This window comes from Neltuma alba, unplaced genomic scaffold (assembly GCF_004799145.2).
Source record: "Neltuma alba isolate B1F8T4 unplaced genomic scaffold, ASM479914v2 tig00011218_pilon, whole genome shotgun sequence".
NCBI lineage: Eukaryota > Viridiplantae > Streptophyta > Magnoliopsida > Fabales > Fabaceae > Neltuma > Neltuma alba.
Genome location: NW_021635941.1, coordinates 367569 through 437344, shown reverse-complemented (window position 1 = coordinate 437344; position 69776 = coordinate 367569). Strand labels below are relative to the sequence as shown.

General features: G+C 35.8%; 10 protein-coding genes and 2 pseudogenes across 14 annotated transcripts in view; 6 read left to right on the top strand and 6 right to left on the bottom strand.

Moving 5' to 3' along the window:
* Nucleotides 1-3164, top strand: part of LOC114762501 (uncharacterized) — a 13689-nt gene extending 10525 nt beyond the window's left edge. For 2 of the 3 annotated variants that reach the window (XM_028951996.1, XM_028951993.1), the window contains 6 exons: nucleotides 108-200; nucleotides 288-414; nucleotides 694-803; nucleotides 1464-1544; nucleotides 2514-2596; nucleotides 2736-3164. In XM_028951996.1, the coding sequence (XP_028807829.1) occupies nucleotides 108-200; nucleotides 288-414; nucleotides 694-803; nucleotides 1464-1544; nucleotides 2514-2596; nucleotides 2736-2955 (714 nt within the window). In that variant the 3' untranslated portion in view covers nucleotides 2956-3164. The remainder of the gene's footprint in view (nucleotides 1-107; nucleotides 201-287; nucleotides 415-693; nucleotides 804-1463; nucleotides 1545-2513; nucleotides 2597-2735) is intronic. The other variant, XM_028951994.1, reaches the window with a different exon arrangement.
* Nucleotides 3165-4655: 1491 nt separating this feature from the next.
* Nucleotides 4656-6028, top strand: LOC114762523 (GPI-anchored protein LLG1-like). Its single transcript, XM_028952014.1, has 3 exons — nucleotides 4656-4737; nucleotides 4829-4885; nucleotides 5612-6028. The coding sequence occupies exons 1-3, from the start codon at nucleotides 4656-4658 to the stop codon at nucleotides 5983-5985; spliced, it is 513 nt and encodes a 170-aa protein (XP_028807847.1). The 3' UTR covers nucleotides 5986-6028.
* Nucleotides 6029-8684: 2656 nt separating this feature from the next.
* On the bottom strand, nucleotides 8685-9458 carry LOC114762539 (uncharacterized). Its single transcript, XM_028952031.1, has 2 exons — nucleotides 9232-9458; nucleotides 8685-9075 (listed from the first exon to the last, which is right to left on the bottom strand). The coding sequence occupies exons 1-2, from the start codon at nucleotides 9334-9336 to the stop codon at nucleotides 8953-8955; spliced, it is 228 nt and encodes a 75-aa protein (XP_028807864.1). The 5' UTR covers nucleotides 9337-9458; the 3' UTR covers nucleotides 8685-8952.
* Nucleotides 9459-18497: 9039 nt separating this feature from the next.
* Nucleotides 18498-19399, bottom strand: LOC114762522 (riboflavin synthase-like; annotated as a pseudogene).
* Nucleotides 19400-20872: 1473 nt separating this feature from the next.
* On the top strand, nucleotides 20873-22167 carry LOC114762557 (CASP-like protein 1C2). The gene is made up of 3 exons (XM_028952058.1): nucleotides 20873-21060; nucleotides 21149-21251; nucleotides 21858-22167. Exons 1-3 carry the CDS (start codon nucleotides 20900-20902, stop codon nucleotides 22107-22109), a joined length of 516 nt encoding a protein of 171 aa, XP_028807891.1. The 5' UTR covers nucleotides 20873-20899; the 3' UTR covers nucleotides 22110-22167.
* A 7506-nt stretch (nucleotides 22168-29673) lies between these two features.
* LOC114762541 (transcriptional regulator DEF1-like) lies at nucleotides 29674-34117 on the top strand. The gene is given in 4 exon segments (XM_028952035.1): nucleotides 29674-29983; nucleotides 32085-32375; nucleotides 32580-32889; nucleotides 32892-34117. Coding segments are annotated over 4 exon segments (1614 nt in total). The 5' UTR covers nucleotides 29674-29830; the 3' UTR covers nucleotides 33752-34117.
* A 2624-nt stretch (nucleotides 34118-36741) lies between these two features.
* Nucleotides 36742-37661, top strand: LOC114762548 (uncharacterized). Its single transcript, XM_028952040.1, has one exon. It carries the CDS (start codon nucleotides 36851-36853, stop codon nucleotides 37436-37438), a length of 588 nt encoding a protein of 195 aa, XP_028807873.1. The 5' UTR covers nucleotides 36742-36850; the 3' UTR covers nucleotides 37439-37661.
* A 361-nt stretch (nucleotides 37662-38022) lies between these two features.
* Nucleotides 38023-42692, bottom strand: LOC114762495 (mannan endo-1,4-beta-mannosidase 2). Its single transcript, XM_028951988.1, has 6 exons — nucleotides 42610-42692; nucleotides 42064-42495; nucleotides 41092-41289; nucleotides 40180-40302; nucleotides 39405-39616; nucleotides 38023-38779 (listed from the first exon to the last, which is right to left on the bottom strand). Exons 1-6 carry the CDS (start codon nucleotides 42643-42645, stop codon nucleotides 38374-38376), a joined length of 1407 nt encoding a protein of 468 aa, XP_028807821.1. The 5' UTR covers nucleotides 42646-42692; the 3' UTR covers nucleotides 38023-38373.
* Nucleotides 42693-47086: 4394 nt separating this feature from the next.
* Nucleotides 47087-48956, bottom strand: LOC114762544 (uncharacterized). The gene has a single exon (XM_028952036.1). It carries the CDS (start codon nucleotides 48432-48434, stop codon nucleotides 47922-47924), a length of 513 nt encoding a protein of 170 aa, XP_028807869.1. The 5' UTR covers nucleotides 48435-48956; the 3' UTR covers nucleotides 47087-47921.
* A 4405-nt stretch (nucleotides 48957-53361) lies between these two features.
* LOC114762526 (probable serine/threonine-protein kinase At1g54610) lies at nucleotides 53362-59305 on the top strand. Of its 3 annotated transcripts, none has more exons than XM_028952016.1 (9): nucleotides 53364-53583; nucleotides 53663-54410; nucleotides 54975-55259; nucleotides 55342-55659; nucleotides 56644-56871; nucleotides 57349-57449; nucleotides 57645-57759; nucleotides 58261-58725; nucleotides 58880-59305. In XM_028952016.1, exons 2-9 carry the CDS (start codon nucleotides 53997-53999, stop codon nucleotides 59048-59050), a joined length of 2097 nt encoding a protein of 698 aa, XP_028807849.1. In that variant the 5' UTR covers nucleotides 53364-53583; nucleotides 53663-53996; the 3' UTR covers nucleotides 59051-59305. The 3 variants fall into 3 exon arrangements, with proteins under 3 accessions (XP_028807851.1, XP_028807849.1, XP_028807850.1); XM_028952017.1 differs by having other exon boundaries at nucleotides 53364-53820; nucleotides 53904-54410; XM_028952018.1 differs by having other exon boundaries at nucleotides 53362-54410; nucleotides 58264-58725.
* Nucleotides 59306-60754: 1449 nt separating this feature from the next.
* On the bottom strand, nucleotides 60755-63100 carry LOC114762546 (probable L-type lectin-domain containing receptor kinase VII.2). The gene has a single exon (XM_028952038.1). The coding sequence runs from the start codon at nucleotides 63032-63034 to the stop codon at nucleotides 60938-60940; it is 2097 nt and encodes a 698-aa protein (XP_028807871.1). The 5' UTR covers nucleotides 63035-63100; the 3' UTR covers nucleotides 60755-60937.
* Nucleotides 63101-66235: 3135 nt separating this feature from the next.
* On the bottom strand, nucleotides 66236-68740 carry LOC114762502 (probable L-type lectin-domain containing receptor kinase VII.2; annotated as a pseudogene).
* Between the last annotated feature and the right edge of the window lie 1036 nt (nucleotides 68741-69776).

Genomic DNA, 69776 nt, shown 5'->3' with positions numbered 1-69776 from the left:
AAATGTAGCGGTGGTTAGAACATGATATTGATGAGTGATGATGCATCAAGCGTCATCCTTCTCTTCTTTAAAATTTCACTTACTGGATATTTTATTAATTGACACAGTGCTGGCTTCCTATGGAGGATTGTATGTGTTCTAAAGTCACATCTCGTTCTCTGGGGCCTGGAGTAAGATTTTGGTTGTATATGCATCCAAAGGTTTAGCTATACCTGGTCATTTTCTTACAGTTCTCTTTTTATGTTTTGTCATTTTACTTATATTTACGTTTTTGTTGTCATTTGCAGGATTTCCTACGACAAAACAACACTGGAAAGATATTGTGGCAAGTCTTTGGTGTTGAAGCAGCAACTTTATGCCTTTTTGGTATCCCTGAACATGAAGAAATCATGTGGGACTCATTTAAATTGGCAGGTCTCTCAATTTAAAGTAATCAACATTGCTTATGGTAGCTGTTTTATGATATAGTCAAATGATACGTTGAACTAATATTTTACTCGTACACAATTTCGTGTCTAATATCTCTTGTGGTAGTCTTTCCAAAGTTGGTTATTATATTCATTTGGATACAAGTAGGCGATTATTTTGTTGTTCTGCCTTGTCATGTTGGGTCAACATGTTCTGTGTTTTATAGCATCCAAATCTGGTGATTTATGTTAAATTGCTTTGGCGCTAACTTTGTTATAAATTCAGGAAAAGGCAATGTTTGGTGCCTCTATCCCAACAAGAGTGCAGTAGTAAAATCAGTTCAGGGTGCATTTGGTCAGGAACTAATTGGAAATTATGGAATCACACTAGCAAAGGTTATATTTTTTTTTTGCCCTAATATTATGCTCCTTACTGTACCTTCTTCTGTTAACCTGCAAGCTAGAGCGTTGATTATCTCTGACGTTGAGGGGTGTGTTGGAATGCAGCATGAAGCAGTTTAATCTATTTCAACCTGGTCAAATTCATTTTTGTATTTGATATATTGAATGTCAAGTCGTCAACCCACCTTTTGTAATTCCGTTTAGCCTACCAGGTTGAATATCATTTTAGTATCACGTTCTTGCAAATGAGAAAATATAAATTTTGATCTCTCTCATTGCTTGAAACTCCTCCTAGCATCCTAGCTGCACCCTCCTTATCAGATTTTATGCTAAAATATAAAAATTACCTTTGGATTGTACTTGGATCTACCACTAGAAGATTTTCTAGAAAGACGTGAAGAATTTAAAGAATATTCATAATTTAAGAATAGCGTTACACTGCCTGAAGGCCTGAAAAAACTAAAAGTCCAAATAAGGTGGATGACTGGCATTACAGTGACAACTGAGTTGGATGGTTATTTGAAGGGAATACATTACAGTTGCATAGGATTGTAAGAATTCAAAATCGATTTCTAGTTAATGGGAACGACAATTCTTCTTGTTGCTGATAATATAGTGCATGTACCTAATGAATTTATTTTTGCGTTAAAACAGACAAAAGAAGATAAGACTCTGAATTTTATTTTAATTGATGGCACATGGAGCAATTCAGCAGCAATGTTCAGGCGTCTTCAGGTAAATTTTGCAATAATTTTGTTTTGTTTACAAGGTTTTCATGATTGAATCCTCGTTGAATAGGATCATTATCTTTCTCCTCTTTGTTAGGTGCTAAGATATCATAAAATCCCATTCTACTGCAGGTTCTAATATTTTTAAATGACTAGTGAAACAGAATAACCATGTCTTTTATGCTATCCATGCACAACAATATCCTATGGGAAGGAACATTTCAAACATGTATTGAATCCAAGATTATTCTTACAGACTGCATTCTAGACCATGCCTGTTAAAATCTGGCTTGGATTGTACATTTTGCTTATCACATGTTACTTTTGTTTTGTTCAAGTTGATCTTGGCAAAATTCGCTCAGGAAGCTTTCTTACTTTCCTGACTGTTGTCTTCGTGGGCTCATTTAAAGTTCATATATGAGTTGTCGATTGTTAAGAAAGCGAAAGAAAATTTAACAAGAGTTCAACTATTGGTTATGGAGTTGAATAGAGAAGCTACCTTAGACCTCTAGTTATAATCTGTTAATTATGCTTTTGAGGAGAAAAGTGAGCATTTATGCCTGACAATTTTTTAAAGCCAGTACATTAAAAATATCACCTTATAGATGATTCTGTGTAATACTTGATCTTATTTGGGTCATGCATCTTTAGGATGAGAGTGCCCATGTGTTATGTGACATTTAAAACATAACCCTAAATTTCTCTGAAGTTTTGAGTTTCTTCGATTTCAATGAAACTGATGCCGCCTGCTGAGAAATCTCTCTGGGATGTAGACACGTTGGGGAGTGTAATATTCTTTAGGAACTGTGGAAAGGATGGAGTGTAGTATTCACACTCTGTTGATGACACCTCCATGGGAGCTGGCCGTGTAATAGATGTGCTATTTGAATGAATTTGTTCAAGTTGGAACACTTTTTACCAAATAGAGCTCTTTTGATGCTGAAACTTAAGTGTTGTGAAATTTTATTCTCATCAGGACCAAGCAAACTCTATATGGGGAGATGAAGACCTTCCTTGTATATCATTGACTCCGGGTGCTTCTGCCATGCATAAACTTAGGTGAGAAAGTGAAAATACTTGTACCCTTGCTGTGTGAACTCTTGGCATCTTCTTCTTCCCTGTGTTGCTCTCCTATCGTGGTTATAATCTCTTTACTTTGTGATCCATGACCATTTACGGTATTGCTACTCAATTTCAGGCCCCAACCATCCTGGGACCGTACCTGCACAGCAGCGGCCGCTGCTGGCCTTCTCTCTGAGCTTCAACTTCTTCCACAGTTTAGCTCTATTGGATTGGATAAGCAAGCTGAAGCAGTGGAAGATACTTTAACAGTCCTATTAGAAGCCCTCACAACACGACGCCTTCGCATGGGCAGGTCCATAACCCGGAAAGTAAGACATACCAGCAACATTAGATAAAAGATCTAACCAAGTTTCCTCTACCAACTTGGGCAGCATGCCCTCTTGCAATTTTGGATATGAGTAAATTGTTAACCATGTACATGTAGATGTAGGAACAAGTGAGGGACATGTTGGAAGTGGTGGCTAATGTTATGTATGACAGGAACCTTAAAAAGTTTTCCATATCTAAATCTGATGTTGGTTTTAAAGCCTTCGATTTCAGTTCACAGAACCTCCTCCTAAATCTTCCTTACTTTTGCCATTTCCGTATAGAACTATATTACGGGGATGTGATATTAATCGTGACCTGCAAAAATCACTTTCAGCGTGGATCCGCTTCAATTTTTGCAGCGTTCTGCCTCATCTGCTTCGGTTGCATGGGAAATACAAGTTTAATAAAGCTTTTCAGGATCCGGATGCTTTGGATTACAAGTGAAGCTTCAATCGTAGCTTTTTACGAGATACTGAATGATGGGATTGTGTGCGTGTACCGAATACCCAAGAGTTCATAATGCGGGTTACTATAATTAGCTACTCATAAAAGAAAACTAAAATTGATCCCCAGTTATCTTTTCTAAATTTTCATGTCGATAATTTTTGAGAAACTTGAATATATACTTTTAGTGATATAAATTGTAACAATTATAAATTGTGCAATTCGTATGTTGATATATTAATGAGGTACAAAGTGTGCGGATGACTAATAATAAGTATTTATAATCTTCTGGTAAAAAAGGTATTTTATAATCTTAATATAATCTAAAGCTAAGATGCGCCCAGCACCCTGAACTATTTACCCAGGTGCATTCAGTGGCCTAAAGTAATTTTAGGTGCATCTAATGTCCTAAACTAATTAAAATAGTGCGTCCATATCCCAAGCTAACAGAAATGTTATGTTTAACTGTTACTTTCCTAACTCAGCTTAAAGTTGACCCCAAATATTCTAAATGGTAGACATATGGACATTTGATATTATTATTCTTACTCAAAATTGAATTTATTTCCTTCCTCTTCTTCTAAATAAATTGTCTTTTGAGTAAGAATAATACACATCGGGTGCCCATGTGTCTATCATGTAGAATATCTGGGGTCAACTTTAAATTGAGTCAGGAAAGTAACAGTTAAACATAACATTTCTGTTAGCCTGGGATATGGACGCACCATTTTAATTAGTTTAGGACACTGGATGCATCCAAAATTACTTTAGGCCACTGGACACACCTGGGTAAATAGTTCGGGGTGTTGGGCGCACCTTAACCCTATAATCTATTCTGGAGCCATTGAAAGATGATCGATTAGAATCAATTAAGCGGGATAATTCCATGAAAACGTAAAATTTGACTGACCTAACGTACGAACCATATTTTGTTTGAAGAGAACTGTATATAAAAGAAGTCGTTTGATTTGAAAAAAAAAAAAACTAAAATTTGACTAATAACCACCAAATGCCAATATTAAGAGTCGAGGAGAGCCATTCAAGTTTTTGGCAAAAATGCTCTCTCTTTGATTCTTACCATCGCAATTCCTCCATCGTCTCCCTCTTCGTCTTCCTCCAAATCCACACAAAAGCCATTTTCTGATTCCATTGAACCTTAAACCAAAGCGGAGGGGAGAGTGACCCGACTATCCCATTGTGGATTTCGGCCCCACCCACCTCCATTTCACTCTCCTCTTTAACCCTTATCGACCATATTTGCAGCTAACGAACCAAACAGAAAATGGGTTCCAATGCCGGATTCTCTGTCATTCTCTTTTCCTTTCTTTTCATGACCTTAGCTTCTGCTGCTCCATTTATTTCGGGTAACTCCATTTTCTATTGCTTTTCTTGAAGCTGCCACCTTTTTCAGTTATGGATCGATCATTTTTGTTTTGGCAATGTTTATGTTTACAGAGAATATATTTGAGCCCAGGGCATCTACAGCTCGTTCCCTTCTTCAGGCTACGAAAGGTAATTCCTTTTCATTTATGTTTTTAGGGGTTCTGTTTCCCTTTACATGTAGACAATCAAATTTAGTAACGTATCTTGAACGTTCACATTTTTTAATGTATCTTGTTCTTGCCGAAAGGAAATCAATTTGAGCATTTTAGTTCTTTGTGAAGGAATAATAAAAGAATACGTAATCGAAGAGTTTTTAACGTGATTTCTTGCAGGAAGCAGCATACTGTGATGCCAATTTTGCACGAAAAACATTCCCCTCTTTTTCTCTTTAGTCAAGCTCGTGTTGGTTGATTTCTGCTTGAACAGTTTCTGCATAATATGAAGCATAGAGGTTGAAATCCATTGTTTAAAGAAAGAACTAGGACAATCTGAATAACAGAACATTTGCGACAAAAATAACATGCAATGTGTGGTTTTACGCATTGTTACATGTTCAAATCTATCATATCAATCAATCTATCATATCAATTTTAAGACAAGATTAGAAATATTTTTTCAAACCCTATCAGTCCAAACGGGTATATTAGTTTAGGTGTGCCCAGTCCACAAAGAATCTTTCCTCCTGAATTTGTAAAAGTCAGCGTAATCTCTTCTGGAGACTACTGCAATACCAAGCACAAAAGGACAATACATAGTTTCAAGTTTACTTGCAAGTCAAGCAATCAAATTGGACGACCTCTGGCACTTCTTTTGCAGCACTTTCCGACTAATGAGCTATCTCCCATGGTTTTGCAGCTTGTAGCGTGGACTTCGAGAACCAGAACTACACAATCCTTACAAGTCAATGCAAGGGGCCTATGTATCCATCCACTGTTTGCTGCAGGGCTTTCAAGCAATTTGCATGCCCTTTCGCAGATCAGATAGTCGACATGACGACTGATTGTGCTACAGTGATGTTCAGTTACATAAACGTCTATGGAAAATACCCTCCTGGCCTCTTTTCTAACGAGTGCAAAGAAGGAAATCACGGTCTTGATTGTGATTCAGTTGATGCAGCCAGTCCTGCACCTTCTAGCGATGGCGGTAACTTAGTTGGTCCTAAGCACTCTCTGCTGCTTATGGTTGCTTCTTGTTTCATTGCCTTGTTCTCCCTCTTCCATTTGGTCTGAATATGAGTGTCTAAAATGCGAAAAATGGACCCCGGACTAATACTAATTGGTGTCATTTTTTCTTATGGAAGTCTCATTGCAAAAGCATGTTTGTTTGTTGCTGGAATTGCTTTTCTAATCAAGATTGCATGAAAAAGTATATTAATATAGCTTATAATTTGTTGGATTGATTCTTGGAGAAATGTTAAGGTTAATAGATATCTAAATTTACTAGACATATTACTTAGTAAATTTGATGTACTTGAGATGTTCATCTAGAGGAAAGATAGTTGTGTATAGAGAATTAAACCACAAAGTTGACTGGGTCGTCATCATATTCTAAGATTCTCACTTCAAAAATTTACGTTACAGAAGGGCTTAGAAACGTATATTTGAAGCTCTATGCTAATCACAATCTCTGGTTTCGGGTTTGTCAATGGCTGATCTTGCATATACGACTCAAAGAAAGCAAATTGAATGACATTTTGGTGAATTTTTCTCGTTACCGTCATGTTTATCTACTACTCGTTTGACCCAAACACCCTAAATTTTTCGCCCAAAAGATAAGTATGGAATCACCGACTTGTTCAGCAAAATAGATATATTAATAACTCAAAATGCATTCATTGTTAATTATAAACTGTTAATAAGTTGAAGCATTCAAATTTAAAAATTTGAGGCAAAATCGTTGATCCTTATCACTCGTCAACTAGAAAATGAACTTGTGAAATATTATTGAAACCTGCACTGTACTGTTATTTCATTTTAAAAAAATTGGCTAATGGAGGAAAAGTACTAGACCACCTACGCCGTGATCATGTTGCCTACAAGTTCTGTTTTGTCCCAAAAAAATAAAACCAAAATTTGGTTATATAAAAAGAAGCTTCACATGGCTTTGTCCAAAAACTTGGAACAACTTGTATGCTGCATGCTAAAAGGAAGATTCACGTGCCGTGACATAGACAAAACAACCCCATCTAAGAAATAGGAGACGACAATGCTGCCTATGTTCATGTCAAGACTCAAACTTTAGAGTCTATGAATAGTGGGGTTGCAAGAAAGTTCACACATTTGATTGATTAAAATGGCAAAAAACAAGCTTGTGTGGAAGAAAAGGAACAGAAAATAGAAAGGGAATAGAGGTGAATATGGGAAAGACAGAGTAAAAGTTGAAGAAAGCGTGGAAAACTCGGAAAGATGCATCAACAGGCGTGATGGATGGATAGGGGTGTGGAACATGCTGCCATTTCTGTTTATTGTCATTCCCAATTCAATCCAATCAAAGACGATGCAAGTGGACAATTCGCACTTTGAAAGGTGCATAAATGAGAAACTATCTAAACCACACAAAGAGACAGAGGGAAAGTGAAGTTGGACCCCCCCCCCCCCAACAAAATCAACGGCCGAAAGCTCTAAACATTATTCAGTCTTACTCGGGGATTCATTGGAATGGCTTCACCCGATTTTAGAAAATGTCTCGCCCCCCCCCCCTTCATAGGACATTATATAAAACATGATTCAATAAAATATAGCAGTATGCTATTATTTTTTGCCTATAAGATGTTCGGGGTAATTCTCCAAGTTTTTCTTATTCCTTGTGCAATATTCAAGGTCTTGACCTTGTTCAAAGAGTATCAACTCAGTTTAACTGGTTGTCTCAAAATATATTTTAATAAATCATGCTCCCGCCAATCTTAAATATAAAACATAGTTAAGATAGTAGAAAATTTGTGAGATTGTTTTAAAAATACTCTCATTATTTAATAACTAGAATTTATTGCGTAGACATGAAAGATGTTCTAACCAAAAAGGATATCATCTGAAAAAAATAATTAAGATCAAACCAAAAATTGTTCAGTATATTACTAATTTAATTTCCAATTCCTAGGCGTGACGAAATTGATGACAAAACAACATGTGTTGCACAGAAAAACAGAGAACAATAACCTTAAAGCCCGGGAACTGCTTGGTCATATATGAATCTGGTGTTCAGATTCCTTTCCTGCGTCCTCCTCACGAAAAAGCATTGCATAATCGCCAAGTTTATTCATTTGCAAGTGGCTTCTTCTTTTTTTTGAGCAAAGCAAGTGGCTTCTTCTATAATTGCCTATTCCCCACGCTATCCTCCATTTCCCACTCCCAGTTCTTTTTTTAATTACTAGACTAACGTGGTCCACTTGTATTTCTCCCTACTTCAAAATGACCCACACAAATTTCGTATATATTCTCTCAGAAATCAGAATCAGACGCCCAAGCCCCACCATTAATCTAGAAGAATGCGAGAGGGAGAGGCATCACACCGAATATTCCTTCAACCCCCAACAGAATATACCGTCAGATGAAGACTCCCTCTAATTGACCTGCGACCTTAATATTACCCAAGCAAAACAACAACGTTTCTCCATCATTCGTTTTCCCTGGTCAAAAACAATTAACTGTGAAAACTTATATAAATTACATAATATACGTCAATATTCGTTATTCCATTTGTCAAACAAATCAAGAGCTGCGTGTATTGCAGCCTGCCAGTCGCAATCAACAACTTCTGGTTAAGCGTTGGCTTCCTACCCACACTCATCTAATCTCACCTCTGAATTGGAGTGCAAGGCAAAAGAATCGCTTTCCTCAATAGTTTTTTTTTTTTTTTTGCCCCCCTGAAAGACTGGCTCTTGAAATTTTTTTACCAGATGAAGGCAAAACGGAGAGGAGAAAACCTATGATTTGGAGTAAGTAAAAATTTCATTTCATATCTGAAACAAGGAGTCACAAGTTTGTCAGAAGAGTGCCACACAATAACCCGTCATGATACAAATTCTCTCTTTCACTAGTTCCTAGTAATAATCCCAAGGGAAGAATACAAGTAAAAGGCTGAAATCTTTCCCCAATATAAATTTCCCAGGCGCCCCAAGACCACAGAAGATGAAGTGCGAGGAGGAGGTCGACGAAAAGAAAATCAAGAACAAGCCTTGCCGCGAAACAAAGCTTTATTTATCTGTGGGCAGTGACCAATGTCTCGATGAATCGCAAACCGTCAAATCTCGGCGCAAATTTGTCCGCGGAAGACGAACTGGCCGATGATGAGTTCTCTTGGTTCCTCTGAACCGGCGCATCCTACAACAAGAAAAAAAATCCCGAATCAATCAGAAGATTCTTGACAGATATATCAGATCCCAGTGTTCTAGACCTCAATTTCAACCAAAACAGAGTGAGATTTTAGAAAGAAATTTCAAATTCTCGGTAATGATCTAACCTAGGGTGAATCCATACCTGATGCAGAGTCTTCAGAGACGAGGACGAAGAAGGCGATGAAACAGAGACTGCTGTGGCCGAAGCAGCTGCCATGTAGGCTGCAACGAGTCCGGATTTCTTCATCTTTGGTCTCTGTGAGAGGGATGGAGGGCTGCGATTAAAGCAGTTAGGAGTGAATGCAGCCTTATTTTCTGATTTTCTCCTGCAAGAAACGGGAGAAAGAGAGAGAAAATCTTGGAGAAAGCGCTGGAAAGTTTTCAGGCTCGACGGCATATATATAACGGGAGGGGCCTTCGATTTGTTGCTAAGGTGGTTAACATATTAAATTATCAAATAATTACGCGGCAACTATCCTTCGTTTTCCAACCAAATTACGACTTTGCCCTTCGCGGAATTTTCCCTTTTTTTGAGTTGACAAAACTACCTTTCCAACTTCTCATCCTCGTCCAATTCCTTTGCATTGGACTTTTCCCCCACCCCCCCCCCTCAATTAAGTCACTGGCCAGTAATGGCATGAGATAATGGACGAAATCGGATTCACAGCTTTTTACTCATTAAAAAAATTCACGTCGCCTGCTTCAAAGATTATTTAGCATGAATTTGATTGCAACAATTTAAAGAAATAATTATTATTATGTGACTTTTATTCTCATTAGATTATGGCTAAAATGATTATTTATGATAATGTTCTGTCGGATTTATTTGTTTTTATCAATCAGATATTTTTTTAAAAAAAAAAAAATCAATCCTCTAAATGTTTAAGGGAGAATTATAATAAGGTCACAAGCAAAGAAAGTAATTAAAAAAAAAGTCCTAAAAGTTGTTATTCTCATTATAAAACTTGTTATTATAGACTGTTAAAGTTGTTATTGGAACTTTTTAATAATTATTTTTTTTCTGTAAGATTTTATTGGAATTCCCCTAATTTTTAAACTCATCCGCGTTGATCAGTGAGGTAGAAGCGTTGGAGTGACTTGTGTCAATCCACCGAGGCGCGCTAAAATTGTTAAGTTTGTTAGATTTGTTTGTAGGCAGATCTTGTTAAATTTGCTAATAAGCCAATCCTCAAAATTCTATTCTTTTTACGATAAGTTATTTGTAGGAAGAAGTTTTGGTTTTAAATATAAGTTATTTGTATCTATTTAATATTTGCTTTTCAAGTTTATCTTTATTTAATTCTTATTAAAAAGAGGAAAAAAATAGAAAGATATGAAAATGATTTGCACATAAAGAGAGAACTTTAAAAATAATAAAAATAAAAAAATTTGTCAATTTAATGTATATTTTGATATATGAAAATGCATTACAAGTGATTTACATTAAGGTCAAAGATAATATTAAATTAATTGTTCAAAGTCCTAGGAATTATGAAAAGAAGTTAATCAACTGGCAAAACTGTAATGCCCTTGATGAGAAAGAATAATTATGACTAATTTATCCTTGTAAATATATATAGCCTCATATTCAGTTCACATGATGAGACTGGTGAATTGTATTACGTTCGTTCACCACAACGTTCATGACAATAAGAAAAGGTAGTTAACTAACTAACTAATTAATTAATACCAAAGAGGATAAACAAGAGTAAAATTAGCATGTAAAATAGTTGTGCTTTCCTTTCTGTTTCCTCTCAATCCATTTATTTTAATTGCTGAGGGGTTGTATTTGTATTTGAGAAAGTCCCAACGAATTTGAAATCTCTCGCAATCCTTTCTCCTCCTTTATTTCTTAAAATATCTCTGTCATTTAAAATGTCTCTATCATTATTAGATCATCGACTTTCGTTCTTTGTATTTGCAAAAAATAACAAGGATATTTAAAAAAAAAACATGACGTGTTAAATAAAAATTATCATAACTATTGGGCTTGGGATTCGGATGGGTTGAACTATTTGATTAGAAAATTAGCCAAGATCGCAATCAAATAAAATAATCAAGTAAGATTATGTTTTGATTGACTAAACCAATTAATTAAAATAATCATCCAATTAAATATAATATAAATTAAATGAATAATTTAATTTATACTATCCAAATGATATGTATTAAATGAATAAATATATACATATATGTGTGTGTTTTATAATATCTATGGACTAAATCAAAATTCAATCCAAGATAAATTGACATGATAAAAACTAAATTATAATTTCACCCATTGAGATAAACGATTATTAAGAATATATATGTAAACTGATATTATTTTGTGAATACATTGTCTCTTCAAGGTGTCCTTGCCCAGTATTATAAATGGGGACTTTAATTCATTAGCTCAACTCACCCAGTTATAATCTGCTTTGTCTATCTTTATAGCTTAGGCTCTATTAATCTAGTTCTAGTGTGAGCACCAACATCAAAATCCTGTAGTTGGAGATACCTCTCTCTAATAGATTCAATTTGAGATTTCAACGGTTGCGTTTTCTCTCTCTATTATTTGGTGTTTAAATTTAGACAATATCACAATCCTGTAATTGCATGCTTTTCATAAATCTATTAGTTACTTACTTCTATATTTGATATGAGAGAATCGGAGAGAAAAAGAGGAAAAGAAAAATTTTAATAAACTAAATTTAAAAAATTTAAATAGTGGAGTTGAAAATTTTTAATTAAATTTTCTTACTCTTTTATCTTATATATTCTCTTTATCAAATTTTGTATAATTCTATTTTTCTAATTTTTTTAAATTTAACCCATTAAAATTTGTTCCTCTCATATTCATTGTTCTATTTTTCTCATACCAAATAGACACTTAGAGATATGGACCGGGATTTGGATTGTTGATTGATTATTAGCCATCTGGCCAAGAAAATTAATTATTGGCAATAATTCAAAATTAAGTTTAATTTCTCTGCATCTTCCTCTGGATAAAAAGTGTGTTAGATACCCTGAAAAGTGCTCCTCAAAAAAAAATTTCGCAAATCGAGATAAATTTTTCTATATATTTATCTCGTAGATGTAAAATTACTTTAAAACTATGATTTGGTTTCTATCTAAACACTCCAAAATCTTCCTATCACATTTACTCAGCGTCCTTCGCGACACGTAAAATGATGATCCTGAGAAAAATAAAGGGTATATGTGTAAAACAGGGGGTTTTTTCTAGAACCGTTGGTAGCTTCTAGGAGGGTAATGTGGTAATAGCACTACATTAAGTTTGAGGCCATGCGCCGCTCGTCGGCGTTGATTTTTTCGGAGAATCCCTGGCGCGAAAGGCTCTGTTTTAAGGTCTATCCAATCAGAAGACGACACGTGGGTGGCAGTGAAGAAACCCACGAAGCAACACCTTTTGTCACAAACCAGCATCTCCACGGAAAGCAAGCTCTCGACGATTTCACCATATTACCCTCCGTCAATTTCCCATAATTACCTTCCACGCCCATGGCCAAACCACAAGAAAAAAAGCCAACTAAGTTTTTAGTTAATCATGTGATCATTCTAACCGTCGTCCTATTTTAAATTAATTAAGTGCAAACTAAAAAATTAATTGAAAATGCCATTCAGTCCAGTTGTCGTTTGGGCACTTCGCCCCTTAACTACTTATAATTAACCTATGATTATGGTTCCAATTAATAATGTTTGTCACCAGCTCATACACTTCACACATACTTCTATTTTATGGCAATATTAATTAATTATTATAAACATTATTCCAGTCGGCAAAAAAAATTTATAAACATTATCCAGTTTGTATATTTATTATCATTTCCTGATATATTTTGAAGGAGGGGACCATATAAAATAAAATCTTTGTAGGTTGATATGATAGAGTCATACCTAAATAGATACATATATGCATGTGCATTTTAAGTTTTATTATTTTTTTAAATTAGAGAGTCAGACGCTTAGAGCCTGATATTGGGATTAAGTCCGCGACCTTCTAATCATAGAGAAATTTGCATTTGACTGTTTTACGAGATAATTGAGTAATTTTTGATAAACTTTATACGTACTGTCCATTCCATAATTGATATGCCATTTATTCGCATTTGGCGGCAGGGAAAGGATGCCTCAAAGTTAAAGTCTTTATAACTTTTATAAAAGTGCTACTCCCTCCCATCGGTAATACATATCAGCAGTTAATTTTTTTCCACATACTAATAAATAAAAATTTAGTTATTAAATTTATCATAAAATGATATAGTTTTCATATTTTATCTCTAAAAAATATAAACTTGCATTTAATGTTATGTTTTTATTATCTATTATCTATTTCCTATATTTAATAGATGTGAAAGTGAAAAAAATAATATTAATTATCCTGACAACTTATCACAATTTTTACTATTATTAAGTCAGTTAATTAAAAAAAGTAAATGATATTTAAATGGAAACCAAACTATAATTTTAAAAATAATTTTATAATGTACAAAATAAATATATAAAAAAATTTGTCTTTATTTATGAAAAAATACTTTTTAAAAATATTTTTAAGTATTTCCAAAGACGATTGAGTGCGAGATTTAATAGAATTTGAAATGATTCCCTGTAAATCCGCAGTCTACTATTAATGAGTGCTTTTGAAATGTATGGGAAATGAGTCGGCCATTACCAGACAAACTTTAATTGGTCATCCTAATAGTATTACATACGTGGGGAGGTGAAGTCAGGGACTAGGAGGGAATGAAGAATGGGGTGAGAACAAAGGAATTTGAGAAGGGTAGTTTTGTAAAGCTGGGGCTGTACTGTGCTTGCTCCGTTGCTCGTGTCATGAAGCACAGACCAGCTTTTCCTGCCAAGGCCGTTCCTGTTTCTGACGTACATGCTCTAACTTTCATCTGGATGCTTGCCACGTGTCCTTCCTCACTGCTTTTCTCCACCACAAGTTTTCCGTCCTTTCCCCCGTCAGACTGCCACGCCACATGCTCCTCATTCCTTTTTTTTTTTTTTTGAATTGACATGCTCCTCTGTCCCGACTCGTTAGATTTTTCATAAATACGGTGGCTCTTATCACATATATGTAATTGTTTCAATTGTGTGATTTTATTTAACTTTAAAAAAATTAGAGTGTGAAGCTGCATATTTTTTTTAATATTCTTCTATTTATAAATCAATTTAATATTTTTCACAGAAACAAAAAAATTTTAAATTTTATTAACTCTCATTTAAAATTTAATAATTTTTTAGTTTTATCTCTATTTAATATACATTATACTTCATGTAATCAAAGTCAATATAATAATAAATGAAGGGTACAATTGCACATCCACATAAAAAATTTCTCTTAATACTCTATAAATAGGATTAAAAAATATTTTTTCTTTCACGAGAGCACATGATACGTGTGATTGATAAACTTTCAAATATTGTAACCAATAATTTATTGTTTTACCCAATGAGTGCGCAAGAAATATTGATAAACTATTTTTAAACATATAATTGGATGGGTTACATGTAGAATGCTTAATTTGTGTTCATGAATGCATCTTAATTATATAACTGACCCAGTAACCATGTTTTGGGCAACGTACTTAAGGTATAATGACAAGCAGCTTCTTTTTTTTAATTATCTCCCAGGATTCTGGATCATAAACACTGCCAATTAATTATTGAAACATTAATTTCATATTTAATTCTCACGTGGCCCTTCTGGATTCATAAACCAGCTTCCATTCCCAATAATTGAAAAAGAAGGCATGGTCGATTCCATGCTTGTGCTGGCTTAGCTCTGGAAGTTTTAATTTACAAGTTTTTTCTGGGGAAAAAAGCAATATATACGCACATGAAGAATAAAATAATAAGGTGAAATTAAATTAAACTACCACGAGAACTAAATGTGGGAATATTAGAATTATTCATGATCTCACGTTACGTGCGATTTGTTTAATAAAAAAAATTAAATACCATGTTAGAATTAAAAAGAAAGAAAATATTGTATGTATTTTGAGATGAGATGAATAAATCAAAATATATATAAGAGAAAAGAATAAGGAATCTTAATAAAAAAATAAAAAATATATCACAATAACAAATATGTATAGTCCCCCATCCCTTATTATAAGATCTAATTTTTTAAATATATTAGTCCCTTTTTATAAAATTTTCTTTGAGTTTATCTGAGTATTTAATGCAATATTATCTATTTTATTCCTAATTTAATGTATTTAATACATTCTCTTTTTTCATTTATCTCACTATTACTTTTTCACATCTACCCATTCATATATAAGAGTATATTTGGAAAAAAATTTATATTGGTTACATATTTGTTTTTAACTATTTTTTAAACCCTGCAATCTAATTAAAAAGATCTTATAATAAAGGACGGAATAGTAATAATTTTTTATTCTATTCAACAGATCCGTACAATAATTTGTGCTTGCTGAATACGAAATCTGAGAACCATGTACTACATAATTGCACCTCCACAACAAAATAATATAATAACCAGCCCAAGTTGAAAACGTAAGATGATTGGGAGGCAGATGTTAAAAATTATTCTAAAGCAGTTTATGCATATTTAAATCAATAACTTAACTGGGTAGGTATGATGTCAGAACGCACTTGCAAGGCCACCTTTGGATTGCCCATGCACGAACCTTCTCTCTCATATGTGATCGGACAGATAACAAAATTCTCTCTGCGTTAGTATTATTATCGTTTTGGTTTTGATTCACATGGTTTGGGTTTATGTCTAAAGACTAAAATCAAAACTTATTAAAAATATAGAAATCATTTATGAAACTAAGATGAAAAAATTATGAAATCATAAAAACTAAAACTAACAACTAAAAATTGTAAAGACTAAAATCAAATTTTTGGTCAAAATATAAGAAATAACAATGATATCAATCTTTCTTTCTCACCATTGAAAAATTGTAATCATATGGTGGTGATGATAAGGTTGATTGGCATTTTAATTATATTCTTTGACTGCAGTGATTATTGAATGTTGTCAAGTAGGATCAAATTTTTTAATTACTGAGGGGGTGTTTGGCTCTCCTCCCAAACCATGGTTTGGGTCTCCAAACCATGGTTTGGAAAAAAATTTGCCAAACACCCCTAAAAAAACTGAAACCATGGTTTTGAGGGAAACCATGGTTTTGTCCCTCAAAACCTTGGTTTCGGATAATGAGACGGAGGGCTGCTTCTGCTTGCTTCAAATAATTGATTGTTGGTGGGCCCAGGAATCTGATCGTCAATCAGGGGAGGGGAGTGACCGAGTCTGTGAGGGTGAGGTTAAATAATATATTTTACAAAAAAACATATTTACTTATTTTGTTAATATATATATACGTTTTAATTTTAATTATTTTATTAATATATATATTTATTAATATATATACATATTTAATTATTTTATTAAATCATTTTGCAAAAAAAACATTTTTATTTATTTTATTAATATATATACGTATTAATTTTTGTATTAATATTATTTATTTACTTCAAATAAACATATATTATGAAATATATCTTATATGTAATTATCATTTAAACTTATATCCTTTTTAGTAATTTCCACATATAAAAAAGCACTTCTGACAACAACTATCCAAACACTCTCACTTTATCAGAATCACTTTTTCAGAAAAGCTATTCTTTTAAAATCTATTCTCTCCAGAATCTATTCTCCAGAAGCTATTCTGTAAACCATGGTTTGGCTTCATCCAAACACCCCCTGAGTGTTCATGAAGCCGATTATTCAAAATGGATAGACATCAAGGTTTGTCCTATATTGCCATCCCAAGTTTAATTATCTTTTTTTTTTTTATATAATTTATGATAAGGCACGTTTGAATCAAAAAAATTAAAAAATTAAAGTAAAAAAATTATTTTTTAACATAATTTTTTTTTACATAGGACAATATTAATAAAAGGAAAGATGATATTCTTCCCACCAAATGACCCTGCCCATTTTTCCTTCCCCGAGAGATTGAAATGTGGCCAACGGTTCATCATGCTCTTTCTCTTCTTTTTTTTTTTTTATAGGTATGTTTCTATTAGAAATAATCATATTCAAAATATTATTGGGCACTAAATATGAGCATTTCTCTCAGTAAAAATTTGAATATTGATTCGTCACGGTATAAAGGATTAAACCCTCTTGCTGGCCCCAACCCTATTCGTTCATCATGCTTTTTGTTCGGGAAAAAAAAAGAAGAAGAATTGATCAGCTTCGTAATAACAAGTGAGTAAAAAAGAAGGCTGAGGTCCGAGATATTTATTGGTGTCTGAAAAGTATCACAAGCTATACCAAGATTTTTTTCATAAGCATTAAATATGGACCTTATATATTATACATAATTTTAAAAATAGTCATACATCCTATTCATAGTTAACAAATAGTATGGGCATATCAAAAAAGAACAAATAGTGTTGTTTGTTATGAATTTTGTATTTTATATCGATTGATGTTGAAATTGATAGGAATGGAACCTAAAGTAGACCTCAAATAAGATTTATGTTCGAAATTTGAAGATATGGATCTGGGATCACCGTTTTACATTCACGAAAATATCTTGTCTAGGAAATTGAAAATCTATATGCATCCATGATTCATATGACATAAGTTTAAATTAAACACTAGACCCTGTTGCATTATTCATAATTTCGGGAACTATACAATTTCATATGAATTTATATTACAATACACGTATTAATATCAAGGGAAGAGGTAGTATTCTTCAATTTAACTTGCATGAATTTGTTCAATTCCAAAATTCCAAACAACAAACAATTTCTCATACTAGATATTCTTTTAATAAGTTTTGTTAATCTCAATACTAATTCTTATTTTTTATTTTTAATACTTCATACTAAACAAGAACTAAATGTTTAGTGACCTGCAGATCCACCACTTCAGTGAACGCAGAATTTACTCCTCCTCGGCTCCGTTGGTGGATAAAATTTGGATCACCCATAGATATTTCTGAATAGAAATATAACAAAGTTGATAATATTCTATGGAGCAATAGGAAAAAAAATTCCATCAAGTCCCATCTTATTGGAAATGCCAGCCAAGAAAATCATACCAGAACACGACAGCTCAGGATATAGAAGCCAACCAGAACCCCACGAGTAACTGTCAAATACCTTAGCAATTCAATCCATCGAATCCCAATATAGCGGGCAGAACAGATAACCCAATCAGTCTCATCAAACCCAAAAAAAAATCCTAAGCCACTTCTGGTTTCAATGAAACTTCCACAAGGAACGGAGTCCCATGTAGAATGATTGACCTTCAAGCTGCATCAATCATAAGGATGAAACCAGAAATGACCGCATATATTTACATCAAGTTGCTATTGTCCAGAACCGGGGACATCCAAAGCCGCTTAATCTTCACTCCTAGGAACACACCAGAAGTCCAGGATGACAAAAAAGTTAAAACAAATTACTGCTTCGATTATTTTAGCACACCAGAGGCCATTATAATGAATTCAAACAAAGTTTATTTACCTCACAGATGATCAATAACTTTTAACGGAGTCAACAAAACCACTGCTGCGAAATCTCTCAATATCTACCTCCAAGTTCACCTTCTGCCCAATTTTCCTCAAAGGAATCACCGCCTTTTGCTGGTTGTAAGCCACCAACATGAAATTGAAACGCCCTTCTTCATCAAACACATCCACCACTGTCAAACTAGTCCCATCCACAGCTGTAAAACCTTTGGGCACCACATACTTCAATAACTTCTTCTCTGCTTTCACTTTCACCCACAAGAAATCTTCTTATGGGTCCATGGAAACTCTCCCCCCTGTCCCATCGTCGTGTCCTTGAACAAAATGCCCACCCATTCTGGTCGTGGGTGTGACCGACCTTTCTAGATTCACCAGCGACCCGGCTTCCAGCTCCATCAATGAAGTTTTCCTTAACGTCTCAGGAGGCAATCCAACGGTGAAATCGGAAGCCTTGGGATCGAATTGGGTTACCGTGAGGCAAGTGCCATTGACGGCAATGCTGTCTCCGAGGTTTACGCCGTCGAGAACGGTGTTTGCCCCGATCTTCATGGTGAATCAGTCGTCCTGGGCGATCCCGAGTTGCTTGATTGTGCCCATCTCTTCAACAATTCCGGTGAAGAGGTATCGGACTGTGCGGTGGCGATTGGTTGTGGGTTTGTACGTCGGAAGGATGTTTAATCTAGCATTGGGTTTGGAAGGGATGAACTGAGGATTAAGGGATCTATGACGTGCGAAGCTTCTTACGCATTTAATTGATACGGCTAGAGAAAATGAAACCGCCATTTTCGTTTACCTCATTAGATCTATTCAAGAGAAATTCTGAAAACCCTAAAAAAGAGAGGGGGGGGGGAACAGTGCTGTTTATGTAAACCAATTTGTTTCTCTCTTCATCTGCATCAGAACATACCCACGGATGTAAGTTTCTGCTTCAGCTTCCCTTGCTCTAGATCCTCTTACAATGGCTTAGATGCCAAAATTTAATCACATTCTAAATTTTAGCGGGTATTGAACAATTGATCCCTTTAGTTATAAAAAGTAATTTTGCATATCAATTGTGCAGAACATGTTAATCAAAACAGAGAATGACATATAATTTGACCCAAGTCAAAGGAATTTTAGAGAAGGCCTTGAACTTTTATCTCAGGATATAACGAGCAAAAACAGAGGAATTGGCCAACATATCAACTTCCTTTTGCTGCTGTGTGCTTCCCCATGGCATCAAATCGCTGGGGTCAACAATTACAGATTGTTTCACATTCTCCAAAGTATCAAGTGTCACAACGTAGACTTAAAAGTTCATGCACAATTTATTACTATTTCCGATTCTAATTATAAGACTTTGTTTATAGACTGGAAGTAGTATATTTTTTTCATTAATTGTGCTATAAAAGTTATCAAATGAACAAATTAATCTGACAAAAAGAACGAAAAAAACTGAATGCAAAAGCCAAACCTATTATTATTGATGCAATGTAATAAATAAACAAAATAACAGTAATTTCTTATAAGCAAATTCCAAACATTATGCGCCATCTTTAATGAAGAAAATTTGGTCATCTGTTTATCCATTTTTGTCTTTACCTTGAAAATGAAGCGTGCAATTGTGCAAGGAGCATCAACCTCCACCTACCAACTTACAAGAAATGAACTTTAAATGCTTGATCATACTAGCCACGAAACTAACTTTAGTGATTGGTGCAAGATTAAACCTCCATATACACATACATATCCCCCCATATTTGTGCAACAGAACTCTCACAGAAACCTTTGAAGCAAATAAATTTTAACGTAGAACCAGCCAAGGCTAAGAAAGAAGGCTACAAGAGACGTTAGTGGAACCAAAAGAACATGAAACCTGAAATGCACAGCAGAAGAGAGAAAAATGGAAAACTAAAGCCAACATGGCAGGTATACTGGTTTGAAATATCAGGATGCAATGAAAAGGACATTTAACTGATATAGCTTTTTATGACAAGAGCAGAAGTTCAGATCACCTATACTTTAAGAAGAAATGTTACCAAGAACAAAAGGGAAATGCCCTACAGAAGGTTGACGCAGCAGAAAAAGTGGAAAAAAAAGATTTTCACTAGACGGCGTCATAGTACAGACAGATAAAAACCTCACCTAACAACACAGAAAAGAAATAATAACTTGTGTCAGCGTCCCTTATTTTCCTTCCTAACCCTCCCAGTCAAATACATCTATTATTTAACCTCTCCTTGGAACACCAGGATTTCATAATGCAGCACACCAGCAGAGTTTGTGTGATCAAAATCAAACTCCATGGGTCTGGTTAAGAGAATCTGCCACCTTGTGCTAAGGTTCTTGGCCTTTGGAGCCACCCTTTCATCGGTCATTGTGATGGCTACTACCCACGAGAGACTTGGCTTTAGCTTTTTCCCTTTCTATTATGAAGCCAAGTACACCAACACACCTGCCTTCAGGTAAGTTTTGTTGATTTTTCTGCAGAATTAACGAGTCAGTGTTTCTTTTTTCTTGGGACATGAAGCTGATTATTGAAAATCTTGCCAGGTACTTTGTGATTGCAAACTCTGTAGTGACAGTGTACGGATTCTTCGTCATGTTTCTTCCCCCAAAGAGCTTGCTCTGGCGTTTCGTGGTTGCCTTGGATTTGGTAATTTCTGCTCTAAAACTCACTTCTCCTTTCTCTGCCACTACGGTGGAGCATAATATGCATATTCGGCGAACAGTCTTATTAAGCAGACCCGTACTTGTCCCCTTATTCATCAACAAAACTAATCCTGAAATCAAGATCCATCGTTAATAAGGACTGCCTGAGCCCGGAAGAAACGAAACCTTAGACATATATAGAAAGATTGATTTCATCAATATGTCAACGAGTATGAATCGAAGTCATGGCCTCACATCTGGGCCTGAAAACGTAAAAGCAAGCCCAATCATTAAGCCCATATGAATACATAACGGGCCACAGTTCAACCCCGTCTGTCCAGCCCAATAATGTATGCCTAGGAAAGATCAGGGTAGGATGGTCAGTTTGAATTGATAAGCGAAAGAAGCATAGACAAATAATGCAGAAAAGTGGCTGATGGGCGAATAACCTCATAATCTAGTAACGTGAAAACTCTTTTATAAGTAGGAAGTCATCGTTTCCATCCTCTTGTAATCTCAAACCATGAGTTCATATCCTTTTAATTCAAAAAAGGAAAAACAGAAGAAAAAGAGAAGTAGCTGACGGATTTATTTACTGTGTGGAGAGCAGGTATTCACGATGTTGCTGATATCAAGCGAATCAGCAGCAGTGTCAATAGCGTATGTGGGGAAGAAAGGGAATGTGTATGCAGGTTGGTTACCAATATGTGGTCAAGTCCGAGATTACTGTAATCATGTCACCGGAGCTTTGATTGCCGGTTTAGCGGCGGTCGTAATATACGTGATTCTCCTTCTGTACTCCATTCACACCGTGCTCGATCCTCTCCTTTTGACCAAAACCGGAGGTTGCCCTCATTATTAGGTTTAGTAGATGTTGGATATGTTTTAAGGTTATTTGCTGTGTGCGCCTGTGTCCTCTCCTGGAATCTCATCTCTTCTTTGACTTTCAGCCCTCTTCTTGAGGGCGCCCCCCCCCCACCCCCCCATTCGTGTTTTCCCACCTAGGACGGCCCTCTCGCGAGTAATAGCTAGAACTTAGAATTCAGTTTGGAGGCCATGGTTGTTTTATTGATTAGTGATCATTACTATTAATTGTCTCTAAGAGCAATCAGTCACTTCTCTCAAAATAATATTGACAGCTCCACTTTATTGTTTCGTGTGATGGGAAAGGAATGGGGCTAAAAAGGAATATTTTTTAATTGTTTTTCAAAACACTAAAATTACAAATCGAACCCCAACCCAAAATAAAATATAAACCAAAAATAATTAAAGGTTAAGATATATCCAATAACCCGCGGTATTCTTTTTTTGAATGTATCCACTCACTCAACATTTTAAAATATTTTTTTTAAGTATGCCCAATAGTTTGAATTATTTTTTGGAGTATCCAATACTTTAAGACGTGTCTAAAAATATTTTTTAATGCATTAAATATGAAGGAAAAAAACAATTTAAAGTGTTAGAGGTGACTGAAAAATACTTTACGATTGTTGATGGACTTAACAAATTAACGGCGTTTTGGTAGTGGCCTTGCGGGTCCCTTGAAGATATTATGTGTGGTGGGAAGAGAGCACGCGATGGAACCGCTGGGCTGCTGGCATAAAGTGGAGAAAAAGCATTAAGAAAATTATGAAACTGTTGCGAGAGTCAAATAATAACAACGTACATTGGCTTAAATGATGGGGCAAAAGGTAAATGCAATCAAGTAATGACACGAGACCCCAACGAGTAAAATGTGTTTATGTTTTTGCCCGACCCAAAAAAAAAAAAGCATTTTATTTTTAAGATTAATACTATAAAATTTCACCTCGTTCTTAAAATTTAATATTATTTTGTTTTTGTTTTTGTTTTTGTTTGAGCGGTAAAAAAAAACTGTTTTAAGAACCAGGAATTTTAAAACAAACTAAAATCACTTGTTTCAAATATGGGGAATTAAACTCAAAATAAAATTGTTGGGAAAAAATTAAAATGAAATTAAAATTTCAAATTTTAAGAATAAAATTAAATTTTAGAGACTAAAATTATATTAATCTTTGTTTTCATTACAAGCAATCTGAACGCGCAGACAAAACCATACTGGTACAGATACAAAGTTTAAAGTCGGAATCATTTTCATACGCGGTAGATTGAATTGTCGTTTACATAACTAGCCATTGACCAAAAAATCTTACATAATAACTCTTCGTTTGGTTAATAAAAAGGATAGTAAGAAAATAAAATAAAACAATAATCACTGTTAATCAATTTGGTATGATTGTGAGGATGTTACAAAAATTATATTTTAAATATTTAATTACTAAAATAAAAACAAAAAGATTATAAAATGCTGTTAACCAGATTTTTTTCCCTCACGCCCACCTTGCTTCGCCCTTCTTATTGCGTAAATAAAATTTTCAAAAATCTTGTTAGCCAGAATCTCATCATTACAAGTTTTATTTATTTTTCTTCTCTTTCTCAACATTCAATACTCTATTTCCAACAATTTTATTATTCTATTTTTTTAATTCTTTTATAGCAAAAAAATTGAATTCCATAAAACTTGTTTTAGGATCAGTTTAAGTTTTAATCAGCAAGCAGCATGACAATAATTAGTCTCAACACTATCCACTGATGTAACGCATACCAACTTCCTCATGGTTTATTTCCAGCGAAGCCTCTTGTATATGCTAGAACCATAATATAATAATCCTATTTATCCACCTGCTTTATGTCCCATTCTACATAAATCATTATTACGTATATGAAATATAAAATTTAGATAAAGCTTTGTAGTTTTCTCAAATTTATATATATTTCTTAATTTTTTTACATATTTTATAATTTAAATGTCAAAAAGTACTTTTTTTAAAAATAAAACTATTAAATTATTATTGGTGTGGAGAAAGACCAAAAACAGAAAAATACGTTTACCACATAAATTTGACCAGGAGCCACAAGTTTAACTATTTGTATATCCCCAAGAAAAAACGTGGTCCGCGCATACGTGTGTTGTTCATTTTTTCCCGTTTGTTTCTTTCCCACCCTTTAAAAAAATGGTGGCCGGTGATATATTATGTTCGTGAATTTTAAATTACTAGAATCTTTATAAATAGCTCTGTTTGATGGGATCGGATAAAACCTAATAAAATACTACTTCTGATTCTTAATATAAGAGCTAATTGACTAATTTAAGTAGATTAAAAAATTAGTTAAGTTAGTTATTTATAATAAATATGTGTTATCTTCTTTAACATACATTTGCTAATCATATATATTAACTAGAACTATTATTTGATAGAATATTTAACATGTGCAACTATTATAAGTACTACTTAAAAAAATAGATAAATATAAAATATAAAATAAATTATGGTCTTACATTTAGAACCAAATTAAATATCAAATTAATTTTATATTAAAGGCGGGAGGTAATAAAGGGAAAATTGGGAATAAATACCCCATTAAGAAATTAATTGGCAAATAGGACCTAAAGACTTTGTACGGGTGAACTTCCGTTGTGTGCAAGTGATACTGTTATGAGTCCCACATTGGGGAATCTCACAAGTGTTGTGGGGTTTATAAGTTCAAGGGGCTCTCCCTCCCAATAGGCTAGTCTTTTGGGATTGGGCTCTCCTCTTGGGCTTATGCTCATCACATTGGTGCTTTCGTTGAGAGTTGGCTAACCGGAAAGGGCTACCTGCGGAGGGTTCTGACCGGTAAGAAGGCCGAGTAAAGTGCCGTAGAGTGGAGCCGCCGGGGACGTCGGCTCTTGAGAGGGGTGCTCTGTTATGAGTCCCACATTGGGGAATCTCACAAGTGTTGTGGGGTTTATAAGTTCAAGGGGTTCTCCCTCTTAATAGGCTAGTCTTTTGGGATTGGGCTCTTCTTTTGGGCTTACGCTCATCACATTGGTGCTTTCATTGAGAGTTGGCTAACCGGAAAGGGCTACCTGTGGAGGGTTCTGACCGGTAAGAAGGCCGAGTGAAGTGCCGTAGAGTGGAGCCGCCGGGGACGTCGGCTCTTGAGAGGGGTGCTCTGTTATGAGTCCCACATTGGGGAATCTCACAAGTGTTGTGGGGTTTATAAGTTCAAGGGGTTCTCCCTCCCAATAGGCTAGTCTTTTGGGATGGGTTCTCCTCTTGGGTTTGTACTCATCACATTGGTGCTTTCATTGAGAGTTGGCTAACCGGAAAGGGCTACCTGCGGAGGGTTCTGACCGGTAAGAAGGCCGAGTGAAGTGCCGTAGAGTGGAGCCGCCGGGGACGTCGGCTCTGAGAGGGGTGCTCTGTTATGAGTCCCACATTGGGAAATCTCACAAGTGTTGTGGGGTTATAAGTTCAAGGGGTTCTCCCTCTTAATAGGCTAGTCTTTTGGGATTGGGCTCTCCCTTGGGCTTATGCTCATCACATTGGTGCTTTCATTGAGAGTTGACCAACCGGAAAGGGCTACCTGCGGAGGGTTCTGACCGGTAAGAAGACCGAGTGAAGTGCCGTAGAGTGGAGCTGCCGGAGACGTCGGCTCTCGAGAGGGGTGCTCTGTTATGAGTCCCACATTGGGGAATCTCACAAGTGTTGTGGGGTTTATAAGTTCAAGGGGCTCTCCCTCCCAATAGGCTAGTCTTTTGGGATTGGGCTCTCCTCTTGGGCTTATGCTCATCACATTGGTGCTTTCGTTGAGAGTTGGCTAACCGGAAAGGGCTACCTGCGGAGGGTTCTGACCGGTAAGAAGGCCGAGTGAAGTGCCGTAGAGTGGAGCCGTCGGGGACGTCGGCTCTCGAGAGGGGTGCTCTGTTATGAGTCCCACATTGGGGAATCTCACAAGTGTTGTGGGGTTTATAAGTTCAAGGGGCTCTCCCTCCTAATAGGCTAGTCTTTGGGATTGGGCTCTCCTCTTGGGCTTATGCTCATTGGGAGGGAGAGCCCCTTGAACTTATAAACCCCACAACACTTGTGAGATTCCCCAATGTGGGACTCATAACAGAGCACCCCTCTCGAGAGCCGACGTCTCCGGCAGCTCCACTCTACGGCACTTCACTCGGTCTTCTTACCGGTCAGAACCCTCCGCAGGTAGCCCTTTCCGGTTGGTCAACTCTCAATGAAAGCACTAATGTGATGAGCATAAGCCCAAGAGGAGAGCCCAATCCCAAAAGACTAGTCTATTAGGAGGGAGAGCCCCTTGAACTTATAAACCCCACAACACTTGTGAGATTCCCCAATGTGGGACTCATAACAGAGCACCCCTCTCAAGAGCCGACGTCCCCGGCAGCTCCACTCTACGGCACTTCACTCGGCCTTCTTACCGGTCAGAACCCTCCGCAGGTAGCCCTTTCCAGTTGGTCAACTCTCAATGAAAGCACCAATGTGATGAGCATAAGCCCAAAGGGAGAGCCCAATCCCAAAAGACTAGCCTATTGGGAGGGAGAGCCCCTTGAACTTATAAACCCCACAACACTTGTGAGATTCCCCAATGTGGGACTCATAACAGAACACCCCTCTCGAGAGCCGACGTCCCCGGCGGCTCCACTCTACGGCACTTCACTCGGCCTTCTTACCGGTCAGAACCCTCCGCAGGTAGCCCTTTCCGGTTAGCCAACTCTCAACGAGAGCACCAATGTGATGAGCATAAGCCCAAGAGGAGAGCCCAATCCCAAAAGACTAGCCTATTAGGAGGGAGAGCCCCTTGAACTTATAAACCCCACAACACTTGTGAGATTCCCCAATGTGGGACTCATAACAGAGCACCCCTCTCGAGAGCCGACGTCCCCGACGGCTCCACTCTACGGCACTTCACTCGGTCTTCTTACCGGTCAGAACCCTCCGCAGGTAGCCCTTTCCGGTTGGCCAACTCTCAATGAAAGCACCAATGTGATGAGCGTAAGCCCAAAAGGAGAGCCCAATCCCAAAAGACTAGCCTATTAAGAGGGAGAACCCCTTGAACTTATAAACCCCACAACACTTGTGAGATTCCCCAATGTGGGACTCATAACAGATACAAGTACTACTTAAAAAAAATAGATAAATATAAAATATAAAATAAATTATGGTCTTACATTTAGAACCAAATTAAATGTCAAATTAGTTTTATATTAAAGGTGGGAGGTAATAAAGGGAAAATTGGGGATAAATATCCCATTAAGAAATTAATTGGCAAATAGGACCTAAAGACTTTGTGCAGGTGAACTTCCATTGTGTGCAAGTGATCTTCTTTTTTTTTTTGCAACTGATCTTCTGTGTGCGTGTAACTGACCTTTCTTGTGTGCAACTGATCTTCTTAGGTCCCATTTACTAATTAATTTCTCAATAGGTATTTATCCCCAATTTTCCTGATAATAAATGAGGGCAGAAAAACCAACACCTCATCAATCATCACTCCGGACAAACTATAGTGCATTTGATACTACTTTTTTGGTCCTTAATATAAGACCCATTTAACTAATTTGATTAGATTAAGAAAGTTATGTAAGTTAGTTAATTATAAGAAATGTGACACATTTTTGCTAAAACACCATAATTATCTTTATTAATACTTCCTCTCCTTCTTTTATTTGATTATGGTTAAGGGAATATGTATATGGGTAATTTAGATAAAACCGATAAATATGATAAATAGATCTTATATTTAAGATCAAAATCAACTCAATAATTGAGCTTATATTAAGAATCGGAGAAGTATCAATTAATCACAAAATAAAAAACAAACCAAAGTACAAACAGAGGGGCTTTCTTAATCAACTTCTATCTCCCATATTAAAGAACATGGAATGTGATCAATAATTTTTTTCTAGTCTGTAAACTAATTTGGCCACGTAATCAACCACTGTGTCACTCAACAAAGAAGTAATCTAGTTTTATCAACAAGATCTTTAAAAAGATATGTTGAAGCACATCACCTACGTAACAAGTTAATAGCCTTAATATGATCGGAACAAACAAAAATAGATCTATAATTTCTAGACTAGCATTTGACACTTTTCTTTTTAATTAGTTTCTGGCCCCACTTGTTTGAAAAAAATCGGTAAAAACTGCATGTTTTGAAACCTTATTAGTTAAAGAAAACCTGAACTTTATTAGTATAATTCTTTTTTTGATACGTGTCACATGTATGTAAATATTTTTTGTTTTGAAAATTTTTATGCACGTTTGATTATAGACTGCATCTAGTTGAAAAAAGGCTGCACTAGTTAAAAATGAGTTGCGCCACTTTGTTTTAGCCAGTAAAATTTCTAAATATGTATTTTTGATCAGTTTTTCCTAGTTATTCGTTTTGGTTAATAGTCCCAATAGTTTGATCTAAACAGTTTTGTGAATTATTTTCAATGTTAATAAAACTGAATTGATGATTAAACCGTTTGTTGCATTGTGTTTACAATGTAATGATTAAATCAAGATTTAAAATTTAATCAAACCGATTATAAATAAAATTACATATTTTAAATAATATATGTTTAAAATAAAATAATTATTAATAAAAATGAATATTTAAAATTGAAAAAGAAAGAAGCTGGTCAAAAAAAAATGAAAAAGAAAGAAAGTATACACTCATTTTATAATGTCGAGGATCAAATAAATTAACTTATAGAAACATAATGACCAATAAATTCCGATGGGGCCATATTTACTTATTTAGGAATCGGATCACCATTTAACCTGTCGTTGTCAAATCTTTGTCATATTTTCAACAACATACCGTCATGCCCCCAGTTTCAGGGTTCTACACCTTCAACAAAATAACTCACATAACCATTTAAAAAAAAAAAAAAAGGCACACAAAGAAATGTATTCCCACCAATAGGGATTGGGTCTAGCGAAAGGGGCTAGTATCCCATAACATATGGAACTAAGATTCGAATCCCTGTTGAGAAAAGTACCCGCATTTAATACCTAACAGTGTTTCGAATATAATTGCCTCTGATAGGAAAATACCTATATTTCAGTAAAAAAAAAAAACAAGAGTAAAAGTAGGGGGGAAGTAGATTAAAATTTTAGATATAAGAATGTAACCTATACATAAGATTAATCCTATTTCAAAAAATGCAACTTAAATATAAGACTGGGGGAGTGTTAAGCTAATTTTTTTTAATTCAACTTGGAATATCTATTGTCAGTAATAATATTAGTCTTTTCAACTTTTCAAAAGAGTTTTAGCAGTGACTATGAGATCCTCTCTATATTTATTACCAGAAATGAAACTAATTTATTATAAAAAATATATGCTGAATGAATATGTAGAAAATGTCGATGTGTAACTATACATTTCTAGGGCATAATAAGCTGTGCAATTCAAGCATGTGGAGGGGGAGAGAAAAAAATCTGAGCCACACCAACTCAACAAGGGCTACCTCATCTTGGAGGCATGGTCGGTCACTCGGTCCTCATCCTTATCTTTCTCTCTAAGCCAAAGCGTGCTCTCTATATAAAAATGAATTATTTTTCTAATTTCTTTTCCTCTAACTTTCTTAAATATATGCGAAACTTGGTTTGGCATAGAAGCACGGAGGCCAAAGCATTAAAGCAATCCCTCTCTCTAAATTACCCAGATTTCTCATCTTAAAGGTTCGATCTTTTGTTGACGACTATCTCTCCTGCATCGCGAAGCTATTCAGCTATGGCGTCTGGATCGTCGGGTCGCGGTAACTCCGCCTCCAAAGGGTTTGATTTTGCGTCTGATGACATCCTCTGTTCATACGAGGACTATGGCGCCCACGATTCTTCTAATTCCAATCACAGTGATCCGGTCATTAGCGCCAATTCTACCAAGGTATGTATCGATGGGCTTTCTGGGTCGATTTAGGGGTTGACTTTCTGTTATCTTTCCATCTCGGGGAATTTCCGAATTTGGCCGCGATTCTTTTTGCTCGGAATAAGTTATTAGGGTTTAGGAAATTTGACATCCTTTTAGCGAATAATTTGGTGTCGCGGAAATAAGTTATTTGATCTTGTTGTCTTTCTTGTAATTTTTGCCCTTCCCCTGTCGTTGATAGATTCTTGCGAATTTGTTTCGTCAATCTTTTATTCTTCTGCTGATTACTGGGCTCTATGGGTTTCTAGGAATACGTAAAAATAGCAGAAATGTGAAGCGACTTGGGATTTTTATTATCATGTAGACGATTTACTCGGAAATGAGCCGAATCATTGTCTAGTATTGTCTGACTGGACTTCTTTTTTTATGGCGGGGAAAGAAAAGGGCGGCATTATTAACGCTGCATTTTTTTGATAAATCTATGTGATGAATCAAAATCTATTATCTATTTGGCTTTCCACTATAGTTAGCGTTATTATTGGCCCGAAGTTCTGTTTAGTGAACTAGCTTCGCCAGAATAAGCGTCGACATGCATAGAGCTATAAATTCTGTGTGATATGTCTATCAGCACCTGCTAAGCTAGTTTGTAAGTGTGTCTCCAGCCCAAAGAAAGGGAAAACATCAAGTGACCGTGAGTTAAAAAAGATGTAAATGAATGTGAGGTAACAATAATTGAGGAGGAAAAGGACTAGGGAGTTATGATTGGAGGGACAGAATACTAGGAAGCACTTTCTCGTGGAATCCCCCCTTGCATATTTGTCTCCCCATTTATTGTTGTCTGATGGATAGCCGACAGTTATATGCCTAAATAAGTATCCCAGGTGCATCAAGCCAAAAAAAAACAAGAAGAAAATAAAAAAAAAGAAGTTAAAGTCATTCGGCTGCTACTGGAAGGATTCCCCTGATACATGGCTCCTGGCTATACCCAATATGATGTAACTTGGATCGAAAATTCACTTAGATCTTTTTGGATGTGGTTGAAAATTCTGCTGCACCACTCATCTGAATCTGCAACTCGATTCAGATTTCCATCTGCGTTCTATTTCAACATTTGTTTTGTTTCCCAACTTCTATTTTCTTTTCAACATTGATTTCCATTTTATTCTGAGTTTCTTTCTTCTTTGTTGCCTTGACTAAAAGGTTCATTTCAACTCTTTCCTTTGTGTCCTGTACACCTCCCCCCCCCCCCCAAAAAAAAAAAAAGAGGAAAAAAAAGAGACAAAATGAGTATGATTAGAATGAGATTTCATATGCCCTTGCTATCAAGGTTGCTTGGAGATGAAATTGCATTCCCTCTTGTCATTGCTTCTCTTTTTAAAAAAAAAAATATTAATGATGTATCATCGAAGTATCATTTGTTATAGCTGTGTCCTCTTATCTTTAGCATAGTGTGTTTCTGTGTTATATAGATCAAATACCATGGCCTGCGCCTCATCAACTAGCCACTTGCTAATTTATCTCAACCAATGAAGCTGTATGGATGCATGCTTTATATCTTTTGGGACTCTCCCGGGGGCTCTTACATTTGTGACTTTAATTTCATATTTGTTACTCGTTGATTGATTAATTCTCACAAAACTTGAAAGTTTAGTTTCTTCTTGGGTTTCTTGGATTTGGCTGAATGCGGATATGATTGTGAACATTGATCTTGGAATTTGCATTACATCAAGTTAAAATGTTGGGGGGGCCATTATATGGTGAAAGTTAAGGGTTATAAACACTGTATCTCTGGGAAGAATGATTATAACATGCTTATTTTAGTTGTTTAGAGAAGGTTCTCCTTTTCATCAAGGGCCGTCATTTGTTAATAGCATATTGTTTAGACCAAGAAACACCACGAAGTTACCAAGTCTCATAGTTCTAAAATGGTTGTTTATATTGGATAACAAGTTCTCTAGTTTACCTAGAAATATTTTGCTGATTTCAATATGAAATTTTGGCCAATCTTATCCATATTGCTGTTCATGTGCAAATGTATGGTTTGAGGATTTTGCATTAAATTTACCTTGTATCAACTATTCAGTAATTTTAAATTGAGTCCTTGAAATCTTTCTTTCAGCCGGATTTCCACAAAACAAGGATGACAAGGACATCAATGTTTCCTTCTACTGCCTATAGCACACCAGAGGATTCTTTAAGTCAAGATGTGATTGCCACAGTAGAGAAGAGCATGAAAAAATACGCTGACAATCTCATGCGGTTTCTTGAGGGAATTAGTTCAAGGCTATCACAGTTGGAGTTATATTGCTACAATCTTGACAAATCAATTGGAGAAATGCGAACTGATTTAAATCGTAGCAATGGAGAGGCAGAGACCAAGCTTAAATGTCTTGACAAACACCTTCAAGAAGTAAGTGACATCTTTAATAGATAGTATCTTTAGTACCAGTCGATTTGCTTGACAATTTTTTATAGGTTAAACTAAAAATCAGTCTTCTTAATAGATAAATAGTAGGGACTTAACGTTCTTATCACCTTTGGTATTTTGATTTGTTAGCCTCTTTCACGTGTTTTTATTCTTATTTTTCTGATTTTCTGATTGGTGTTTATGTAGGTCCACAGGTCTGTACAAATTTTAAGAGACAAGCAAGAGCTGGCTGACACTCAGAAAGAACTAGCCAAACTTCAACTTGTTCAGAAAGAATCATCGTCCTCAAGCCATACACAGTCCAACGAGGAGAGATCTTCCCCTTCTGCCACAGATCCTAAGAAAACTGATAATGCATCTGACACTCACAATCAGCAGTTAGCTCTTGCCCTACCCCATCAAGTTGCTCCCCAGCCGCAGCCTATGGCACCCCACTCTCAAGCTCCAGCACCAAATGTTACCCAAGCTACACAGCAACCTCCATATTACATGACCCCCCCCCGGTACCCAATCCACAAGCTGTTGCTCAGCTTCCCCAAAACCAGTATTTGCCTTCTGATCCACAGTATCGGTCGAGCCAACTACCTTCTCAAGTAACTCAGACCCCACCTGTTCCACAGTATCCTCCTCAGTATCAGCAACCACCACCTCCAGCTCCACAACCACAGCAGCAGCAGCAGCAGCAATGGCCTCAGCAGTTGCCTCAGCAGGTGCAGCCTCCGCAGGCCCCCTCCATGCAACCTCAAATGAGGCCACCCTCTTCAGTTTATCCTTCTTACCCTCCGAGCCAAGCTACGAATCAATCTCCCCCAGAAACACTGCCCAACAGCATGCCAATGCAAATGTCCTATTCAGGGATTCCACCACCTGGATCTAGCCGTGCTGACAGCATGCCCTATGGATATGGTGGTGGTAGAACTGTCCCACAGCAACCTCCTCCCCAGCAAATGAAGGGCTCATTCCCAGCACCACCAGGCGACGCATATGGAAGCACTGGGACCCACCCTGCACTTCCTCCTGCTACTGGATACATGATGTATGATGGCGAGGGAGGAAGAACACATCCATCCCCACCTCCTCATTATGCTCAATCTGGTTATCCTCCAGCAAGTGCTTCCCTTCAGAACCCCACTGGTCACAATCTCATGGTCCGGAGTCCTAGCCCATCACAATTCGTTCGCAACCATCCCTACAATGAACTGATAGAGAAACTGGTGAGCATGGGATTTAGAGGCGATCATGTGGCAAGCGTGATTCAGAGGATGGAGGAGACCGGGCAGCCTATAGATTTTAACTCAGTGCTTGACCGGTTGAACCTTCATGGCTCTGTTGTACCTCAGAGAGGATGGTCAGGATGAAGCTGTTTGTATTCTGGGACGCCCCGCTTGAACGATGCTTAGATGTTGGGGAGGGTGTTCTTGTCAAATCTCAGAGACTATAACCATTGCGCTTTTTATTATGCATGGAATAAAAATTTGTGTAATGTCTATCGTATGTAAAATGTATGAGGATTATATATGCCTGGGGCCTTCTTTACTTGTTATCGATCATTAACAGTCAAATATCTGGCTGCCATCTATATCGATGCAGATTTGGATTGGATTCAACGAGAGGTGGTTTTAGTGAGAGGCGATAAGAGTTTATCATTCATCCATTTCAAGCTCACAGATAATCATAGTCATTTGTTCTTTTATTCTGTTGAGTGTTTAGCAAGTTTAAGGAAATGTGTTTTTATTTTTTTTGTTGAGTTCTGTAATTATTTTCAACTCTAGTATTGTGAAATCATATAATCTTGCTGAATTCAAATTTGTTAACTCAAAATAATTCAGAAAATTTGTAAGATGAAGTTTGTATTAGCATGTTACAAAGTTGGTCTGTCGAAAATGACGGGATGAGAACATCGATTACGATTTTACTAGTCATACTTGTTTTTATTGGTAAAGTGGTATAACATATTATTTTTCAAGTGCATATGATTAACAGTCATAGTATCTTAATTTTATTTATGATTAACAGTTAATGTTGCTGTTTTAACAGAAGGTAAAATTATTACAATTTTAAATTTCAGAAGTAAATTTATATCCCAAAAAAACTTCTGGTTACTCTGTATTTTTAAATGAAAATTTGAGATAAATTTGTATTTTAACCCGTTATTAATTATTCAAGGTTTGATCGTGATTACCAGTAGCACCTTTCCGTGTATGATTGGACGCAGCTTCCAATTCTTCATGTCCCCCTTTTTTTTTTGCCTGACAATTCTTCATGTCCAAACGATCATATTTATGTTCACAGAATCATTCTATTATTTTTCTGGGTGAAAAATTATGCTATTATTACTATATAATTGTCGATCCTCGATGCGAAGATCGGCGTTGCTTTCCGATATATTTTTGCCCAGTTTAGATGAGATTCCTTTTTCTTCACTTCATGACATGTGAATTGCGTCTCTTCGTGTATCACCAATCACCATTAATGGCCCTACTTGTGAATTCCGCTTCTTTCTCAACGTGGGCATCAGCATTCATAAATTTAACATATTTCCTTAAAATTAAGGAAAAACTCTTCAACCTTATCGAACGGTATGAAGTACTCATTTAGTTGGTATAAGATTTTTTTTGGTATCTTTTTATTCTGGATAATTTTATTTAAGACATTGTTAGATACTAAATATAAATATTTCTCTCAATAAAAATTTAAATTTTAGTTTATCATGTTGTGTTGGCATGTGATTTTAAATGGCCTCCATCATGTCATGGTGTGAGTTTTTTTTCCCACCTCTTGCATTGTTTGAGGTATTCATTTAAAAATTTGACGATAAATTCAAATAAATTAATATCCGTATATGATAATAAAAGCAGTAACTCAATAAAATGTATTGGGTTAAGATACCTTCACCACCCTCAAAATATTTCCTCAAATACATCTAGTACCCTAAAATATGTTGTGGTGCATCCAGCACACTTAAGTTTTTTTTTTTTTGCCTTGGTGCTAGATGCACCGAAAAATATTTTTGGATATTGAGCATACCGAAAAAATTATTTTAAGGTGTTGGATGCACCAAAAAATATTTTAAGATGCTAGACACACGTTAAAAAATATTTTAAGATACTGGATGCACTACAAAATACTTTAAGGTATTGAATGTACCCGATAAAATACTTTGGGATGCTTAAGTGCACCTTAACCCAATAATATTTCTTGTATGCTGTAGCTAGAAGGATTAGAATTTGGCATCTTGAATTTGTACGCTTTAGTTTTTTTTTTTTTTTTAAACTCAATCTAAGTCATTTTGAATTTGAAACTAGTTTTTGTTGGGTCCCCAGCATTAAAAATTTGTCATTTTAACAAATGTGTTTCCCAAAATTTAAACATATATTTTTCTCCTTATGGAAATGAGATCGCTTACTGTCTCGAGGGCTTGTTGGTTGATTTGGTATGCTTTATTTATTTAAAAGAATTTTTTATTATTAATATACAAATGCCCAAATATGGAAATCGCATTTTACAAGACAAATAAAGTCTCAAAGTCATACCTTGAGCGTTGAGATTGAGACCATCCAAAATGCTAATTATTTCAGTAAAATGCAAACCTAACAGTAAATATTTTGGTACTACGCCACCATTGTTTGAAAATGGTTTTTTTTTTTTAAAAAAAAGTCTAGTTCATATTAATATTGAATCATGGGTTCATTGATATTTATCAATTCTTTACCCTTATTTTTCTCATTCTCCTAATCTCCCTCTATTTCATATCATTTCGCTTTGGGGTCTTCAACGTCCAGGTAAATAGCTTTTAGACTGGGATAAAATGACATGAAAGAGGTTGAGAATAGCAATATTTCAATTTACACACTTAAAAAGACCAAAATCCTAGAAAAGAAAATGGTGTGTGATATAGTATTTTGCAAATATAGTCAAATGATTATAATATTTTTATACCATATTTTTAAAAAAAATATTAAACTTATCATTATCAGTACATTTTTTGTTATTGATTGTTCAATATTTGTCATTATGAGTTTATAACTTGTTAATAAATAACTTGTTTAATACTATCATTCTCAGTTCATAACTTGTTAATAAATCTTTTGGTACAAAAAATATTTTTGTCATTTAACTATATTTGTAAAATATCAGATAAAGCATCACTTTCTTTCTTAAGATTTTAACTTCTTATATGTCTGAATTGAAATATTATAATTTTTAACTTCTTTTCACCTCTTTTTTTTTCTTTGCTCATTTTTAATTAACTTTTCCTGTATTATCATTATTATTGGATCCATAATATAAGGCTATAAACCCAGGCACCCCAAAGTCCAAAATCTCACAAAAAGGCGCCAAAGCCTCCCGCCAACAAGTTGGCTTCTCTGGTTCCCGGCCAAGGGTCCGACCCAGCCTCCCCCGTCCTCCACTGACGTCCAGTGCAGCGCTAGCCGGTGCCCATCACCGACTTCTTGATGTCGTCGGCGAACGAAGCTCACTGGTCAATTGGTGGTCCCCGCTTCAGTGGTCTCACGCTTCAGGATAAAATTGATAACAACGGCAACAAGCTTCTTGCCGAGCGGGAGAGCCGAAGCCCTATGACGGAGGCTCGCTCTTGTTCTGGCGGATTAGAGAAGGACAATAGTGCAGTTTTAGTTTCCCCGCCTCCGGCACCGCTTGCTACCAAGCGACGGAGATACATGGCTTTCATGGACGATGATGGGGAAGGAACGGAGGCAGAGGAAATTGGAGCCGATAATCGTAAGGCTCGTAGGAAGTTGGTGAAGAAGCTCTGGGACGATTTTGATAGGGTGGCTATGGAGAATGAGACAACCGATCTATCTGATACTGGAAACGAGGTGAAAATTGGGAAATTGACAAGCTATGATGATGATGCTACTGTTATGAAGGTGTCTGAAGAGATAAATAATTCGAAATATGAAGCAAAGAAGGCAAAGGCTCGAAAGAATAAAAAGGTTCAAGGTGAAAAGAATTCTGGTTCTGGCAATAATGGCGTTAGAACTTCCGCAATATTGGCAAAGCACGACTCCAACCAGCCTTGAATTTGATAATGGTGCTGCCCAATTTGTTCTTCTATCAGTATCTGGATTCGCAGAATTGATAATAGATAGGGCTCCTTTCTGTAGTTTTTCTTTTGTTTTTTCCTTGTTTTAGTTTGATAGAAATTATGGGCTCTCTTGATGTATGATAATCAGAGTGTTGAGAAGCTCGGCTTAAGTACTTGTGCGTGTGTGTGTATATATTGAATTTTCTGTTCGTTCGAAATTATCCGAGATCATATTGACCTGAAAACTTGAGAACTAATGAATTGTGGCCAGTCTGTTTTTGCCCAGAGAAAATGTCTTGTTCGTTAATCGTCTGAAATTTCGTCAGCCCATCGATGAATTTTTGATTCATTAATCCTTCGTCATGGTCTTCAAGAAGTCACATTTTATCTTTATGGATACTGCAGGATGAGGATTCAACTTAAGCTTAGAAGTCGGGTGCCTGTTTTCAAGAAGTTGAAAAAACATCTAATTCTTAAGGGGCTTTTTATCCAATTATCCTTATTTCGAGGAAAATTTACCCTCATGTTACATCATCTTTGGTTCTCACAAAACAAGCTTCCAAATGAAAGGACTGCAAGTGCGACAAAATGCGGGCACTTTTGATAATTCTTCAAGCACAGCAAGCAGTAGGGTAAATCAGATTAAGGATTCACTTGTATGACTTCAAAAAGCAATCAGTTCAGTTCACCTAGACTAATCCTCGCAAATTTAGATTATTTTGAGGATGTTTTCACTGTTGCACAGTCTCTAATCTGCGCTGCAACACTATAATACCCTTGCAGTCACTTGATTGTGGCATTGGTGATATAACGAAAATCCATGATATAGTACAGAACTAACTATTTAGACCACTAACAGAACCAAACCAAAAAAAAACCTAGATTCCATTCCCATTTTGATTCATTAAACCAAAAAAAAAACTTGGAATTTCATCGAAGTTTCTTACATGCCTCTTTGAAATTCCTATCTTGTTGAGTCCATCCTGTAACTTTGGCCAATCTGCATGATTGTTCAAGGAATAGAGAATAAGTTGATGATCCTTTCCATGGGGTCATCCAGAAATCATCCTCAAACTCCTTCATTCCTTCAACCAGGAATTGCCACACTAAGGCGCCTGCTCCGGACCTGTTTTTCTTAGCAGATTTGTAGATTATGTCTAAAATTGCTCTGTACATCTTTTCACGGTCAGATACTGAAAAGTTCTTAATCAAGTCTGACCACCCATACTCAGAGAACAAAACAGGCTTCTTCAATTCTTTGTCGCCGTCTTCAATGTGTGAATTCATCCACTTGGTGACAAAATGCAGGTTCACTTCAAAGTCGTGCGTTTTTAACCTACAACAAGTACATATATATATGCACACGTATATAAGCTATCTCGAAATATCATTGGTAGCTTTTGGATGTATTTTTTTAAATATAAATTTGAAGGCAGGTTTCAACAGTACTTAGGCAACAAAATTCAGGTGAAATAGAGGATAGGTGAAATTTCAAAGAAAGAGAGAAATTTAAAGCAGACTCCATCAGTGGCTGCCCTTCCTTCTGAATCTCTTTTGTCCAGTTTGCTTTCAACAAAAGATAAGTATTCTCTTTCTCGTGCTCAGAAACAGTGATATGCAATGGTTTAGTTTACCTTCCTTTCTTATCATTACTCAACATTTACTGTCCCTTTAACTACTTATTTTATTCAGACATAGAAGAGATATTTTTCATCTATAACTTTTTTATTTGTCATCTTCAATCTTCACCCTTTCTTACATATCAAATGGGCCCTTGATATTTTCCTTTTAAGAAAGGCAATATCAGCCAAGTAATCTATGGACTGCACTCAATGGTAAGCAAGGACTTCGACTCAATGCATTGCCTATCCAAAATTGCCTAATTCTATGATACTTCTTCCATTTTCCCATGACTAAAAGCAGGTTCAAAAGTATAGATATGGCAATCATGCAATGCTTACCAATGGTCAGGATAGATATGAACAGAGGTGAAATCGATATTTGCAATCCCAGAATTGCGAATAAAATCAGATCCAAGTCTGGATGCCCACTCCTCTGGGTTGACAGTAGGGCCTTTTGGGTCATTAGGGCCATAAAATCCTTCAAGGCCAATAGTAACCAAATGGTTCCTGTCTATCAATTTGACAAAAGCAGACATTTCTTCAAGCCAGTCCTGCAATTTATGCCAAGTAATGGATACTCAGATATCCATGTTACATGCAGTAAAGCCACCATCATTTTCTTTCCCTTCTCAGATTTAGAAGGGCTGAGACTTAAGAACACCTAATTTGTTTTCCTTGTTTGCTTTTACAAGCCTATGTGGATCCAGAAGAGCTAGCATCAGGTTACACTATGATTACTTTTAGAGTTAAAGCATCCAATCCATTTATGTTTTTTGTCCCCTTACAAAGAATAATGAACAAAACTAAGAATCGCAATGAGTATCAAGGAATCACTTGATGGAGTAAGAACTTTTGTATGGATGACGGGCTCAAGAGCTCGACATATTAGCATAATCCATCCCAAAACACAATTGAGGAAAGAAAAGTAGCACAGATTATATATATACATATATATATTAATCCCCTCAAGCAGGAACAAGCAACATGCAGCATGCACTGAGACATTACAACGAGAGGAAATTATTAAGTTTTAATTAATTTTGAACAAGTCAAAAGCATTGACAGCATACTTCTTAAATTTTCAGATGGATTGCGATGCTTGAAGAGAGCTTACTTGGAGAGTGTCACCTGAAGGATCAGTCATGCAACGAGGTTCATTAATTAATTCCCAACCTAATATGGTGGGATCACTTCTATATTCAACCCCAGTGATAGTATTCTTCCTTGTCAGAAGAGTCTGCAAAAGAATTTAGGGGAAGCTCAAGGTTTAACTAAGAACAGTCTCTCAAGGATACAAATACTCATCAAAAGTAATTATGTGCAGCACAAAAGCAAAGAGAAACAGTCATGCAATCATCATGAAGAGGATGGGAGTTGTGGGCAATTATATTTTAACCTAGGAGATTGTAAGATTTCAAGCTTCATTCATTAATTAACAGACACGATGACAGGTAACAGTGCATATTAAGGAAAAACTGAAAAGTAATAATGTATGCACGTCTTGTAATCACCATACAGCCGTTTGATCATAATTTTCACTGTTTGTTCTTTACCTAAAAATTCTTAAAATTGGAAGGTAGGTTGCTTGTAACCAAATTTATTTTAGATGAAGTCATGCATCTTTAACAACAACAAAAAAGTTTAGCTATCTCTAGAATCTGATATTTCACTAAGTTAGCATCAGGGAAATAATCTTATCCTTTGCCTCCAGACAGGGTTATAATGAATGATGATTCAGCCTGCCTCAGACACATGTAGTTGGTGCAATAGTAAAACAATTCTCATTCATGAAGCCATCACATGCAAACATGCCATCTAAATGTCCGTCTTCTACAAATTCTCAAGACAAAACGGTAGAGAAAGTTGGGGTAGTAATACAACGCTTAGGCTATCATAGAAGATATATCAATCTCTGCAGAACCACAAGAACATCCATGTAGGAATACCAGATATTGCTCTTTTAAATAAAAGCAACTACAAATGAGACAAAGAATAACTTGACACGAAGAAGATAACATCACAATACCTTGACATAATTCTTGAAATAACTGCGGATTGATGGATCATAAAAGAAAGAATCATTGGATGCGCTTAATCCTATCCCTTCTTCCCATGCCCATTTGACATACTGAGTCTTCCCACCATAGGCATGCAAGTTATTGACCAAGGCCAGGAGAAGCCGAATTCCTTGTTGCCTTGCTTCTGCTATGACATAATCCAAGGCCTGCCACCCAACCAATGCTCAACGTGTTTGAAACTTCTTTTTTTTTTTTTTATTTAATTTTATCAGAAAGGACAAAAGGGAATTTAGCACTAAACAGGACTGACGACACAGACTATATAAAACAAAATTTAAATGACGTATCTTCGAAAATCGGAAATGCAAGCACATATTTGTTTGCTTTCTAAAAACTTTTGATCTTGTCATTTCACCTCCTTGAAGACACATTTCTCGGAACAATTTCGTAGGAGACAGATGGATCGAGGAAAACTTTCTTTATGGGAAAAAAAGATGGAAAAGAAGTGACACAAGTCCAGCATATTTCATATTGAATCATTAAGCTAATGCACACAAATTCAGAGGCCAAAAACAAAGAAGAAAAAAAGGTTCGAAAGGATTTTTCAACATCATTCTCTGAAAAGTCTGACCAGAAGTGCATGGGGAGGCTACATGCTACCTTTTGTCTGCATTCGATCACGTATGACATATAATCACTCCAGGGAATATGTATCTCGTTAACAAACACAATATTCAGCTGTGGGGTTCAAGATTCATGACATATTTTATAAATTCCGTTGACCTTAGATAGTTCTTTGATCATATTTTGGGAAATCCAGACCCTGCCATGATGAATCACGACAATAATACGAAACAAGCATTATTACCATTATGAATTGCACAAGTAACTCAATTTCAGCTATGTAATATCAAAAGAACAACAATAACAACAGTAAGATCGAAGACAAACCAACGAGCAAGAACATTGAGTTACAATACCTGAAAAACTCGCTCATCAAATCGACCAGGGGAAATCTGGAGGGCATTGTAGTCGCCATCATTAAAAGCCCAAGTCCTACAAACAGTGAGACCCATCTTCGCACCAGCCTGAAGCATCTCACGAACCCTGGGTCTGGAAGATTCATCCACAGACTGAACCATAAACCAGTAAGAGTTCCACCCATTGATGTAGAAAGGCCTGCCATCTAACATTAACTGAGTCCCATTTCTCTTCACAAAAGACAAGGTTGGTTCTTCCCTTAAACTCGGTCTCAGGTCTCCAAAAGACATGTATATGAAAACCACACAGGAAGCAAAACCGAGAATAGGGTAAAATAGACCATTTCCGGCCACCATTCTTCTGTATATACTGGACGGCGAAGACCAGCGAGATTGAGGAGATTGGAGAGATTCCCAGATACCCTTTTTGCTCTGCATTGGGGGGGGGGGGGGACTCCAAAATCAGTCACACCAGAAGAAGAGATGATGATTAATTAATGAACCTCATAAGGACCAGATGTGAATAAGAATGTCCCTGAAACCTACCTGATTTGGGTACTTAGATCTGTCTGACAAGACCATCGAAGAAGTTGAAAGGCATTAACTTTGAGCTGCAAATTTCACTGGTTTTCTCTAATAAGAATGCATTTAGAGGGTGAACTGGGGAAGGCTTCCTCTATACATAGAAATAAGGGAGGCAGAGAATCACAAGCCTTCTTCTTCAAAAACTGTCACAAGAGAAAGAGGAGGGAGAAAATATTATGAGGGTTGAGAAAGAACAAAAGAAAATGATTGCGGTGAAACGTTTATATCAACCAGTTTGGTAATCAGATCTGGGATTACAAGCTATCCCAGCTTCCCCTTCCTTCCGTCTGTTTTTGTTAATATTCTCTAATCTCAAGAACAAATTTTGGACCCTCGGGCCCTTGCGCCTCGTTGAATCTTTTTACCAAATTAAGGCAATGCAACGTTTCAGTAAATTAACCAAGAGAAAAAAGCAAGAAAAATCTCACTCTGTCGAGATTCTGATTAGAGTGAGTTTTTTAAGCTTATAAAGCAAATATTCTGCTAATTTGATATTTCAGAGCAAGCTTTTAGATTTGCAGACACGATCACATTCCAAAGCTTCTCTCACGTGGAGCCCACTTCACCAACGTTTGGACTATCTACATGTGTTGGTATCACTGTACAGCCATGAGCTAATGCACAATTAGAGCACTAAATAATAAGAGAAGGAGGAGGAGGAGAAAGAGAGAAACAAAAACAGGAAAAAATGTACACCTTCACTATCACCGCAAGCCACATGCTCCTTCCATCCACAAATAACAAACCTGTACCAATATACCTTCTATTTTCTTTTTGTATGATGTTTTTACTATCTCTTTTATTCCAAAATCAAAGTTAATAAAAAATAGTAATTATTAACTTGAACTTTTTAAAGCCAACAATTTAATTAAAATATTTTCCCCGAATTATCAATTTGGTTTGATCAGCATAATTAATTCGTTCGCTTATCTTTATAAAAGTGAAAAATAAAATATCATTTACCCAACCTCAATTTAAGGAATCAGTTTACCATAATATCCATAAGAAATGGTCAAAAGTTGAATAATCAAGTAGCTAAAAAGGATGTATTTTTGGGTGAATTTCTGAGTGGCAGTGATCTAAATAAAGCTATACAGGTTGTTTACATGAGCAATATAGCACATTAATTATTTGGAACTTTTTATGGATAGATAATAATATGCATCCTTCTCGTAATACTGTGATGATAAAACTAAAATAAATAATGCAGGACCCACACTGCATTGTTTTCTTTTTGGTTACTATTGGATGAAAGGTCAGTTATCAATGAAAAATACTTTCCACCTTTTTGTTCTTTTCTTCATAATTTAATATATTTACGTAATTCCAGCATTAAATTTCCATGCAACATGCCAACGTCTTTGAACCGAAGTTCCTATTAGAAGTAATCCATCTGAGAAAAGCTCATCACGGTTATTTTTTGAGTCTGAATAATAATAAGGGAAAATTAAATTTTTTTTAACCCTACATTTTTTTACTCCATTAAAATCCAATCCTGAAATGTTTTCACAGCTATTCCTTAAATTTTAATTCATTGCAATTTAATATCTATAATTTTGACTTGATTATAACTTAGTTTAACCAATTAAAAATTCAATTTCTAGAATGAGTCAAAACCATATGAATTAAATTATATCGAGTTAAGATTTAGAAATCAAGTTACAACTTAATCAAAATTATGGGAATTAAGAAGATCAATCCTCTCTAATAATAAAATGGTTTCCGTGAAACATTCATTTGCAAATCATGATACCTTTTTCAGCAATGATTAAGTGGTTCTGTTTTAAATTTTTAATATAATTAAGCGTAACATATCTGCCATACAAATTATTTTCTGCTCCTCGAGAGCTGGCAATTGCTATGTGGTGATATTTTTGAAAGTGTAGATATCTTGATTTGATTAATTTCAGATGCGAACTAGTTCTGAATCTTATAGTTAATTATATTTTGTTGTTACATTTTATCATTTTTTCCTTAATATATATTTTGTATTATATATACACGGCAAACACAATATGAATTAAGGGTACGTAGATGCAGAAATTCGATCAAGTCAATTATTTATATTCTCCTCACCAACAAAAAAATAAACACATCAATTATATATATAAATATAAATTACCTCTGATTCTTAATATAAGACTTTCTTTTACTTTTATTTTAGTCTTAAATATAAGACTCTAATCCACTTTGTCTCTCATATTTATGCTTTTTTCTCAAATAGTTTTTCTAATAATGGTTATTCTAACTAATATACTTGATTAGCAAGGATATTTTAGGATATTTTAGGATAACTTATTTTCTTAATCTCCTCAAATTAGTTAACTAGCTCTTATAATTAGGTCAGGAGGTAGTATTATATTATCCCCCATCTCACACGATGAACCATTTTCTCATTTCATTTACTGAAACAAATTAAAGAGGCTTTTGCTTCACTTCGAATCAGTGGTATATTAAAAATTAGGTTCGATCAAGTAAGATATGGAAAAAAAATTAAATCAATTATATTATTATTCAAAAGGGCAACAAAAATTCATTGTACATTGTATTTTAGTGGCGTTTTCCACATAACATATGCAATGTGTCACTTTTTTAATAAAGATATAGATTAATTATTCCTCATATTTTTGGAAGAAAGATGTAAAGGGTGTTCGGGTAGAAACAAAATCATAGTTTTAAAAGTGTCTTTACAGTATACGAAGTAAATGTGTAGAGAAATTTGTCTCGATTTACAAAAAAAATCTCTGAGAAGTGCTTTTAGGGTTACCCAAATACTCCCGTAATAACACACATTATGCATAGAAATAGAATAGAGTGATCATAGGCTATATATAAGTGTTAACTTTTCCGAAAGCATGTTAGAACTCTGTAATAATATTGCCAAAGCAAAATGTACGATGTTGGCCTTTTTGTCAAAAAGAGAGTAAAGAAAAACATAGACACTTACTTTATACATCATGCACTTAACTAAGTTGAATGCTTTGCTTTGCACCAAAAAAAAAAAAGTTGAATGCTTTGCTCAAAAGAAAGAAAACTAAGTTGAATGCGATCCAAGTAATTATGGGGTTAAAAAAATGATCATTTTATATACGTTGGACCAAAATGAGAATGAGTCTTTTCTTACATACATAATCTTTCGCCATAATGCTTAATGATAGAGTTCTGGAATCATTTGAGGCGCATGCGCTTTATTCTCTCCCATCTTTCTTCTTATGCTCTCTCTTCCTATGAATTACAACAAATGATAATGTCGCAAGCAAGGAAGCCTGATTAGTAGAAACTACTGGTATATAAAAACTTATTTGAAATAGCGATTGGAGCATTCAAAAACAATTTTTAATCAATATTTATAGAATATGAGATAAGTACATGTGAGAAGAGTTTTGTCTCGATTTACATAAAATTTTTTATAAGTATGACTCTAAATAAACCCTAAGTAAATGATTGGGATTTTGAATTTTAATATTTATAATAATTTAATTACCGGGTGGATTCTATTATTTTATTTGTCCTCGACACATCAAGAGAGAAACCTAATCTGTGTCCTCGATAGTGAGAAAATTACACAATGATTATTAACTTGTAATACAGCAATCGTCTCGCGTGGAGGGATGAGACATGGATCGTATGGTCACAAAATGGATTGAAATCTTGAAATAAATATCCCGTCGATTATTTTAACTTGTTTATTCGACGACTTTTATGGTCCCTTTCTCTTTTTTTTTTTTGTCCCCTACTCTATGTATTAGGTTGAATAGTCAGCTTCAAAAGAAGAAAGCAGTGACCATACTTTTGGAAAATGAAAGTGGAATGCAAGGCTGTGCTTAAATATGCATGAATATATTATCATCATCTCAACAAGTAGATTTAATAAGCATAACATAATTTTCCAACTATTTAAAATTACAATGAGTTAACTATTTAAAATCTAAGGAAGTTAATGTAAAATCATACTCAAAGCTTAAATCTCTTTATTCGTTTATATATGCACAAGTATACATGAAAATATAGATATTCATCATATATAGGAAGACTCGTTCTCTCAAATAATGGACCAACGGTAAGTGTAACAAGCGGCATTCGTATAGCCATAACATATCTTGCGAACGGGAGCTGTTTAAGTGGTGGGAATATAATACAAATTTTTGAAGTCAACATTAAAATATATATATATATATATAAACGAAAGTAAATCTTTAAAAACTGATGGGAAAACAATGGCAACAATGATAATATACGTATAGCATGTAGGAGCAGCATAGTTGTTTGATAAAACATGTTTTCTACAGTAGTGGACAGAATAAGGGGACGATGGATCTATTACTATTTTAGTTTTTGTCACCTGCACTAACATCCATTAGTTTAGTTTACAACATCATTTTAACAAAAGTAAGTAAAAGTTAAACTCTTGATAAGCTAATTCTCCAGGATAGTATAATCCTTTTTTGCAAATTTGTATTCATAATGAAAAAACTTACAAGAATGCTTTCGTTGAGATCTCTCAACATTTACGGACAGGGTTATTAACAGAATCATTTCCAAAACATACTTATGAATGAGTTTTACATTAATAATCACTCTGCTCTCGAATTTTATGAAGCTAATGTGAGATGATGAGTGCAGAATAAGCAGGTTCGGATTTGCTTAGGAACAGCCAAAAAATGAATGGTCTCTCAGCTGGGTTGTCATTGTCTGCTACAACTTCAACCGATTTGCCTTCCTTAGCAATGTCTTTTGACCCAACATTCATTTGACCATCCCCCTCATCATCTCCCTCACTTCTTCAATTATTACTTCATATATCTCTATATCTCGGTATATGTCGATCTCATCACTACCCCCCACACACCCAGATCCACCAAACAGCCAATTCCAAACCCCATTTAGCTTACAATCCAAGCAAACTGTTCAATTCAATTCAATCTCATACAACCATGTCGGTGGTTGTTTGGATTCACAGCTACACCTTAACACTAAAATTCCATTTTCGAAGGAATCATATAGTTTACACAGAGACTGCCACCAACAAAATAAAAGATTTCTAAGATTTAATTAATGAATGAGCAACAAGACGAAAGATACACACGAAACGAGTATCAGTAAATATAATAATATTGGTTACCTTAATTAACTAGCTTTGCTCCACAAATTCCCCCATTTCATTGCTTAATCTACAGCTGCAGCAAAACGACCGCGTGATGTCGAAAACGACACAATGACACTTTACCAAACTGAACCCACCAACCACCCGCTTCTTCTCTTCTCTCTTTCAATCAGTCATCACTGTTCCTTCTGACCAGAGCAAAATACCCCAAAACGGCACACAGTGCGGCCACCACATTCCCTTCCTTCAGCAGAACCCTTATCACGAAACTCAAGATCTCCTTCGTGATCTTCCTGCCTTCCACCACCAAAGTCTTTCTCGGCTTCCCGAAGAACGCCAGCAACACCACCACCGTGATCCACGTCACCAACACGGCCGGCACCATCACCGCCAGAGCCGCCGCCATCGAGATCACCCCGAACATAACTCCGAGAAGCACCGACGCGTAAAGCGCCGGCCAGCTAGAACTCGAAGACTCTGCCTCTAAATTGTACCAGGAAAGCATCGATTTCAGGAAATTCCACGAACAGACGAGCAGGATGCCGTACACAAGCACGAAAATACACGCCCAGGTTCTCCTCTTGCTCATGATCCTCAGGAGGAACATGTAGGAAGACGGTGGCGACGACGAAGCTGGAGGCGTAACCGGTGTTTCTGGTCCCACCTCTTCGATCCTTGCCATTGACGGAAACAATCTGAGAAATTTTCCTCCCGAGTTGGCAACTTCTAAGCTTTATGCAAAGGTACTGTTTGATTGATTTGCCCGTTACCGTCCTTTTTCTTTGCAGGATTCTGACGCAGTGACTGTGACTCTAGTCGGGGAGTATGTGGGTTGTGTGAAGTTTCAGCCATCGACGCTTCGGTCAGTGACCCGCGCGCGGAAACGCGTCGACGGAACTCTCCATCTAGTTTTGCCACGTGGAAATTTATTGGGTCCTGATTGGTATGTGTTGCCACGCGTTTGGTGTTAATGAAGTGAAATCTTGCTGTAGTTTTGGGGATTCTGTGAGGGTGGAATGGGAATCCAAAGAGGAAGTAAAACACACGTCGTTTCTTTGGAAGTCTGAGCTCCAGGTCGGTAGTGCCAAAGCCCTGACTTGTAGACTTGCAAGACCTATGGTCTCTTTGCGGGCGAACACTCTGGCCCAATATTATCCTAAATTCTATACAAAATTTAGTTAATTAATAAAATTGATTATTTATCATTATTATGTAAAATTATGGTACACTTTTCTTAGGATACCATATTTTAATAAAGCTATTAAAAGTGAGAGATAAAGGGAGTGAGGGAAAAAAATTACAATTAATGAGGTAATGCCTGAAAAAAATATTAATTAAATGAAAGAGCTAAAGTATATCAATGTCATATAATATCCACGACTAAACTATATCAGTAAACTAAGTCCTACATTTAGAATAAAAAAAATAACTTTTTTGTCAAAAAGAAAAAAATAATGTTAAACGGACAATAAATGTCGTCTGTAGTTAGTCCATAACGTGGGTGTGATCTTTTATCTTTGGTGATCCTTTTGTTTTCTTTTGACGCAAGGTGTCATACTGCTAGGGTCATAGATGGCCGTAACATTAATGAACAAATTAAAAGCAAAGAAGCAATGTGGTGGTATCATTTATGATGTTAGAGCCTTTGAAATTGAAGCAAAGTTTAATATTGTCAAACTATGTCTACTGTTTGCTGTCTAGTATGAAAACAGTAAAGTTGATCAATAAGAATTGATTTGGTTGATAAAGAGTCAGCTTATAACTTATAAAACTATAAGTTTGAATTTAGCTACTGATACAAGGACCTTATTGATAAGCAATCTGTAAGTATCTCTATAAGTGCTCCTTGAGCTTGGAGGTATGTCCTAATTCCAATAAGTCTCCAAGATCTAACTCACATAAATTTTTTTTTACAAAAAAAAACCATAAAAAATCATAGTTATGCTTTTAATCTGCCCGTTTTCTTTTATATTTTACCATTTACGTAATCATAAATTAGAAATGTTATAGACTCTACATTTTGTTTAACAGAAGAAGAACCCAATCAATTCATGTTAATGGGACTTGTAAACTTAATACTTTCTCAAATTCTCAACATAGGGTTCAGTTTGTAATTTAGTTTAATTTGAGTTAGAGGCCACGTGTTATGTTAAGAAGCGAAGGTAGTAACCTTTAGCTTTGTTTTACTTCAATAGGTACAATACTTCATATGAAATTATAAAGCCCTTCTATATGTTGACAAAATACCACATCCAAGTTTTATGATTTTGGCCGGACTGTCCAACCGTGATTTTCTACCCTTAGAAGAAAAGATCCTTCCTTTTATGACCAGTTGGAGGTGAGGAGGCATTTGAATCTCTCGACATCAGATTCACAATCGCGATCTCTAATCCGCTGGGTTAAAGTCCTCACCTTACTAGCATATTCCCTAAAAGCAGGAAATATTTCCTCTTTTCAGCCATTTTGATTTAAAATGTGCGTGAAAGTTCTCCCACCCCCGTCCAAAAATTTCTCTATATAAACAAATTTAGTACCCGACAGTATTTTAACATGATTGTCTCTGATAAGAGGATATCAATACTTTAAAAAAAAACAAACAAACAAATGTTTGACAATTGATACATGACATTAATAGCATCTGTTCCTTTATATTTTTTGACAGAAAATACGTGGACTTCAAATAGAAACATATTTTGGATTGGGGAAGTGGAGGCAAATAAATGGGAAGCAGTGAACAAAAGTTGGAGTGGTTGAAAGTGGGGAATGGGCTTTGGTGGGATGAGTTGAGGTCATGTGATGAGTTGGTGGCCTGCAACACAGAACACAAACCAGCACAGTACAATATAATAGTAGCAGTGGAAAGACCACAACATGATGATCATATCCAACCACTTATTAAGACCAAGAATAGCAAAATTAGGTGAAAGCTTTCTCACTTTCTGGTCTCACGAACACAAATAAAATTGCAATTATTCTGAACAATATGCTCATTGCCTGGGTTAGTGGAACACGTGTTGTGTTGCTCTCACATGAATACCAATCTATCTACCGCATTCAAAATCTATCAGTTAAAACCATCCGAGAGAAAAAGGCTTTTTAAGTGTAGTGGGGCAAATGTGGGATGGTTATAATAATGCCTTTGCTGATTTCATTTCATCCACCACACCCTCCCCCGCTTCACTCTCATTAATTATATTTTCTCCAGTGTACTTTATTACTAAATATAATAAGTGGGAAGCTCACTTAACATGTTATGCAATCCCACCACCTGATTAACTAAACAATTATATCTGTACTGGTTTGGTTAAAAAGTTAAAGGCCTGGTCAACATAACATAATCACACACAAGTCTAACCGAAACTCCACACACACACAACAATACACTTCTGTAATCTCTTCAACTCATCAAATTATATCATCCAGATAAGACCATGTTTTAAAAATCTTTCGTGAGGAAAAAATGACATAACCTCACATATATATAAAATTCTATTGGATAAACCATAACTAAAATGTCGTCTTTATTATTGTTCATGTTTGAATTCAAACTAAAAGTTTTTTATACAAAGTCGTGAGGGGGCGAAGTATCGTGGTTTGCAATTTGCGACATCATGGTGGCCCTACCTAACGTGTTCTATTTTCAAACTTAAAAAAAATGATGTTAAATAAATTAAAAAAAGCATTGTATTCATTTGTTTAATGAGGGGTTCCTTTCCACTGTTTATAATGAATAACAATGCAACTTCCTACGACAAACTCTATCTCATCTTTATCTTTATATATATGTAGAAAAGGTCAGAGCAAAATGTAGAATGTTTGTTGCTTTTTGCAAATGAAGCTCAAGTTTCAACGACGATGATGACAACCGTTGGTGATGACACGAGGAAGCTTTTAAAAGATATAATATGGGTATTGGGAGAGGTATATCTCTTTTTTGTGCCTGCCTTTTTGTTTTTAATAAGCACATTGGATCCTTTTACTTTTCCTTTTTGGGTTCTGGAGATTAGGTATTCATTTGCAACCTTATCATCATAAAATATGATGAGCATTTGCAAACCTGTTGCAGTGTTTAATCCAACCGTGGTTCAAACTAAAATAATATGGGAATTGTTTTGTTTTAAAAATTATAAAAGTTTCACTTCCGAACATATATAGATCAGACAAAATCTGCATAGTCTGAACTATTTTACGTTTTTTAAAAAAAATAGTTAAATGTTGTTTTTTTAATTAAAAATTAAGGCGCAAATTTACTACTTATTATTATTTTGCCATGTGCATCCGATATCATAAAATTTCTTTAATTATGTAACAATACAGATAAACATTTTTAAATGGAGCAAAATTATGGTATAGCTTAGCTAACATCTGTTATTTTATAACGTTTGAACGTCAAGTAAGTCCCATCACACTCAAGTGAGCAATAATATGTTTAGACAGGAGATATTGTAGTGGAAAAATTGCAAAAAAAAAAAAAACTGCTGAAGTAGAAAAATTACAAATAGGGACTCGTTACAATATTAGTATGTGTTTTGACAACAATTTTTATGAACAGATCTTTGTGTGTAATTTTTTAATTTTAGTGATCTTTTTTCTGCGATTTATCCTATTGTATTTTTGCTCCATTTAAAATGTTTCCCTGTATTGTTATTAAAAAAATTATGTTAGATGAGTGTAAGAGAATGCTTTCCTTTAACCTTTATTTTATTTGTAATTCTACCTATTAAAACTAAAAAGATTATTAAAAATATATTTAAAAAATAAAAAATATTGCATCTGTACTATTCAATTTTAATACCCACTCCAGATTTATGGCTAGCACCTCATGGTTGTTATTATGTAGGAGTATTTCGCTTTCCATCTTTGAAATTTGAACTAATCATCTTTATTGAGTTGTTACGTGGACTGCGTGTTCAAATTATGATTTTTATTACAAACCAAAAAAAACAAAAGAAGAAGAAGAAACTTCTCATCAGATAAGAGTGCCGTTTGGTCAAAGCATTTTGCCACGACTACAAAATTATACGTAATTTAATTTCATTTATTTCCGGGTCACATCCTGATCTTGCTCGCCAGGAATAAAAAATTCCAGTTAAAAAAAATCCCACAATTAATTAAAAAAATTTATCAGACCAATTTTTTTAGCATCCTAAGCGATCATGTGTGTGTCTTCTTTTATATATTTGGAGATCTAATTTTATTTTTTTAAAATCATGGCCAAAAATTTGATTTTAAAAAACATTAAATGTAACTTTTCTGAGTATGATTCAAACAAATAGAAAAAAAGAATGAGAAACCTTAATATACCATGCATCTGACTTTTTTGTGTGGCAATTTTATGAAAAAACCCGCACAGAAAATAATTTAACAAATTCAAATCGATATGTATTGTTTACTATAATCTAAAGGAGAGAGAGATGAACAGCCAAATTTTGTTCCTAGTGAAGACGGAAGAGAGAGAAAATAGTATTATTTAATTATTAAATAATTTTTAAAAACGCGTTTAATACAGAATTAAAAATGAGAAACAGAACTCAACTACCTGCCTGGAACGCAAAGCCGACGCCAATCGTTTCAACGACGGAAAGAGGAAGCAGGATGGGGAGTCATACACAGTATAAAAATTGGAAATTTGATAAGAGAAAGAAAGAAAGTGGAGCCTTTTGACCGAGCCCAGCCGGCAAAAGCCGTCTACGAGACTATAATGCTCTTTTAATTTCATGAATACGCGTTGGACTTTTCTGCTGTTCTTAAAGCCATACCCCCCAACTTCTTTGTTATTACGCTTCTGATCTATCCCTTTCCTTACGCTCAATTTGAAGCTCTACTGCGAGGTATATTCAATCGCCACAATCCCATACATTGCTTTCCTCTATTTACTTTTTATTTTTCAGAAGGTTTTTATCTTCCAAGTTTGCCGCTCTTTGTGCCGGGTTATTGGAGAGTTGCGTGTTTGATTGAAGTCAGTGACCTTAGAATTTGGTCAGTTTGAAGATTTCAAAGAGTTGGATAAAGCTTGAGTTTTTGGATTCATGGTCAGTGCTTTGACAGATGGTTATAACATAATATGGGTATGAGCCTATGGGCACAAGTTCAATTTTTTCCTTTTGGACAAATAGAATTGGTTTGTAACTGCGCATGAATCGTTATGAAGGAGTTGATCGAAGCAGAAACTTTAGCTTGTGAGCACCTGAGCTTTGCTTTTGAAGCGTGAAATAGTTATAAATTAAAATTAGCTAAGCGCAACATGGGCTGCATATGTTCCAAGACATCAGCTGTGGAAGACAGCCGAGAAGACTTGACGAGGAAATCATTATCTAGCAAGAGAGGGTCAGAGCTGCGTGTTTCAAGGTTGAATTCCTCCAAAAGAAATGAGGGTGTTTGGGCAACTGATAAATTAGTTGGAAATGATGTGAAGATTTCATTGATTGACAAGAAAACCAATGGCTCATTTCAGTTGTATGATGATCGAATGGGGAATAAGGAAATAGAGAAGCCTGAATTAACTGTCCTTAACAATCCCGGTCTTGGAAAGGTTCCAAAGGCTGCAGAAGGAGAGCAGGTTGCAGCAGGATGGCCGAATTGGCTTTCTTCTGTGGCTGGTGAAGCTATCAAGGGATGGATACCTCGGAGCGCCAATACTTTTGAGAAGTTAAATAAAGTAAGTTACTAACTATCTAGCCTTGTTTACTCGGTCTACGTTTTGAATCACACTTCTATGATATGTAATTCCAACAACGCTGTGAATGCACTTGCCAAAATTCTGTACTCATTACCATGTCATAGAAACTCCTCTTTTGACGTTATAGTTAGATGTGGTGGAAATTTATAGCTGGAACCGGTTTCTTGTTATGCATATAAATAGGCTAATATTTGCATTGACGGAAGATAACACATCAAGATGATTAATACAAGCAGTCATGCGGATGTTTAATTCATGAAACATAGAGCACGTTACCTCTATTTCTTAGGAAAGAACGCAAGGTACTTTAGGAGAATTTGATTTCAAAAACTGGGAGACCAGATACTGCATAGAAATTCGGTTTGCTATTGTTTGTGATGTTGGGGAGTCCCTGAAAAGGTTATTTTTCATTATTTCGTACAGAAAGAGAATACCAGTTGGGCTGTTCTAGTTATGTCTTATTGCAACGTGAGTTTCTTTTATATGGAGATGATGCTCTGTTTGTTTCTTTAACAAGCCATGCGATGACATCTGACCTTACAGATTGGACAAGGAACTTACAGTACTGTTTATAAAGCACGTGATTTGACTCATCAAAAGATTGTTGCTTTGAAGAGAGTTCGGTTTGATAATCTTGATCCTGAGAGTGTAAAGTTTATGGCAAGGGAAATCCTCCTTCTACGCAGACTCGACCATCCAAATATTATCAAGTTGGAAGGCTTGATAACATCTCAGACCTCTCGCAGCTTGTACCTCATTTTTGAGTATATGGAGCATGACCTTTCTGGACTAGCATCACGTCCTGGCATTAAGTTTTCTGAACCACAGGTAATGATGAATTCCTTTTGATATTTGCTTTCTGTCTTCTTCATTTTGATGTGAAAAGGTCTGAAGTAGCGTTTCTTATCAGGTCAAGTGCTACATGCAACAACTTCTTAGTGGATTGGATCATTGTCATAGTCGTGGTGTCCTCCACCGTGACATAAAGGGCTCAAACCTTCTCATTGACAACAATGGCATCTTAAAAATTGCAGATTTTGGGTTGGCAAGTTTCTTTGATCCCAATCATAGTGTTCCATTAACCAGTCGAGTAGTTACTCTCTGGTATAGACCACCGGAACTTTTACTTGGAGCATCTCATTATGGAGTTGCGGTAGATTTGTGGAGCACTGGTTGCATACTTGGGGAACTATATACTGGCAGGCCTATATTGCCAGGAAAAACTGAGGTATGATATTAACAATCCAGTTTCATCATTTAATACCAACCTATGAATGCCTTCCCTACTGATCATTAGACTTCGTTAATGCATTGAATGCATGTTATATAGGATTTCTGTTGATTTTACTCAAAGAGGTCAGATGAGAATGCTTGAAGCCTTGAAAATTTTGAGCATAATCATTATTTATGAATGAAAAATTACATATGAAGTGCAAATACATAGCGGAAATTAATTCATTCCTGTATACTATTTGGGTAAAATAGTAGCGGTCACTTTTTGTTGGTGCGTTATGATAGGATCTAATATAGCTAAAGTGAAAGGAAAGAATCTTTACTAGATATTGTGAGCAAGTATCTTAACTCAAAACTAATAAAACTAAGAATATTGTTAGAGCAGTAGGTGGAAAGATCTGCAACACATCATACTTTAGTAATCCAGAAAAGAGAACCTCCAATTGCATAAACAACTCAAAATCTTACCCTACCTCTATTAGCTTCTACCTATTTATACCATAAAAGGATTGGGATTTTTTCTGTGCCTGAAGATTAAACGTATTAATTAAAGAATATAACATGAAGAAAGCAAATAACTGCCTATCTACTATTTAGTGGCTGGTACATGCAGTAGTTGTTCTGCCACACCCACTCCCCTGTTGACTTTTCCACCCACTACTTCAAAACCTTCTGATCTCACATTTCCATATCCTCTCGGTTTCCCCTGTCGCCCCACAACTACTCCCTTCTGCAGTCCTGGCCCTCTTCCTACTTCTGCTGTAGGTTTTCAAGGGTTGTGGGACCCTATGAGGTTATCTCCTTGTCTTTTTTCCCCGTTCTGTCCACATTCAAATTTACAGTGAAGTCACAAGTGGTTTCCACTTTCTGATGCACAATTCCAACCTCATGCATACTGGAGTAAACAGATGGTTCCAATTTCTCAAATTGATATTGTATGTTAATGTAGTTATATGTAATTCAATTTAGTTCCACGTAGGTTGAGCAACTGCACAGGATTTTCAAGCTTTGTGGATCACCATCTGAGGACTATTGGCTTAAACAACGATTGCCACATGCTGCAGTATTCAGGCCTCCACATCGGTACAGACGGTGTATTGCAGAAACATTTAAAGAATATCCATCTGCTTCAGTGAGGCTCATAGAGACACTACTTTCTGTAGATCCTGCACAACGAGGGACCGCAGCAGGTGCCCTAAAAAGTGAGGTATGCCGGCTATGTTTCCTGTATAACCTTTAAATGTATAGTCTGTTGAGACTTGAGACTGAGCTGTCCTATTGCTGAATGATCCAAGTGGCACTGAGTAACTTCTCATCTTAATGTGTACCTGAGCGGCAAAACTCTTTTTTGTTTTGTTCTCCTATTTTGTATTTTTGTCCTCATTTTCCTTCCTTTATTTTCTCAGCTATATAATCTTTTCATATTAATCTTCACCAATTGCTGGGTTGCTTATCAGTTCCCCAGTGACCTGTTGATTAAATATCACCTTTATCATTTTTAAGACATGGGCAGATAAAAATCATGAAGTTGGAACTTAAAGAGAGCTTTGTTTGTAACATACAAAGAAATAGTTAAATCAAGATATATATTGTCACCATATTGCTATATTGGGAAGTAGAAAGTAGCTGTGTCTCTCCTGCAATGCCTTAATTCTCGTCATTGATATTTTTCCTTTATTGCTAGTTCTTCACTACTGAGCCCTTTGCTTGTGATCCATCAAGTTTACCAAAGTATCCTCCCAGCAAAGAGATTGATTCCAAATTACGGGATGAAGAAGCCAGAAGGTACTTGCTATTCAGTAATTCTCTTAAATTGAGGAAGAAACTGAGAGATTTATTTTGTTTCAGCAAACTAGTATTCGAGCTGTTTGCCTTTTGAACTGCTTGATAAATTCATATTGGTGAATAAGGGGCTTTCTTGTTATTTAAGCATACTATTAATAATTATTAATAATTAGATATATTTATTCATCGTCTCAGGCAAGGAGCTATGGGAGGAAGGGAGCAGAAAGTTGGCTCAGGAGTTAGAAAAGAAAAGGAACCTGGGTTAACTGTTTCATCAAAGCAATATGTTGACCCCCGTATATCAACGCAGGTAATCTAAAGTACTTTCTAATCCTAACTTTCCATTGGTTTTTCCTAGCTGAAACTAAATTTCATGAGGATATTGTGTTATACTAAAGTTTACACGTAAAGCATACAGTTGAAATTGGAATAAATAAACTAGAAAAAAAGGCCGGCAGATTTGTGTGCATCAGCAACGATTTTTTATGCCTTTGCTTTTCTTCGAGCGAGACCTACCCTGTTCTAGTGATCCTGTGTTTGTGTCGCCAAATCTAAATCATTGGGGATCGGAATCTTCTGAGTGGGTTTTTTTTTTTTTTTTCCACCCTAAAAAATTCTCTCAGAGGGACGTAGACCATAGTTGTAAGAAAGCAGAGAGGTGTGGCTTTGTATTACTCGTGCCTATTGCTTGGACGTGCTTCTACCTTAACATGTAGATGTGCATTACAACTACGAATTACGCACCTGTTATGTTCATGCTTTTATATGTGTCTTTCTGATTCTCAATTTATCGGATTCTTATTTGATGCAGCAGGGACAACGTTCCAATTCAAAGAGCCGAAGTGAAGTGTTTAACCCCCACAGAGAACCTGTTTCTGGATTTTTGGTTTATCCCCCCCAAAAACAGTCACATGTTAAAGAAATGGAAAATAATTTCAGTGGGCATCTTTATAAGAGGCCTTCACATTCAGGTCCACTGGTTCCGGGTGTTCAATTAGCAAGGGGTGGAAAGGAATTTGATGAAGGGCCTCTTGGTTCGAACAGAGTCAACTTGGCCAAACTATCTGGCTTAGTTGCCTCGAGGACTTCATCATCCGAAGATCAGGAGGAAAAACCAATTTCCATGCTGCCTAGAAAAACAATTGAAGTTAAAAAATCCGTGGAGTCAAATAATGTATCAGAGTCAAGAAGGCATGATAGGAAACGCCAGTCACCACGAATTGCGGATCTCGGTCAAGTAGAAAATGCAAGAGGCTCCACTCAAGAATTGACTCCGGTTGGTCTTCATTCATTTCTTGTTTTATTTGATTTACTTGGTCAATTTTTGGCAGTGAAGGCCGTGATTGTGTATCTAATGCCGCTTTTGTTTTGTTCTTTTCTTGTATTGCTTCCATTATCCCTAAATTCATAAATTTTCCTGGGATTTTCAGGGAGGCCGTGGCTACATGGAAAACAAGATCTATCTCTCTGGTCCATTGCTAGCTTCTGCAAACAACATGGATCAGATGCTTAAAGAGCATGATCGAAAGATCCAAGAATTTTCAAGACGAGCACGAATTGACAAGTCAAGAGGTGGGAAAATTCGTGCTTTGAGAAAGTAGGCTCCAATTAGTTAGTTATTCACTTGTTGCCAATTGTGCAGCAGAATATATAATTTAATGACTATATATATACATATATATATATATATATGCCTACATTATGTAGCAGAGTGCTTTACTGTAATATTTAACTACGTAAACTGAAGGCATCTATAAGAAGACATTGATGCTACTTCCTCTACTCATATTTTTCGTATACATACGCAACAAGCCAATTTTTTGAAGCACCATAAGATCTTTGATGCTTCCTCCATAGCTATCAATTTGCAGAAGTTCTGAGAAAATTACTTTACATCCTCTCAATGCCAAAAGATCGCTGTAATATTTGTTACCATTCGCTAGGTAGGAAGAGAGGTGCATTGATAAAGGTAATAATGGAGACTAGTTCTTTTTTTTCCTCATTCTCCAATGAGCATAATAATCTCTTGCTACTTTAAACAACTAGAAATAAGTCGGGGGCAGTAACTTTTCTTATGTTTGGTTCAGGATTAGCGCAAGAAGCTCGGGAGAAAAATGATGTGGTAAAACAAGCTTTACTAACAAATTAATGATTAACGATGATGAATCTTGTTTGCATCAGATCAGTTTAACTGACCTTAAAACTTGATATAATTGGATGGTTCCAGCCTTCCAGGTATCGTCAATGTTTCTATCTGCGAGATGCGACACGTAACCCACTATTCTGAAGTCTTAAGCTTTAACAAAAGAGACTGAAAGAGGAGGCCCCCTCAGGACATTATGCGCAGATTTTGCAAGACTTCAAAGTAGCCTTTTATGGTTTTTTGCCAATGACTACAAAGTAGAATTTTACTTTTGGCCACTCAGACATCTTTTCTTTTTGCCAAGAACTTTACCATCTTGCTCATTACGCGGAAATTGTGAAGTAGACCGCAGTAAGTTAAGTAGAGCGAATGAGCCATAAATAAACATGGTAGCCCTCAGACCAAAAAAAGGCAATAAAGCAGGTTGGATTTCTTCTAGTGAGACTAGGAGAAATCTTGAGTTTGAAGGCAGACATGGTTTACCCGCACGCACACGCACACGCACGCACACATGCGGGCGTGCGCACAGAGAGAGAACTAATTTATAAAGAGATGTAAATTTGTCAAGCAACAAAAGTTTACACGGCTTTTCACAAAAAAGGAAGGGGGAAAAAAAAAGGTTTACACGGGTCCTCGAAATCTCAACCTTGCAATATATGGCATTCCACACATGCAACGTAAATATTTCCCACATCAGCAGATTTTTTTTTTTTTAATTTTTAGACCAAGGAAGCTTTGTTTTGTTGGGTTTCAGGTTTCACACACAAAAAACCGGCCTGCTTTATTTGCATTTAACAGGGACAATGAAGAGTACTCAGACCCCATTTACTTCAATATGCAATAAAAGTGACTCCTTCAAAATCAAAACTTTCGTGTGATTAATTCATTTGATTCTACATCGCTTACTTTGGTAATCCAAGTGTGTTATAGAGGCTTCAAAGATTGTTCCAAACACGGGTTTGCTGCAGGATAGCCTTTATGCATTATCGCTTCTTCTGAGTTTCAAATTTTAATGAAATTTCCTCACAACTTGGGCTAAGTTGCATTAAAACACTCCCCTATGATATTTCAACCCATGAATTCTTCGGGAGACTGTAAATCTGTCCATTTTACTTCACCATTGAAGCCAAAAGCCCATTTCATGAGTAGCACTAACAAAGAAGGCGCTCCCAAATATATATATGGAGCATGGATTAAACGCAGATATATAGAATGACAAAACTGCGCGGTTGAGATTTTTTTGTCCTATATGCTTATCAATTTTAGCAAACCAAATCTATCTAATCTAAGAATACTTTCTACAAAAAGAAAAATGAATAAACCAAAAGCTGTCATAACCGAACAACTACCTCCCTTCTTCTAGGATGATCTCTGAGTCAGGGATGGCACATGAGTTACTTCCAGAAGTTTTAGAATAAGAACTGAACATCAAGTCCTCAAATCTTGGGTGTCTTGTGTTACAAAAAGCGAGAGCAGTTTCAGACCACATTGCTGCTGATTTTATTTTCTCAAGCAAATTCTCTCCCTTACTGTTCTGTTCTGTCTCATTGCCTTCAAATTCTCCTTCCAGCATATTAACCACTTGCCTCATTGTAGGCCTAACATTGGGATCAGAATTTGCACAAAGCAAACCCAAACGAAGCATTCTTTCCACCTCCTCAATGTCACATCCTCCTTTGGACTTTAACCTCTCATCAAGAGCACAGTGTAACTCATCAATCTCCATTAGGGACATTAACCACTCAGGCAACCCCGGCTTACCTTCTTCAATTGGTCTTCTGCCACAAACCACCTCTAAGACTAATATTCCAAAACCAAAAACATCAGTTTGTGTTGATGCTCTTCCTGACTTGACCACTTCTGGGGCTATGTACCCTATAGTTCCAATCACTTTTGTTGTGGTTGCTATCTTCCCATGATGATCATGCATGCGAGCCAATCCGAAATCTCCCAGTCTTGCATTCATATCTTTGTCAAGTAGAACATTGCTGGATTTGATGTCTCTATGCAAGACCTTAACTTCCCAACCCTCATGCAGGTATAGAATCCCAGAAGCTACATTCTTTAGAACTTGAATCCTCTCTTCCCAAGTCAGCAACTTTCTACCTTCCTCACTTTCAAAGATCCATTTATCTAAACTACCATTCTCCATGTAGTCATAGACTATTATGAAACTTCCCTTTTCTCTTTTGCACCAACCTCTGAAGTTCACCAGATTTCTGTGTTTCAGTCTTCCCAAGCTTGAAATTTCAGCCAAGAACTCTCTTATTCCTGATTCTGTTTCATGAGAGATTCTCTTGACTGCAACTTCTACTCCCTGCAAGACCCCTTTATATACTTTTCCATTCCCTCCTATTCCTATCACCTTCTCTTCTGAGAACCCACTTGTTGCTGCAATAATCTCTTGGTAAGTAATCCTATGGGGCCAATACTCTAACTCCCATTCTTCTAAATCTTCCTCCTCTGATTTGCCAATCCCTCTCCATAAAATGAAGCATCCCAGAGACACACAGCCTATGAGTATCATGCAGACAACAACTAAGCCTATGAAAGGAGCTCTTGATCCAGAAAAAAACCCTTTCTGATGCACAAATGAAGGCAGATCGGTTGTGATCAAAGCATCACCTATTGAAAAATTTGAATTACTATAACTCCAACCCATGATTCTTGTAGTATCCATCAGTAGACCCGTCGATGCACAAAACCCAACATACATTTGATCTAGAAAAACCTCTGAAAGATTGATTTTTTTGCTAATCAGAGGTTTTTTGGGTCTTTTTCTTCCTGCTTGAGCCATTGTGACATTAAACTGTGAATCTACAAACTCAATCCAGACCTGGTAATTTACTCCATTGTTTAACTTCAACCTCTTGAATTCCTTATCATTTTCCCCACCCCAGTAACCCGCATCATGTGAAGTAAAGGAAGTAAGAGAGTTTATGTCTATGCCAACATGATTGTCGTTTATGTCATTGAATTCTACATTTTTCCTGACATCAAACTCAACTCCAAAAGCATGGTTTTGAGGATTACCTTCATTAGTGAAGTTCAAAAAGCCAATGTACTGAGATGAGGTCGTGCCGTTTAAGCCCCTAGTAGGTGAGAATATGAAAGCAAAGCCATGACCAGTGAGAAAATGTTTAATGGGAGCAATAGAGAAAATGAAGGAAGTTGCAAAGGGAAGAGGAGTAGAAGAGTTAGCTGCTTTAGTGGGTATTTTGTAAGGGTAAAAAGCTCGGCTTATGGAGAAGAAACTACGATTACTAAGAACCAGAATAGATGACTGAATAGAAGAGTTTCCACATAGGAAAATGTTAGAAGATTTGAAGTCTGTGTTGTAGACAAATTCAGTTGCAGACACAGAGCTCCATGTAGTTTTCGAGTGAAGAAGGGTGATAAGAGAGAGAAGAGCAAGTGAGGTCATTTTGAAATGCTTTTCCATGAAAAGCAAGAACTTGGAGAGAAGGGAAGGAAGATGATGACTCAGTGAACATTCAAGTCAATTTCAATGGAGGCTTTTGGCTTTGGGTATGTTTCGTGGGAGTATAGCCTCTGCACTGAACTGAACCGACGCATCTTGGGTTCTAACTTTTTCTTTTGATGGTTGAAGATTGAAATGATTTTCAGGAGTGGTTGGAAATATTTAAGGCTTCGGTGCAATTAAAAACTCTGCTGTTTTTCAACGTGGTTGGCCTCGTGATTAGGAAAAATGACACTTTATACAGCTGCAAGTAATGCGAGGTGGCCTGAATTGATTAGGACTAAGCATTCTCCTTAAAATGTGTTATAAAGGAGACCAGTAAGTTTCAAATGACAATTAAATTTTGAAAAAACATTAAAAAATAAGTTGCAAATATCAAATAATTCAGGCTGATTGCAACTACGTAAATCTCAGTTTTGTAACGTAGCATTTAAATTTCACTAGTTATTTTTAATATTAACTCCCTATTAAATATAAAAGGCAAAGTATTAAATATAATATGTCAATTTATTTTATCTTTTATATTTATTTATTTTAAAATAGTTTTCTTGTTGATTGTGCGTATTAAAGAATTATTATTATTATTCTAATACACATAATAAACAATGATATTTTATAAAACACAATATCTATTTATTAAAAATAACTAATTTTTTTAATATTCACAAGTTAGTTACTCCCTCCTATGCTATTTATAAGAAGCAAAGTACTAAATATAATATGTCAATTTATTTTGTCTTTTATATTTATTTATTTATTTCAAAATAGTATTCATGTTGATTGCGCATATTAAAGAATTATTATTATTCTAATACACATAATTAACAATTATATTTTATAAAACACAGTACCTATTTATTAAAAATAATTAATTTTTTTAATATTCACAGATCAGTTACTCCCTCCTGTGCTATTTACAAGTTCCATTTTATAAATTCCAATTTAGGATTTGTATTAACATTTAATATATATTTTTATTTTGCTTTAATTATTTATTCTCTCCCCTTTATCATACTCTCTCTTATCACATTTTCCTACACATTCTTGTTCTTTTTTTTCTCATTTATTATAAAAGCATATTTAGAAATAAAACTGCATTTTTAATCTATTTATTGATTTTAACTAATTTTAACTAACAGTTCATTATCTATAAACTAGTTATTTGAAACTGACAATAAAGATAGAAAGGAGTATTTCTAACTCTCATATTAATAACTGGAGGTAGAAATTTGTAAATAAGATTTTTCATATTTGCACCGGTTTAGATTGGTATCTACAATTCATAGTACTACTATAACGATTTTTTCTGAAAAACTTAAATTTAATTAATTAGATAAACGGGCAGGAAGATCCCACCAAAGGAGGCGTGTGTGGCAGGTATTCATGCCCCCCCTTTCGGGTGAGACTGATACTGCCCTTTTTGTTGTATTGCATGAGTGAACTAAGGATTGATAAGGACAGGCTTTTACCTGGACTTGTAAGTTTATTTGATCATTATTTAAAACAATTCTTCTTGCGTAAAAATTGAGATATGTTACTAAGTATTCTAAATTTTAGAATTAATTAAAAATTTAATTTAATATTGATTATAAAATTTTAATCCAGTTTATTTTTTATATTTATTTTTTTAAAATTAAATTAGTCCTGATAATAATAAGATTATTTTTAAAAAGATAATAATTTTTTATAAATAATTATCTTAACTAATTTTTAAAATATTTATAATACTTTTTTTGAAAGAAAAAAAAAGTGCGGACATCATTAAAAGCCCGCTTTAGCGTGCACATGGGGGTATCGCGCGAGGCTATTGGGCCGGTGAAAGAAAAAAGAAGGAGGGACAAGTCAACCCAAGTAAGCGGCAATCTAGTGTTCCGTCAATTCCACTGCCACACTTTTGGTTATTATGGGTGATTTGTACCCAAAAAATTTGTTTTTTAAAATAAGTCAAATTAACAATCTTCTTTTTAATTTTATTTCTGTTGACTTAATAAAAAAATTAATTACCCAGTGAAAAAAAACATAAAACGCATTTTTTATGCTTTTATTTAATAAGAGTAAATGTGAAAAAAATATCAAATTAATGCATTTCTTGATTTACGAGGTTGGAGTAGAAATAACTTATAATTAAAAAAAATAGTGATATGTTATTAATCTCTTGACAACCTAGTCACTGAATAAGGTAATAAAGTCAGTAGCAAGTTATGTTAATGGTTGTTAGAAATAAAAAGAAAAATAAGGTTGTTTTAATGGCAAAGTCACTCCTTATGCCAGCTTGAATAAGGTCTGCAACTTGAATCTAAAATTAACATGTTTATGTGCATGATTGTATTTAAATAGCATAAATTTTTTTTTAAAAAAAAAGTTATAGAGCATGTTTGGTTGCAAGAATCCAACCCTTAAAAAATGAAAATAAGAAATAAGAAAGTACAGTAAATCGTATATAATCAGAACAATCTCCTGTATGAAAATTCCGTGACAAGACCTTTAATTTCAACCACTACCACTAACCTTGAACTGAAAGTTTTCTGGGATTTATTATCAAACTCTTTTATATTTCTTTCGAGTACCAAAAATCAAAGTCTTAAAAAAAGGACATTTACTCTGCATTCCCCTCCCCTTGAGCAGTTTTTGGATACTAAGCAGACCTTTACAAAAGGTAATTTTAATGTGACTGATCTCCTCTCTTTTGAAATCACTTTCATTATAGAATCTACTGCACTATGAAAACGTTAAGTCTTTTTTTTACCCCTCTTTGTACTCACGATAATGATTATAAAGTATAAAAATACTTTTAAAAAAGTCAACAACATAATCATCAGTTATTTGGAAAAAAAAATTATACTGTGTTAGGTTTTCAAAAACTTGCAGTATTGAACTTTAACACAAAATTGTCAAAGGCGATAGCCCATTTGAGTTTGATGGCTAAAATATTGGGCAAGAGCAGAATTTCAAACTGCACGTTAGAATGTTTGGCAGCGAACACGAAACTATGAGGATTGCATAAGAAAACCAAAAACAAACTAAGCACTAAGCAGACAATGCGGACATCCCTAGTTGATTGCAGTAATGTCCTCTATATTAGCAATTTCACACAAGCACAACATAAAAAAGAAAATAATGGGGGGAAAAAACACAAAAGCAAACACAAGAGAAATATATGAACCTACTTTTTATATTTAATTTCTCCCCCTTTAGTACCCTGATTCAACTATCATATTTGAGCTTGTTGGTAATAAGGATTGTAGTGTTCGATGTAATAGGGTATACAGTCTATTCCAAGCAACATATATGACCAACTTGGAGGTGAAAATGTTACTGTTTGTGATTAAATAAAGACATGAATCCAATTCGCTTCAATAGTCTACATGACTTCAAAACGCTTGTTTAGGCTTTACATGATTTGAGGCGTTTGGATTCAACATCAGCCCTTTCACCTTTTTCCCACTCCATAATTCTCACTTTCCAAATCACAGAACTCTGACAAAAACAAAAAATGACACATCTGATAACTTAAAAGAGTTAAATTGGAAAATCTCATCGACCATCCTGACCTGTGAAAGATAAATTAGGCCGGGAAATCTCCTCAACTGTAGGGTGATGAATGCCGTAACTGAAACTTCCAGCTTTTACTGCAGAAATGAGAGCAGAATTTAATTTTTCAATCAAGCTCAGATCCATCCTCTCTTCTTCCAACACCTTCATAACCTGTCTCATAGTAGGCCTAGCACCAGGCTCAGGCAGTGTGCACAGCAAACCAAGATGAAGAACCCTCTCAGCTTCATCACTGTCATGATCTCTCGTCCACTTTAAATGTTCATCAAGAGCATCATATAATTCTCCTCTCTCCATTAGACTCAAAACCCAAGCAACCAAACCTCGCTTGTCTTGTTCACTTGGTCTTCTCCCACATAACACTTCTAAAATCAACACACCAAAACTGAATACATCAGTATGAGCTGAGGCTTTCCCTCTTTGAACTAGTTCAGGTGCCATGTATCCAACTGTTCCAATCACTTGTGTGGTATTAGTCAGCTGCCCATGATGGCAAAGTCGAGCTAATCCGAAATCACCCAACCTCGCATTCATATCCTTATCGAGCAATACATTGCTTGCTTTGATGTCTCTATGCAAGACGCAAACTTCCCAGCCTTCATGCAGATACAATAATCCACGAGCTACGTCCTTCAACACCTTGATTCTTTCGTCCCATGTCAAAATTTTGTTCTCACCAGCATCAAATATCCTTTTGTCTAAACTTCCGTTGCTCATATAGTCATAGACTAGAATCAAACTTCCTCTCTCTTTCTTACACCAACCTCTCAATGGCACCACATTCCTGTGCTTCAATCTTCCTAAACTTGAGATTTCAGACAAAAATTCCCTCATGCCTTTCTCACTCTCATAAGGGATTTTTTTCACTGCAACTTCTACATTTTGTAAAACCCCTCTATAAACTTTTCCATTCCCTCCGAACCCAATCACATTTTGGTCTGAAAATCCATTAGTGGCAGCATAAATATCGTCATAGCGTATTTGGTGTGGCCAATCTCTAATTCCCAATCCTCAGTGTCTTCCTCATCTCTGTTGCTAGTTTTCCTTCTAAGAAAATGTACCAATATTACACTGGCACTGCCAGTGAGAAAGAAGACGCCGATACTGACTCCAATAATAAAACTTTTTGACCTTGTAACTGATCTTTTAGGAAGTAAAAATGAAGGCAAATTTGAAGTCACTAAAGCATCCCCAATTGAAAAATTGGTATTACTAAAGCTCCAGCTCAAAATTTTATGACTCTCCACCAATTGCCCTGTTGCCCCACAAAATCCCACATGCATTTCATCCAAAAGAACCGAGGAAAGATTAACAATCTCACTGATCAAAGGTCTCCGAGGCCTCTTTCGTCCTACACGAGCCATAGTTACATTTATTCTAGAATCCTCATAATCAATCCACACTTGATAATTATCCCCATCATTAAGTTTCAAATCCTCAAACACCCTATCATCTTTCCCAACCCAAGAACCCGCAGCATGCGAACTAAAAGAAGTGAGCGAATTTATATCCACACCCACATGATTATCATTGATATCATTAAACTCTTGGTTCTTAAACACATCAAATTCAACGCCAAAAACATGGTTGTCGGGATTACCGTCATTGGTGAAATTGAAGAGACCCAAATGCTGGGCAGAGCTAACTCCCGTTGTGCCCGTGAAAGGAGAGAGAATGAAGACGAATCCATGTCCAGCAAGGGCATGTTTAAAAGGAGCAATAGAGAAGATGAACGAGGTTGAGAATGGTAAAGGAGAAGAAGAAATATAAGGTTTTGTGGGTATTTTAAAAGGGTAAAAAGCTCGACCTACAGAGAAGGATGGACGATCGGTGAGGGTGAGAATGGAAGAATCAATGGAAGCATTGCCGGAGAGAAGGATGTTGGTAGAGCTGAAGTTGGTGTTGTAGATGAATTCAGTAGCTGAAGCTGAGCAAAGAACGAGAAGGATTTGGATGAAAAAGAGAGAGATGACTGGGGAAGACATTGAAGAGTAAACGATATAATCATTCAGGAAGAAGAAAGACTCTCGAAAAGTTCAAAGGAAAGAATTGGCCATCAGCGATGAGCAGCGGGTAGAATGATGATAGAAGGCGATGGTTGTTAGATATTTTTAGAGCGTCAAATGACTATTACCACGGGAGTGAAAGGACCCGACTCACATCATCTACATCTCCTATTCCGCTAGTAAAACTGGAAAATGGCAATCTGGTTACTTCCTGCTTATGTGTAATCCAAGCATCCAACTTCTTCTTGGCGGCAGCATCCTATTGGTGTCCCATCCCACTTCCCAATTCCCACCCATGTTTTCACACATCAATATTACCATATCGTATTTATAAAAAAATGCATTTTACATATAAATTCTTTTTTTAGTTTCGGTAATTTAACCCACCTCCCTCCCTCTCTCCGTGGGGAAAGGAGATTACACACTCACCCCTATCTTGACCGTTGGAGCTGTAAAATCCACAACCTTTTTTACGAGCGAATATTTATTGAACTATGAGCTATTGGTATTTATAAATTATTGTGGGACTCGGGCCACCCAAAACATTGGACAATTTATGTTATTGTCCAATGGCGGATTATTTTTAGTTTCTTCCATGAAAACGTGAGGACTCTCATGAGTCATGACATGTGCCGATAGTTGAATTTTGTGGGCCTTTATTTTATATGAATTTGTCTCTGTTGGGCTTTATGAACTGCGGGCCTTCATGAGCTATCGTCCATGTTCACATTTTGGAGTTCGCATTTTCGTTCCTGAATGGCAAAACCGCTTGCAGGTATCCTTTTATTAGAGGTAATTTTATTTAAAACACTATCAAGTACTAAATGTGAATACTTCTCTTAGCAAAAATTTGAATATTGATTTATCATATTGTGATAAACTAGTCCCTTATATTAAAATCAACTCCTCATTGCTCACTCGCATGAACATTAAACCAGTTGTTTCCGTACATTTTTATGGAGAAGGTGCCTTTTCTTAATCTCTCTATTACACCTCCAAGCCTTAAAACTCCAATTCCAAAAAAGATTATTTTATTTAGATATGTGGTCTTATATGTTAAATTTTATTCCATCATTGTTTTACTGTTACTGTTGATATCCCATTACACTCTCATGTGTGTTAGGTCTAAGTGATTACCACAAATT

What these genes read in the sequence shown, in the direction of transcription:
- LOC114762523 (XM_028952014.1), top strand. Translation starts at nt 4,656, where the DNA reads ATGGGTTCCAATGCCGGATTCTCTGTCATTCTCTTTTCCTTTCTTTTC. An exon ending in TGCTGCTCCATTTATTTCGG is followed by an intron (nt 4,738 to 4,828) that starts GTAACTCCATTT and finishes TTATGTTTACAG; the next exon opens with AGAATATATTTGAGCCCAGG. An exon ending in CCTTCTTCAGGCTACGAAAG is followed by an intron (nt 4,886 to 5,611) that starts GTAATTCCTTTT and finishes ATGGTTTTGCAG; the next exon opens with CTTGTAGCGTGGACTTCGAG.
- LOC114762539 (XM_028952031.1), bottom strand. Translation starts at nt 9,336, where the DNA reads ATGAAGAAATCCGGACTCGTTGCAGCCTACATGGCAGCTGCTTCGGCC. An exon ending in CTCTGAAGACTCTGCATCAG is followed by an intron (nt 9,076 to 9,231) that starts GTATGGATTCAC and finishes TTCTTGTTGTAG; the next exon opens with GATGCGCCGGTTCAGAGGAA.
- LOC114762557 (XM_028952058.1), top strand. Translation starts at nt 20,900, where the DNA reads ATGGGTCTGGTTAAGAGAATCTGCCACCTTGTGCTAAGGTTCTTGGCC. An exon ending in ACCAACACACCTGCCTTCAG is followed by an intron (nt 21,061 to 21,148) that starts GTAAGTTTTGTT and finishes AAATCTTGCCAG; the next exon opens with GTACTTTGTGATTGCAAACT. An exon ending in TCGTGGTTGCCTTGGATTTG is followed by an intron (nt 21,252 to 21,857) that starts GTAATTTCTGCT and finishes TGTGGAGAGCAG; the next exon opens with GTATTCACGATGTTGCTGAT.
- LOC114762548 (XM_028952040.1), top strand. Translation starts at nt 36,851, where the DNA reads ATGTCGTCGGCGAACGAAGCTCACTGGTCAATTGGTGGTCCCCGCTTC.
- LOC114762495 (XM_028951988.1), bottom strand. Translation starts at nt 42,645, where the DNA reads ATGGTCTTGTCAGACAGATCTAAGTACCCAAATCAG. An exon ending in CTTCAGGTGACACTCTCCAA is followed by an intron (nt 39,617 to 40,179) that starts GTAAGCTCTCTT and finishes CATAAATTGCAG; the next exon opens with GACTGGCTTGAAGAAATGTC. An exon ending in CATATCTATCCTGACCATTG is followed by an intron (nt 38,780 to 39,404) that starts GTAAGCATTGCA and finishes TACTTGTTGTAG; the next exon opens with GTTAAAAACGCACGACTTTG.
- LOC114762544 (XM_028952036.1), bottom strand. Translation starts at nt 48,434, where the DNA reads ATGGCAAGGATCGAAGAGGTGGGACCAGAAACACCGGTTACGCCTCCA.
- LOC114762526 (XM_028952016.1), top strand. Translation starts at nt 53,997, where the DNA reads ATGGGCTGCATATGTTCCAAGACATCAGCTGTGGAAGACAGCCGAGAA. An exon ending in CAGGTGCCCTAAAAAGTGAG is followed by an intron (nt 56,872 to 57,348) that starts GTATGCCGGCTA and finishes CTTTATTGCTAG; the next exon opens with TTCTTCACTACTGAGCCCTT. An exon ending in CCACTCAAGAATTGACTCCG is followed by an intron (nt 58,726 to 58,879) that starts GTTGGTCTTCAT and finishes TGGGATTTTCAG; the next exon opens with GGAGGCCGTGGCTACATGGA.
- LOC114762546 (XM_028952038.1), bottom strand. Translation starts at nt 63,034, where the DNA reads ATGGAAAAGCATTTCAAAATGACCTCACTTGCTCTTCTCTCTCTTATC.